Consider the following 57,156-nt stretch of genomic DNA (forward strand, 5'->3'; position numbering starts at 1 on the left):
TCCCGGCTTTAATCATACTTAAAGAGAAGGTTAAAAATAGATTTAAAACAAAACTTACCAAACAGATTTTGTGGCTCTGACAGCAGGGGGGACGTGGAATTTTAATTTCAGGTGATCTAACTCCCGACAGAAATGACTGACAGCTGCTGGATCACCGGGGTCAGTGTTTTTCGGATAACTCCGAAACAAGCGAGGACTCGAAGAAGTATGTGCATAATAGGCAAAATAGACACTTGTGTCAGTCTGGGGGCACTGATGATGATTGTGAATGTAGTTAAGTGTGTGCTGATGATGATTAGGAAGGACACAAAAAGGGTCAGAGGTGGCCGAGTGTCACTCCGGAGGACTCCCATCAGCTACGGGGCCGTTCATGTAGAGATATTTGTGTGTGCTTGGGCAGCACCTGTAATGGCTCCCAGCTGAGTCTCGTCTCCCCCCTGGGATATGCTCAACTATGTGTGTGTGTGTGTGTGTGTGTGTGTGTGTGTGTGTGTAATGAGGCACTGGCATGCGAGCGGCAGAGGGCCGCTTCCTCTACAGGTGACACCTTTGACCTCTCATCTGTTCCCTGTTGGGAGGAGAGAGAGAGGAGGGGTAGGATGGAAAAAGGAGGGACAGAGAGGCATGCAGGATGCATACTTTGCCCAAAACACAGCTATAAACTGACAAAAAAACATGACAAGTAAAACGTGTTGAAAAGTCTTTTAATGACTCTCTGTCTTTGCATACAAGTGCTCGGTGAGCCACGAGAGTTTTTACCGCTACATGCAGAAAATCAGCTTTTTCAAAAGCATGTTTTAGGCAGACATCGACAGTGAGCCCTACCATACAATAAATAAAATAAGTTTGAGTTCCAGCCCTGCAGCCAAAACAAGGCAACACCACCAGAGGTCCCCACGTCCTCAGTAAGGTAGGACGTAACACTTGCAACACAAGCGTGCTCTTAGCAATCAGTCAGTAAAGCAGGCATTAAATACATACATAAATAAATAAATATTGCTGTTTGCATTTTATACGCAGTGTGTATAACCACTTTGGAATGAGGTATTAGCTATTAAAGGTGCAGTATGTAGGATTTGGCAGAATCTAGCGGTGAGGTTGCAGATTGCAACCAACTGTAACAACTATGGAAACGTTATCAAGATAACACCGTTTGGTTTGTCCGTTCTGGGCTACTGTAGAAAACACGGCGGTTGGCTCGGTTCCGTTTGTAGATGTAGGGGCCGTACCAAGCCCCCAGGAAGAGCGCCAGGCTTTGAAACTTTTGTAGTGACCAAACGGTGGTACTACAACTTCTGTGTCCAACACGTGATGCCATTGGGCCTAAAAAGACTTTTTCCCATAGACTTACATTGGGAAAGAGACGTCCGTAAATCAGCGGATATTTTTTTTTTTAGATAAATTAACTTCCCAGCATGAACACTTGTATAGTCCTTATTTAAATCATTAGGTCCTAAACGTTGTAAAAAAATGCACAAATAGACGAATCCAGAGTTATTTTTCCTCCTCCGTTCATGAGAATGAGCCCCAGACCGAGGGCTGGACCGAGGGCTGGGAGGCGGAGTTAAAGGAAATGCTACTGCGCCTGCTCTATGGGCCCAATGGATGCGGAAGATCGCCGGATGATCCGGGTACTTTATCTCTTGGCAGTCGAGCCATTTTGGCTTCATGCGCCACTGAGCAACTCTCATAGGAATGAACAGGAGCCCAGCTACAACGCTGTATCTAGTTCTCTTCATACATCCATGGGCCGTACACATCTCGCGTCTTTTGCACGCTCAAAACCATTGTTGTCAATGTAGACGCATGGTAGGCGCACTCAAACGCGAGAGCGATGCCATTGTAGCGCACAAGCGTTCCCATGCGGCTATTTTTTCAGGGTCGCGATAGCTGTGCCCCAAGATAAAAATAGTGCAACTTTTGGAACGCTACAGCGCGCACCACATGTCATGTGACGAGGAACAACCAATCACAGCCGGAAGATATGTTTTCTTTCATCCGTAAATATCAGTCGACGGTAAATATATGGAGGAGAAGTTAATCATTTTAGTGCAGGGCTACCCAAAGTTTTAGATCTGTTCCTAACTATTTTACTTGCTTTGCCCTTTCCGTCACAAACTGACACAGAGAAATCGAGTGTAAAGCTACTGAGAGGGATTTACGGTGCTGGAAATCCATTTATCTTTGTTTTGACTTTGTTTAGTTTAGTCAGTGAGGCTTCTTGCTAAATTACCGCAACTTCATCATCGGTGTCATTGCAGCATACAGGTTGGGTTGCAACCTCCCAATCGCATTGGAAAGAAAAAAAAGCGCCACCCCTTCAATTTCCACCTGTTTTTAGACGCGGCATGTGTACGGCCCCATAAACAGCTCATTCTAAGGTAACAAAAACGCGACTCAGATTTTCAGGTGACTATATTATAACCCATTTCTGCCAATAGATCCCCCTAAATCCTACACACTGTTCCTTTAAGTAGTTCACAATTGGTGTTATTTTCTCAACAATTTGCACAAAAGATCCCATTCAGAAATATGTCCACCTTAAAATAAACAGACGTGCCAGCACAGTAATGTTCTATTGCTGAGCTAATAAATAATCACATTACATGTTAAATACGAGTGTGCAAATGAACATTAGTAAGGAAGGATTGCATTAGTGTGAGGACGGTAAATATCCTGCTGCTTCCTGCTGTCAGACAGCTCCTTTACTTCTCACATCAGAACAAACCTGGAACACAGAGCTTTCAGGCACATGGCACCTTTTTTTTTTGTTTATTCTCCACATCTTCACTCCCTGTCTCTTCTTGCTTCTCCTCCTCTTCTCCCTCCTCCTGATCTGGTTATTTTTCTGCGTCATCATTATGACACTTGGTCTCGCAGTCTGGACAGCCTCTGGGACAGTTCGTCCTGATGACAACACAGAACAGGTAAAACAGTGAGGTGAGGGGAAGTCAATGGGGCATCTCTAGAAATGACACTTAAAGGGATACTTCTCAGAGTACCATTCAACCCTTGTAGAAAGGTGAAGCGTGTAGTTATATCCTTCACAAACAGTGGATGTGGTCAGCTTTAATTATGTTGGTTACAATGGATTTCAGTGGTGGGTTGTTGTCATAATGGAAAACGTATCAAAACATCTTTAGGAACAACTCTTCCTGCCACATATTCCACATTTCCGTTGTTGGTTTGTATGATCACAATGTTCCACACAGTCATTGTTTAGGCTGAGTACACAGTCTGTGTCACACTACCACTCTCCATGAAGTTCCACATCTCCACCAGAGCTGTTTTTGGTGAAACAATCCTTGTTTTGAACACGTTGATCATACAGATGCGACAGTGGAGACGTGTACTGAGCTGCAGGAGTGTTTGAAGAAGTGTCTGTGGGTATATTAAAGGTCTTATTGATAACATTTTTATGTAGATAAACCTTTTTTTTTTTAAATAGTACATCCACAGAACTTTTAGAAAGGTGCCAAATACAAGTAAAGCTTTTCCTGAAAAAATATATTATGATTGTGAATTAATCATTCAAAAGATTTTGGCAGGTCCAAAAGGAATGTTTTGTTTAAGATATCTGATGTTTGGTTCCTATTTCTAACTAGGTTTGTGAGCCAATAGTAAAAGGATGTTGGTATTGTGTGGTACCTCTGTGTCATCAGTGATCAAGTTGTTAGTGTGGAAAAAAACGGAAAATTGTCTGAGTTTGACAGTAAGCGTCCGGCTTCACTCCGCTAAAAGGAGGCTGCCTCTGCCATGCGTGGTCGCTCTGACACTTGTGTCTCCATCATGTTGCAGAATACATGAATATTTACTGTGGCAACAAGTGACAACTGACGTTAGCACATAAAAGCTGTCTTAGTTTGATTGTCCGAACAACAATAACCGATAAGATTACAATTCTGCATATTTAAACAAAACCAGAAACTACTCCCAACAGCCATAGTCCTTACAACCTTAACTAATGTGTTAAGGTTAAATGCTTCAATCCCTGAGGAGCAACATTTGCAACTTAGCATTAGTGGCGGTTGCGTCCAGTTAAATAACGTTATATTTCCTTCAAAAAATGTATAAAGAAGATGCAAATGTGAGTGGATTGAGAAGCGGAAGGCTGACTGGAAAATAAGTGAAATAAGGGTTTATTTTGACCAAGACAGCTTTGGCGAGTTTTATTTTGTTTCTGTCGAGTTTGAATGAAGTGTGTTTTATGATGCTCTGCTGCATACTGTATATAATTCAAGCTGATCACAGACACTGTTCTGAAAAACAAGTGTTTGAGAGCCACCGTTCAATCCTACAGAGGAGGTGAGTGCTCCAGTGGAGTATGACTTTAGATTTTAGATTTGGGTGACACTAGTTCATGTGTAACAACGAGACTGCCAAAGACAATAGAAATATGTACAACACCAAAAATAGCGATGGCATAATGATACAGGAAGAGTGGATGTGTTACCTGCTCAGTTGATGCCACAGATGAAGCCAGTGAGGCGGTCTGGCCTGCAGGAAGCTCCAGGTTAAGATCCAACCTATAAAATAAAAAAAGGGAAAAACACAGGAACACTTTAATCATAATTTCTGCTTGGCTGCTTACAGTAGCTCTTAAAGAAAATCAACTAAATGAGGGAAATTATAGTCACTCTGACCTCACAGCACAGCTTGTACATTAATCTTAATGGTCTTTTTGCCGTGTAGACAGTGAAAGAGGTGCTACGTTCCTAGATGTTTATGAGAGTCATTTACATAAAGCTTTTAGTTAATTCCACGTCTTATTTTAAAGGTTAATTTGTCTATTTTAACAAGTAGGTACAGTATGTTGTTTTAAATACCCTGCATTCATGTTTCTTTTTTACTGTTTGGAGATATACTCACCCTGCTTCATCGGCCATCTCATGCAACAGCGTATCCACTTCATTCTAGGGACCAACCAAAGCAAACAGTATGTGTTTAGAGGATTCAATATTAGAATTAATACTAAGTATGAGCGTACTATTCCCTGCTTGTAAGAGGACGGTGCTTATTACCTGAGGTGTTGTCAGAGTGGTGGTGTTTCCCATTGTGTCTTCCATCTGAGCTGTCTGCACGTCGAGAGTTTCAAACTGGTTTTCAAACTTGTCCATTAATGCAGAAATCTGTAGAGAAAGCGAAAATATAAAATCAACATATTTTGTTTGTTTCATTCTTTCTTTATTTACACATTTAGGTAAAATTCAAAAGATACAATATATAATTTGCAAGGGAATGTGATGGAGAATTGCCTAAAGTGGCTTGAAAAGTGTCATTCTCCAGGTGGCATATTACAGGAAACAATTGCAGTAATGCAATATACACAATTTGTACATATCTATTTAGACATAGTAAAAACATGGTAATAAACAGAGACATGGTTTAGCAAAGTACTTGACAACAATGCATCCCATAAACACCCATCTGCTACGCAAATATATTGGATCAGTCATCACTTTGTGTGTGTACGTGTCTGTCTGCGCTCATGTATAGGAGTTAACTTTTTACCTTCTCCAAGTTCATACTTTTCAGAGTAGCATCCATAACCTTGACCACTCCGGACATGGATTTAGATACCTGGGCGAAAAACACATCAAATTAAGTGTTGATGCCTCTTTGAAGTCAGACTGGGAGATAGATGGCTGTTGACATGCTGTTTCCTTATATCTCCACTAGATGTCACTTTTACCTTTTAAACCAGATACTCTGTCATCCTAATAGCATCCCTAATATCTCTAAAATGACTCTGATTAAGGATGAAATAATCTCGTCAAAACCAATTTACCAATAGTTGATCAAATTACAGTAGAGGGGTTTATTATCACTGCTATTGTGTTCATGTTTTATGAGACAGGCAGCCGTATTACAACAACATAAAGAGGTGTTATTCCACTATACCATCTCACACTGTGCTTCCATTTCTATAGCTGCTATTAAGTTCTATTCTATGAAATGATGCCTGTCCTATAGTGAAGCTGAATTAAAATCATTTAAAGAGGCTGCCACTGCTCTGAAGCACATCTAATGACATTATGTAATTGGCGGCTTTTTGTTTGCAGGTCTGCTTGCTTTTTTCTGCTCCCTCTCCCTCCCCTTGTCTTCTTTGTGTTGTAGGACTTTTGAATGAGTGAAGGACTACTTTGGACACTCTGCGGCTCTCTTAACCTTCTGAAATAAGATGTAGTTTACAAATTATTCACTTTGAAAACTGCGTGTATAATGAAATATCTGGTAAATATGATGAATATCCATATCTACTGCAGTGGTATCAGGTAAAAGCCATGTGATTTCTACATCTCTGTCAGTGATGAGGCGGGAGACGGTTGAGTTAATAAAGTGGATGACTACTAGGTCTGCTGTTTTTTAGAAGTTAAAATGTTGGGGCGCCCCTGTGGCTTAGGGGTTAAGATGCTGACCATTTTATTAATTTCTTTCTATAATTGCAATCTAATAAAGGCAGAAAATGCACCCAAAAATAAATAAAACAGTTTTTGGTTTCTTTTGGCTGTATGTTTGATCATTGTTTATGAAAATTGAAAAGGAAAAGTGTCTTATAAACCCATATGGGTTCAGCTTCATCTGGAGTAATACACTAAAATAAATAAATCAATTTAACTACAATAAAATAAGAACTTACAATGTTGACAAGGCAAGTGATATTAAATGTAAAATACAGCCACTTTAACGTAGGAAATATGATGGAACTATCATATATGGTGAAGTTGATTTTTCACTACTACAGACAGTGAAACCTCTGCACACTTCCTTCTCCCAACACTCTAAATATCTTGAAAATGGATGTGTGGCTGCAGTAGATCGGTTAGGCGTGTTTGTCACTGGTTGTCATTTACCTGCTGTACGTAACATCTGACAGCAAGGCAAGTCTCCTGACCTGGTTCATAGTGACAGCGGTCTGGACCCTGGAAGCCACAGCATCCACACGTGCACTCATCCTCAGGAAGTTAATGGACTGATGCTTCTGACGGATGGCGTTCTCTGCGTGGATCTTGGCTGCCTCCACATTACCCTTCTGGATAGCCTGAGAAACAAAGGAAAGATGAGCACATATACACTTAAATGATATAGAGTACAGCTGCACTGTAGCCCAGTTTGTCCCTGGCAGGGGCGGGGCTAAAGGGGTGGCCGGGGGTGGCACGACAAATGACCTATGTGATAGGTCATTGGGCTTGTCAGTATTAATTGTCTACAAGTAGTAGTAGTAGTAGTTCTCTTAACCAGACCAAACATTTTACAGTACTTTGATGTTGGCCAAATTATTTATATTTAATTGTATGCATGCTGCATGACATCTGCATTTATCCCTCTGATTGTTGTGGTTGTGGAGCACCTGCCATAATACTCCACACTGGGGAGGAACCAATGTACAAGTGACGTGTTTTTACTGTAGTAAATAGGGAGCGCACCCAAAGTTAGCAAGTCGGTGAACTGAGATGCATTCAACTCATTTTCTTTGAGTTGAGAACTATGTTCCAAAGGAAGAATTCCTTAATTAACCGACGGCGAACACACCATGCAACACCAGCATGTTAGAAAAGCAAATGTTGTGTAATTTTCATTAAGTCAATACCAGGTCTGATACATGTGCTGTATATAATCAATTAGAAAAACCCTGGCCCAAAAAAAGCATGGTCCTGCCAATTAGTGGCTTTGCTAACACCTGTTTTTTAAAGATATTTTAGAGAGGTGTATACTGTAAATGTATAATGTTTAATACATTAATTCCCAAATGTAATATATATGTCAAGAAAATAGGTATATAGGAAAGTTTCAGCTTTATTTTGTGACTTAAGATAAGATAAGATATTACTTTATTAGTCCTGCAGTGGGGAAATTTGCAGTGTACAGCAGCAAAGGGGATAGTGCAAAAAAACAAGATGCATCAGCTAACAGTAAAAAAAGAGCTAAACAAAGTGTAACAAAATATGAACCATTTAAATAGAAGGAAGTATAAAAATAGGAGCAGTATATACAGTATTGACAATAAACAGACTATTAACAAAATTGCAGAAGTAGAAAATGATATTGCACAGTGAGAATGAAACGAAATTCCACCTGTAAATATCAGGTTATTGTCAGTGTCATTGTCAACTTGACTAAGTAACTGAAAAATATGCATTATTATTTACATGTTATCTAAATGTGCCACCCTTCTCTGAGTCTGTGCCCCAGCGTGGCCATCCCATCAACACATTTCTAGACCCTGCCCCTTGTCCCATAGTCTCTAATAAATACACTATTTAACAAGCCAACCTGCTTCACTTTAGCCTTTTCTGCCTTTTCCTCTTTGTCACATTTCTTGGAGTTGCGTTGGAGCTCCTTGGCAGCAAACTTCAGGTTGAACAAGTGTTCTGTATATGGCTGGTCAAGGAATGTCTTATTGCAGTAATGGTAGTACATTTGAATTATAAACATATAGATAGACAGATAGATAGATAGATAGATATATAGATATATAGATAGACAGATAGATAGATAGATAGATAGATAGATAGATAGATATATAGATATATAGATAGACAGATAGATAGACAGATAGATAGATAGATAGATAGATAGATAAAAAGGCAGTAAAAAAGTTAGTATTGCAAAGTACAAAGTACAAAAACATATACCAGATATAAAAATACAAAGAGACAAAGAAAACTGTTAAAACTGAATATAGTGCAGGGTAACAGTTGTGATACAGGACAATTAAAAAGTGAATCTAAAGCAGAAGAGACTGTTATAAATGAGTATAGTGCAGAAGAGACTGTTATAAATGAGTATAGTGCAGAAGACTGTTAAAAGTGAATATATATACTGAATATAAACTGAAGCACCTTCATTGAGCTAATTCAACCCAAATCAGAAGAGGCAAGACAAATCATTGTTCCTAAACAAGTGGAAATGTAACCAAAGAGTCATCACACTAAACTAGTTAGTGGAGCCTGCATGCTGCCCACCACTGTTTCCCTTCATCACTGAATGACTGGATGACTGGGCAGACGTCAGGATTAGCTACCAAGCCCATGTTACTGTACATCTGGCTAGCTAACTGTCACTGCTGCTGCTCGGAAACGGATGTTAGACTACGCAGGAAAGGATACTCTCCATTTTCGACATGACGAAGGTCTCTTTGTGAGACACCCAGCGTGGTTAATGACAGATACAAAGTAGCATCCAGCACTCACTTATTTCCAGGAATTGTTTGTTTTGATTTTTTCCAAGCTTAGTGTATCTTCGGGGTGAGAGGCTTCACCTGTGCGTACTTCCGCCTTCACTTTCAGTCAGTGAGGCAATAGAGAGGCAGTAACGTGATTGTTATCGGTCTCGCAGACAAACGATTGTCTCGTAATTGTTGGAATATTTTTTTTTTTCTTTCAGGTAGCTTTTGTAATTTATTCAGGAATGAAACAACTTGGTAAACCGCCTATAAAACGTTGAAAACTAAACTCTCTCTCTCATATGACGCATGCGTAGACAAGTCATGTCGAAGCAGAACAGACTCAAGATTCAAGCCCTTTTTTGGGGAAAGTAGATTGTGACAATCCCATAGGTGCTAATGAAAAGATAATACAATGAAAAAAGAGATAGTGCAATATAAAAGATAATACAATATAAAAATACAATATGTATATTGATGAGATGACAGTTTTGCCAGTTTACATTTTTGTCAGATTATTGCACAAAGTGTCCGTCAATAATTATATAATTAATGCACAGCATCATATAATTATGCACAGAGTGATCAGCATGTTATTGCACACATCTGTAACAGTGGATTTACAGTATTTACATTGCAAAAGTGACACAAAAGTGACCAACGGAGGAGGTTAAGGTATACAAAAATTATAAAAACAATAAATAGAGATGTAAAAGATACAGAGTGAATGGGTGAACATAGTGTGTACAGTCCGTCAATAAATAAATGAAGTATGTGCAATAAATAAATGTAATATGTACATATGTGCAGTCTACAAAGTGGTATATAGGATGTATAGTGTAAAGTAAGTATAAAGTGCCAACTGTGAATCTCGTTGTATTTAATACGATGACAATAAAGCTTTCTATTCAATTCTATTCTATTCTATAACGATGGCTTCTGGACCCATAGACATTTGGCTAGACCACGGTACGTGAATCATCTCGATTCATACATTTCATCTTTGACTACAATTCACCGTCGTCACACGGTCACGATTTAGCACGGCGTGCTCGCGCCTCCTACGTCATGGACCGTTTGAGAGGGTAGACGGGGCGCGCGTGTCCACAGCAGACAAGTTCCATCCAAGCTATAAATAGTCTGTACCCGGTATCATGTACCCGGTATACCGGCAGGTTGTTCTGCACGTCTAGTGACGTCATATGTTCTCTCTCTGTGAGGGAGTAAAGTGACCTTTTCTCTCTGTTCGCCTTCACGCCTTTTAATCACGTTTCTCTCACTTTTTTCAACGTGTTATTAACGAGGATGGAGCATGAACTAATAATAAATAATAATAATAATAATAATAATAATAATAATAATAATTTCCCCTTTTATTTATTTATTTATGTTTTTATCGTTGTTAATTTTTTAATATATTAAAATTTGTATTTATATTTTATTTATTTATTTGTTCTTGAAGTTTTTATTATATTCATTTATTTATTTATAAACTCATTTTTTATTTATATTTTTTAATTAATTAATTAATTACTTTATTACGAGTATGGAGCATTAACTAATAATAATAATAATAATAATAATAATCATTTCCCCTTTTATTTATTTATGTTTTTATCGTTGTTAACTTTTTAAGATATTTTAATATATTTTTTTATTTATATTTTATTTATTAATTTGTTCTTGAAGATTTTCTTATATTTATTTATACGCTCAATTTTTATTTATATATTTTAATTAATTAATTACTTTATTACTAGTATGGAGCATTAACTAATAATAAATATTATTAATAATAATAATAATAATAATGTTCCCTTTTATTTATTTATGTTTTATCGTTGTTCATTTTTTAATATATATTTTATTATATTTTTTTATTTATATTTTATTCATTTATTTGTTCTTGGAGTTTTTACTATATTTATTTATTTATTTACTTATACACTCATTTTTTTATTTCTATTTTTTAATGAATTACTTTATTACATGTATGGAGCATTGACTGTATTGTGAACTAGCTGACGGGAGCATAACTAAACGGGAACATAGAGAGGGATTCAGGTTAGTTTTGTGTTTTGTGAGATGGAACAGAAAATGCAGCATGAGCGGGGAAAGGGATCATCGGTTGTCCAGAGAGAGAGAAGAAAGGTTCCGGTGTGTGTGTGTGTGTGTGTGTGTGTGCACCGGCCAGCTGAAGAAGGGTGTTGGGGGGGATTAACGGCTGGGTCAGGGGGAGGGAGCAGCATGGATGACTCATACTGGATGTGTGCTGATACTCTGAATGGACACAGCTCTGGATATATAGGCCTAATGGTGGGATAGTGAAGGAGTGTTTCAGGAATATGTTCCCCTAAAACTAGCTTAATAGCAGGGATAGTGAAGGAGTGTTTCAGAAATATGTTCCCCCAAAACTTGCTTAAAGGGACTGTTTGTAACTTTTTACACGTATAAATCCGGGTCGGGATCCGTGTTGCCGTAGTCTCTCCTCCTCTGCCTGCTTGCCTTCACTCACACTAGCGCGCGTTCTCGCTGTCTTGCTCCACCTCCACCTCTCTCTGCATCCGCGCACACTCCACACTGCAGAAGAGTTAGTTTAGCTCTGAGAATATCTAGTGAATGTACAGTTGATGTTTGTGCAAAAATAAATGCTGCAGCTCCTCCAGACCAACAGAGGTTCTCCGTGTCTTGTGAAGTGACGGGGCTCCGCAGAGAGAAACGTTATCGTCTTCGACCTGGTGCCGGTGTCTCCCTGGAGGCGCAGTCGGGAGGAGATAACGTTTCTCTTCCTGCTTCAGCCCCGGCACCGACCCACTTTTCCTGCTTCAGCCTCCGGGGCTGAAGCAGGAAAAGACAAACACTAAGATCAGCAGTGATTCATGGAGAGACCTTCGTCTGGTCAGCTAACATTACTGCCAAGCAGATGAAATATAGAGTGATATTGTGGTTTTACCTGACGTGTGACGCCTCACTGAGCGATGCTCGTCCATGTCTATTAAGAGCGAGCAAGCGCGAATCCGACGCTGACAGTCGTTGACTTAACGGCCAGTGAAGGAGTGTTTCAGAAATATGTTTCCCCAAAAACTTGTATAAAAGCAGGGATAGTGAAGGAGTGTTTCAGAAATATGTTTCCCCCCAAAACTAGCTAATAGCAGGGATAGTGAAGGAGTGTTTCAGGAATATATTTCCCCATATCTAGCTTAATAGCAAGAATAGTGAAGGAGTGTTTCAGAAATATGTTTCCCCATATCTAGCTTAATAGCAGGGATAGTGAAGGAGTGTTCAGAAATGTTTCCTCAAAACTAGCTTTATAGCAGGGATAATGAAGGAGTGTTTCAGAAATATGTTTCCCCCAAAACTAGCTTTATAGCAGGGATAGTGAAGGAGTGTTTCAGAAATATGTTTCCCCAAATCTAGCTTAATAGCAGGGATAGTGAAGGAGTGTTTCAGAAATATGTTTCCCCCAAAACTAGCCTAATAGCAGGGTCGTCAGAGGTTGTCTCCCTCAGGTTTTAGCTGCATAAAGAAGTCCTGGCCTCAACCTTCAGCACAGCCGTGTTGGAACATTTGAGCTGTTCATTTTTACTCCCATTTATTATAAAACAAACACAACACATGATAAAGTTCCTCCTCTCGGTCCTGTATTTAGCTCGTATTTTAAACTTTTATTTTTAAAACACATGAAGCTGCTACACTTCGACTTATATTACACCTGTTGCCACCACACACACAACTTCCCTATAATTGTACTTCTGTGTGTCTACACACACACACACACACACACACACACACTCCCCAGTCATAACTGAATGACGGCAGGTCGCTATGGAAACTGCGTTACGCTCCGGGCGGCCGGAGGAGAAAACAAGAGCGCGAGGACTCGGTTCAGTCTTCATTTCAGCACCACGCGAGCTCCTGGACAGCGCCCGGATGAACTCGCGCACAGGTTCCAGCCTCACATGCCTTATAGAAGAAGAGGAGACAGACAGAGACAGAGCCGCAGCAGCACCGAGCCTCACCGGAGCGGCTAACTTGAGGAAGAGGAAAACAAACCCACAGTATAATACAGGAGACTTTCTCCAGGACCTGCAGCTCGGTGGACACTCCAGGTTTCATTCAAGCCCGGAGCCAGTCGCTCCCTCACTTGCCACAGCAACAGGTAAGAAACCTCCATGCTCTGTATAAAGTTAATTCACTTTTTATGTGTTCTGCAGCACGCTGCTGGTATTTAATGTGTTTTTAATCCTGGTGCACATCCGCCCTTTTATCCACTTAATTGCGGTTAATTGGCCTCACCTGGTATCTCAGGAGTGAGTATAAGTGCGTGATTAGGTGATTAAAGTGGAGACCAGCAGAGCAGAGGGGAGATTCAGCAGGGCTCTGCATGGATCACTTCCAGCACATTTTTTAAGGCAGTTAAAGAGAAGGAGTAAAAACTATATAGCCTCCAGTTGGTGGTTGTTTTATTATGGGGAAACAACTCTCATTATTTATATACAGAAGTATATGGTCAGGGCACAAGTTTAGCAGTGACATTTAAAAAGATCCTCATACATATTTTATACAACATTTCCGGTCAGCAGGCATTGCAATCACATTTTGTAGCACAAACAACAAGAACAAATACTGAGTTTCTATAACAGTATTAACATAGTTCATGGGATCATAACTCTTTGAGTGAATGGAAGAGAGAAAAGGAAATGTAGGTACAAACAATATTAGGGGAAGAATCTGGCGATATGATATGTATCATGATACAGGGGTTACAATACTGTAAACAAGGTGATATATTGCAATTTTTTAAATCTAATTTTAGGAGAACTGTCATTATAAAGAACACCACTATATGCATAAAATCTGAAAACAATTTTTTACTTTATATGCAATCAGAAGTGCATTTGCACACATCACAGTCCCTGTAACATCCAACATCATAGCACTACTTTAAGATGCATCTCTTGTGCAAATGAGTATTTACTGAGTTAATCTTTGCATGTAAACTTTTAATTAAAAATTGATTTTTGAGAATGGATACAGTATCACAAAAGGTAATATTGTGATATTTTCTTACACCCCTATACAATATCACTGTTTAATTAATAAAAAAAAAGTCCAGGGGCACTTTATTTAGGTTTATTCTGGCTTTGTAGTTTTCTATACACATGGACAGGATTGTTTTGTTTTCCTGTATCCTGCTTTAAAAGTTATTATTATTATTTATAGATTTTATTGCCAGAGACATGCAACCTAAGTTTACAGAGCATCTTTGTTTGTTTTCCATTTCGTCCTGTCCTCCGTATGTGTTGTGTTTTCAGTGGCCATAGATTATGTGCGAGCTGAGCTGAGCCGATACGCCTGGATGAGTCACTCAGGCTGCAAGTTTGCAGAAGAGTGAGAAAGGGGAGGGAGGGGGAGATCCAGGGACGAGCTGTAAAACAGTCCCGCAGTGCCTCTCTCTGCCTCCTCAACACATTGTTTCATATGGCCAGTGTCAACACCTGCTGGGATTCTATTTATTTTACTGCCTACTGGATGTATGATTACTGTTTTTTTTGCAACTTGAAGTTCACCTTTGTTAAAGTGTGGCACAGAGAGATGCCTCACCAGCAACAGATCTTTTTGTCCTCAGACTATTTGTCTTCTGGTAAGCACACTCTTTAGTTCTTTCTTTCAGTGAGCAGAGAGGTTTACAGGTGCTATGGAGTGTCTTTAGTGTTTGATGAAATATGTGCAATGTGGATTAGAAGGTTTACAAACACTCCCTTATAATAGATTGTTGTGGTTATTGCAGAGTATAGCTCTCTGAGGTCTGCTACCAGAAAGCATCCCATTACTGCTCATTAGTATCCCAATGTTTACCCCTCAGCTATTGACAAATCATAGCAATCAGCAGCATTCAGCCGCAGCACTGACTGACACCTATTGATTAAAGCAAACAATAGATCATAATGGGCAGCTATGAACCACAGTTACAAGCACTCACTCCCCTGAAACACTTTCACACAAGCCCACAAACACACACACTCAATCACATAACAGAGACTCTTCTTCTGACCGACTTGTTTAGGCAAATGTTTATTGAAAAATAGGTCTAGTTTGTAGAGATTGATTGAGTTTGGATGCAGAAGGCTGTGTGCATAAGGATAACACACACACACATGAAAGCCAAACAAAACATAATTGGCTGATATTAAATCCTACTTTGTTTCCAATGTGTGTTTTTACAAAAAAAAAGCTTGTGTTGCACTCAAATGAATGTGTGTTGGAGTCATTGTTTGTAATGTGTGTAAATCATGTGCTGCACACACGGGCACAAAAACAGATGTGTGTCTTTAATTAGTGACGTTGGTGTGATTAATGCAGTCTGCTGGCGATGACTCATTCGGCTTAACCCTTGCTCCTCTGGTGGAAACAATCAATAAACAAAGATTTACTCTGCCTTTACATGTTATTATTATCATTATATTAGTATTATAATAATACTTACTACTGTTGTTATTATTATTTTGTACAATAATTTAGTATAAGCATATTTGTATTGTTATTCTGTGTAATGTTTTTAAAAGAATTGAATCAGATCTGACTGAGATGGAGTGCAAATAAAGGGTCTATAAGTCTTGGCTGGTTAATAATAAATAATATGTTTCAGATTCTGTAATTCATCCACTTCTTCTTAATTTGTTGTGATCTGGTTGAGCAGTGGAAGAATATTTATGCAAAGCACATCTACGTGGATCGCTCCATGTGTCAGCTTGTCAACATAGCAGTTACATTAGCATTGTGGAAAAGCTGTCAGCCAAGCTGTGACTTGCAGACAGCAGACTGGCGAGGAGCGTGCATATGAGTGTGAGCAAGTGTGTGTGTGTGTGTGTGAGACGGAGAAAGAGCGTGAGAGTTAAACAAACAGCAACAATTTGCAGGGGAGTTGTAATAAACTCTCATTGTCGTCCTCCTCCTAGGGCAGCAGCAGCATGTCTGAAACCAAACCCAACCAGCGGTTCCACAGCCTGAACGCTGAGCAGGTGGAGGTCCTCCATCAGGTTTTGTCCGAGGTGGTTCCGATCCACGGCCGCGGGAACTTCCCCACGTTGGAGCTGCGTCCCAGAGACATCATCATAGCCGTGCGCGCCAGGCTGCAGAAGCAGGGGATCACGGTGAGGGATGTCCGTCTGAACGGCTCCACGGCCAGCCACGTCCTCATCAGAGACAACGGGACGAGCTACAAGGACCTGGACGTCATCTTCGGAGTGGAGTTGCCCACTCAGGAGGAGTTCCAGGTACGATTACTGGACTGCCTGGTTAGGAGAAGGAAGCAGGCTAATGGCAATGAATCTCTAGGATATTACACTATTTTCTTTTTGTGGTGCTATATTAATAATTATGATCCAACCATAATTTAATTGTAGAACGTGTTACCATTAGGGTGAATCAATAGTACTGGCATTACAATATTCATTCCATTGATCCAAGGAAAAATTGCAGCCATTAGTTGCAGCTGTCATGTTGTCGACCTTTTCTCCCCCCAGGTGATCAAAGAGTCCGTGCTGGGCTGTTTGCTGGACTGCCTACCCGCCGGGGTCAACAGGGAGCGGATCAGTAGCGCCACGATGAAGGAGGCCTATGTCCAGAAAATGGTCAAGGTCTTCAACGAGCACGACCGCTGGAGCCTCATCTCGCTCTCAAACAACAGCGGCAAAAACCTGGAGCTCAAGTTCGTGAGCACGCTGAGGCGTCAGTTCGAGTTCAGCGTAGACTCCTTCCAGATCATTCTGGATCGTCTCCTGGAGTCCTACATACAGCAGGAGTCTCAGCAAAAAAAAAATACTGTTGATCTCAAGGACCAGCCTGCAGGGAATCAGAACAAAGACTCCCAGGCTCCAGAAACGGAGAAGTCCTCCGGTAGAGACTTATCCAGCAAAGAGGGAGCTCATATCAGCCAGACACAACAGAGAGACAAGGTGCATGAAAAGGAGTCTCAGACAGAACTCTCACAACAAACTGAGCATTCAAACCAGACAAAACACTCTGAAGTTGAAAAGGACAACAAAGAGAACCCACCTGTGGAGCAGAAAGAAGCGTCAGAAAACAGAGAAACCTTCAATGAAACAGACTTCTCTGACCAGACGTCTCCAAATAATATGTCAGAAAACAAACAAACCTCTGAAAAAGCTGAGCCGCCAACTCAGATTGAACTCAGAGATGAGCCAGAGCTCTCGGACGAGACCAAATGCTCGACGAAGGTAGAACAGTCAGAGCAAACCCAGCCCAAACAACCAGCACATTCAAATCACGAGGAACTCTCCGTCCAGAAAGAACAATCCAACCACACAAAACCCCCCGACGAACAGGAAGAACTCCCAGAGCAGATGGGGCAGTCTGAGCCGCCAGAAACCTCAAACGATACCCAGACAGAGACTCTGAACCTGCCAGAAGAATGTCACAGTGCAGACTTCTACGAGTCTCTCAGCGAGGATCAGAGCAGCGATGAGGAAGATAAATCTGGCACATCTTCACATGCAAAGATAGAGATACAGTTAGCAGAAGAAAGGAAAGTAGAGACAGAGATAGGTGAGCAAGCAGAGGGAAAAAACGAGACAGAAGTAAGCGAAATGACAGAAGAGGTTTTAGCATCAGAGGCAAAAAACGTAGACGACCCGCAGGGTATCGATTGTTCCTGCTCCACCTCTTCCATATCCCTTACACTTCACAACACAGAGCCTGCTGGCACACGGGATGCACTGGAGATTCACAGCACGCTACACACAGATAAAACACCTAACACACTTGATGCCGTCAGCCCTCCAGATACTCAGGATATTCTACCCGCACCACCCGGCCTTGTTTCTGACAAAAAGTCCTCCTCATGTAAGGCCTCAGAGAGACTAGCTCACATGGTGGTGCTCAAACACCACTCTCCCAAACCCCCTCGGAGGATGTGTAGGAAGGTGCCCCCTAGTCCTTACCCGAGTCCAGTCTCTGACAGCGAACTTGTCGTAGCGCCCTATCTAGATCCGAACCCCTGCCCTAGCCCCGAACCTGACATAGATGTGAACCCAAAGCCAACACCTCCCAGTTCAGACCCTACAGCTACCCTAACAACCAGTATCTCCTGGCCTGAACCCACCCTAGCTTCAAACCTAGACCTTACCTCAGCTCCCGATCCAGCCCCTGACATAATCTCCACCTCTGCCGTGGATCCCATGTCTGCTTTAACTCAAGCATCCTCTCAGCTAATCACGGAGAGTTCATGCGAGATGAGTATTCCGAGCCTAGAAGAGATGCCGTCTACACATGGGGCTCGTGATGAGCAAAGCCAGCCCTCCCTAAGTGAAACTGCCTCTGCACCCAAGCAATCAGAGCCTCTTGACTCAGTGGACGTGTCAGTTTCAGACACCGACGCGTCCAGTTCAAACACCCAAGAACCTGGATATACCTCAGAAGTTGAGCTCAGTGACGAAGATGAAAACAGAGAACCGCTGACCAAAAAGACGGACTTGGATCAGCCACAAGAGTGTTACCCCTCCCCTTCTCACTGTGTCACCCCTCCCGTTTCCTGTCTCACCCCTCCTGTGCTCAGTCTCTCCCCTCCCTGCTTCACTCCCTCGCCCCCCAGCCTCAGCCCTCCCCCGTGCCTGACCCCTCCTTCTCCCTCCCACTGCCTCTCATCCCCGTTGCTGACTGGCGTCAGCCCCGCCACCAGCTTCAGCTCTCCACCCCTGAGCCCGACCTCGTCCTGCCTCAGCTCACCTCCGTACCTCACCCCTCCCATGCTCAGCCTCAGCCCTACTCCGCTCTGTCTCAGCCCCCCTTCCCCCTGTCTCAGCCCTCCCCTCCTCTGCCTCACTCCGCCGGTGGAGTCAGAGGACCTCGCACCTCAGGTATCTTCAGACATGGAGCCTTTGATACTGAACACCGACAGCGAGGAACAGATTAAAGAGTCCTCCCCTCAGCCAGGAATCCCTCTCCTACAGTTGGAGGATGAAAAGGAGCAAGATTATATCTCTTCATCGCCTCAGGTTGCAGAGACAGTCTCTTTTCCAATCACAATCACAATCCCGAGCTCCACGTCACATGCGCTGCCTCACTCTCAGTCTGAAGGCCCGGGGGAATCGGCCCCTCCGAAGGCCGACGAGGCATCCAGCTCTGTGCCCGAGAACAAAGAGGCCCCTAAGGTAACCGCAGTCATGCCCGAACAGAGCATCGCTCCTCCTCAGGCATCTGGCTCAGTCCCTGCCGTGGAGGTCCTGGCAGAGAGCATGTTTGGCGACTTTGAGGCGGCCATGGACCACCTGCGCTACCGCCTAATCGCCACCAGGAACCCCGAGGAGATCCGAGGCGGCGGCTTGCTGAAATACAGCAACCTGTTGGTCAGGGACTACAGACCGGCCAGCGAGACTCAGATAAAGACACTGGAGCGCTACATGTGCTCGCGCTTTTTCATCGATTTCCCCGACGTGCAGGAGCAGCAGCGGAAGATCCTGTCCTACTTGAAGAACCACTTCATCGGCGAGGAGAGGAGCAAGTACCAGTACCTGATGACGCTGCGTCGCGTGGTCGACGACAGCACGGTGTGCCTGATGGGACACGAGAGGCGTCAGACGCTGAACATGATCACGGTGCTGGCGCTGAAGGTTCTCGGAGAGCAGAACATTATCCCCAACACAGACCACGTGACATGCTTCTACCAGCCGGCCCCGTACCTCGCTGATCACAGTGCCCCCTATTTAGCAGAACCCAGCTACTGCAGCTACTACATACCCCAAGGGGGATCAACTCTGCTTTACCAACCATACCCCTTACACCTGCACACACAGACTGGACTAGTCTAAAACACACACATAATTACACAAAACACACAATCCAGCAAAGGGGGAAGGTGCTTTTCATGAGGAAAGAGCTGGAGAATGGAAATATAATCCAGGGATAAACTGTTTGGTCTATAATAGACCTACGGGGGTGGGATTGAGTGGGTTTTTACAGCAAACTCCCCGAGTACTCTGTAAGGTTCTAATATGATTATATATAATTATCTGGGCTTTGTGGGCAAATAATAATTCTTCCGATATTGTTAAAATTCCAGAAAATGCTTTATGCACTGCATGAGTCATAGCCCTTTGGTCTCCCCGGGAGACCAACTGAGCTGTTGACATTCTCACACACACACACACACACACACACGAAACTCACACTTCCAGGTTCTTGAATTCTCGTACACTCTTTTCATGTTCTTACTGTATTGTTCTTAATGGGTTTGTTCAGAACATAGACCTTGCCTGTGGTTGATATTGTGCATGGATAAATTAGGACTGTTCTCTCACTGCCAAATACTGTGTGACTACTATGCTTCTTAATGTAACTTTGTTAATCCTTTACCGGAGGGGTGTATTCTGAAAAAAAAAAAACTACAGAGGGACAGGTTTACCAGTGTGTACAGTACTTTCATCAGAACACACACATGCATGCACAACCCATACACACACATATACACACACAAAGTTAGACAATGCATGAGTAGCTAAATATATAGATCACATCCCGAAGTCAAAGCAAAGGCTTTTAATTTAATAAAAAATTGTCTATTTTTGCAAGACTTTCCAAGAGAATCCTCAGCGGTAAACAGACTGGTTAGTTCCTACATTAAAATGCCAACAACAATGCCTTTGCAATAGACTGTACAGTGTATTGATTACAGTATATCGTGTGCGGATACACTGCATTGTTTTCAGGTAAAATTGTGTTAAGATGTAGTGCTTGATTCCTTTTCCCTTCGTGGAGTCCTTTCTGTAATCACGTGAAGTACTGTACCATCTAGTGTTGGTTTATTTACTGCTAAAGTTTACTGTGTGGAGGTGGTCAGGTTTATAACCATCTTTGGGTCATCTCGAAACAACGGCAGATGTAGATCTGTTTAAAGGGATCGCATCTTAAAGTCGTGCGACTCCTCTCAGCATGAATCAGCATCCTCTTAATTTACGCAGTTGGAATCAACAAGTTCAAATCCACCTCAAACTCGTTTTGAGTTCAAAGCAACAGCAACTCTGTCCAAAGATGGTTCGGTAGGGAAATCAAGTGCCTAAATGTGAGACATCATTGGCATGTCTTTATCTCACTGCACTGGGGCTGTTACTAATGGGGTGGGGCTGGGTCGGGTATGTGTTCAGTTGTTGACCCCTGTTATTGCTGCCCGTTTTGATGTCTTATTTAATGTAGTCCTTTGTTGTAGTTTATTCATGTACGTTTTGATAAAATAAAGGGGAAACTCAATCAAACCTTCAGAAATTGAATTCTTTAAAGTCCATTCTCATTTCTACTTTTCCCAGAAAACAACACGCCGTACTGCTTACGTATCCTCCCCATGGTTGCGCTCTGCAATCATTCACTTGTGAATTTTTAAGCTTTTATGTATCTTAAAAAAGGCAGTTGCTAACAAGTGGCTAAATGACACTACAAAATGTCATCACGCCAACTCGTTGTGTATACTCACACTTGTAATTCGTTTATAGCTTAATGTTAGCTTTTTACTTCTGGCGATTGCATTCACGCCTCAAAAATCCTAAAAGTGGTGTTCATTTGTGGAGATTATTCTACTGAACAAAACGTTTAAGTATCATAAACGTTTGTTTGCCACAGAGCTTTATTTCTGCAATAATCCAAAACCCAAAGGAAAAATCCCATTGGCTTTTTGTTAAGGGAACCCAGGGCGATACTAACTTCCTGGTTGGCCTACAAAAATACGTCATCCCTGGAGCACTCTATTGGCAGAAATGGAATATAATATTCATAAGTATGTTTTCTTTAGTGTGTAATAACCTAAAAATAAGAATTGTGTTTTGGTTACCTTAGAATGAGACGTTTATATCTACATAGGGAGCGGATCCTTAATGGAGCCTGCCGCCATGTTTCTACAGCAGCCCAGAACGGACAAACCAAACACTGTCATTTGTGCCTGGGGCTGGGTTGGGTTGTGTATTCAGTTTTTGACCCCTGTTATTGCTGCCCATTTTGATGTCTTATTTAATGTAGTCCTTTGTTGTAGTTTATTCATGTACATTTTGATAAAATAAAGGGGAAACTCAAACAAACCTTCAGAGATTGAATTCTTTCAAAAGACACTTTAAAGACACTTTTTATCGTGTCTTGTTGCTTCATTCTCATCACCACTTTTCCCCCAAACTGACACGCCGTACTGCTTACGTATCCTCCCCATGATTGCGCCCCGCAATGATCCACTTAAGCGTGACCGTCAAATCACGATGGCGCCCGGAAGAGCGAACCCAAAGCTGTGAAATTCTGTCTGTGCGAGGCCTCTTATCACAAATCACCTGTCCTTCAGATGCGTTTGGACCCGAATGACGCACGGCCTACGCAACGCGGCAGCCACGACCACGTGTAAATGTGAGGAGAATATCGTCTGTGAGGTGTGAGACTGAACGGAGGGGGGGTGGGGGGGAGAGAGGAGTGTGTGTGTACACGTGTGTCTTTGTGTGTGGGAATATAATGTGCAGAGGCGGCATCAGGTGGTCCCCTTCTCCACTGAGTAATTGAAGAGACCTCATATAATGAAACAATAGGGCTCCCTCCTTACTCCCACGTTGCCTCCAACCTTTCCCTCTCACTGATAAGTCACGGCCGCGAGGGGAGATGGGGGGCCGTCTCTCGTGTGATGGCAGGTAGTGGCACGGTCACACATCATCTATTTACACACACTATAGGCTTGCACTCGCCAGGTTGGAAGCGTGTGGCTCCCTGGGAGAGAGAGAAAGGGAGCGTGTGATCTAATAGGGTCTGTATCAGCGTCTCGCAGACCTCTGAGCCACTCTTGTCCACTCGGGGGGTTTCCATAGAGACAGAGACAGGCAGCACGGTGGGCGCAAGAGAGCATGACGGAAGACTAGGGAAGACCCACACACCAAAACGAGGGGGTGAGAGATAAAAACGAGCACATTGTAAGAAAGAGGTGGGTGAAGTGAAAGAAAGATGGATGGATGAGAAAAATAGAGTTGAGGGGGAGACAGAAACCAAAAGGACAGAGAGTGAGAGGTTGGAGATAAAGCAAGGCGAGGAGGAGCAGGGGGAGTTTATGGGGGGGGAGAGCGTGGGAGGCTGTCAGGCCTTCAGTCACAGGGGAGTCACTGTGAGGTGGCTGCAGTGACGGCAGCAGTGATGTTAGAGCGGGAGCACACGTGTGCGTACACACACAGCTGCATGCACATCAATTTTCCTAATGGCCTGCCCACCCGTCCACCCTCAACAAACAGTTTCAGACTCACCGAGACAAAAAGAGAACATCACCCACACATCTGTCCCTCTCTCTTTCTGTCTCTCACATGGCTGATACATCTGATTTGACTCTCAGGATCATTTCCGACAGCTTTAACAAACAAGTAAAAGGCTTGTTCTTCAATCTATTCATACCTTAAAGCAGCAGTAGGTAGAATTGGAGAAAATATTATTAAAAAATGTTATTAAACGTTCACTATATCTTGACAGTAGTGCATTGGACAGGTAATCTGATAAAAAATCATTTGCCTCTGTGTCCTGTGTCCATGCTGTTCCTAAAGCTGGGGACACACCAAGCGGCAAACTAGCGAGAACTAGGGGCGACGAAGGCGGACCTTTGAGTTGCCTAATGTCGCCTTTGTCTTGGCCAAAAAGTTGCACTCGAACACAACGCAAAGACTATAGCCGACGGCAAATTAGCATGTACGTTCTGCCCCTGCATGAGAGAAAATAACTCTCCACACCAGGAGGTGGCTGTAGTCTGTATTCAACATTCAAAAAGGGAAACCGGAAGACAGAGGACTGTGGATATAGAAGCCGTTGTTATGATACGTACATGAAACAAAGTGGCGTTTGCCGACCGTTTTCACACCACTCTCACTTCATTCCAGATGGCCATGTCGTTGTGAAAATATCCGTGTATTTGAATGATCAGATGAGATGAAGATGTAAAATGAGAAGAGCCTTCTGTGTTTTTCCTCGTGACTTTATTCGTTATCCTCACTTCTGTTTCTCTTCTCGTGCACTGATTCCTTTAAGCTGAACAGCCAATCAGAGTGATTTCTTTCACATTTTTCTTCAACACGCTGAATTGGCCGGAAAACCTCCAACACAGGCAGACTAGAGCCGACACACCGCAAAAACTAGTCCGACAGACGCTCACCGACCGTTGGCTTGGTGTGTCAGGACCTTTATGGCATCTGCAAGATTTCACAGATCGGGCCGAACTGGAGCCTTGCTGTCTCTGAGCAGCTGTCAATCACTCACAAACTCCGATGAAACGGTTAAACTAGGCAGCGCTGATCAAATATGAATCGATATTCTGTCACTGAAATTCCAATTTCTTGCCTCAAATGTTTCCAGAAACATCTTGTAGTGTACTGTTTAGCTGTAAATGAGAAAGTTTGTGACCCGGCAACCATGTTGAGATGAGTTGAGGAAATACCAAGCACCATCCACCAGCCAGAGCAAACGTTCTCATTTTACAGCTAAACAGTACACTACATTGTAATTCAAGTGTTCTGAGAGATAACTAGACTTCTGCTCCTCCTCATGGCTCTGTTTTCAGGCTTTAAAAAGATCTAGCCCGTGACGGGACACTATATGTGAAAGGTTATTATGGAATTTTTGCCCGATGATGCCAAAAATACTCTGCCTACTGCTGCTTTAAAATAGGGACGGTTTTGTGGGCAGCCTCTGCAGTATAAATGAAAGCATCATGTTTGGGTGAGCAGAGGCTTGAGGCGTGAAACATGTTGCTCTATCTTAAGTGTGATAATTATGGCTGCCGGCCAACCTCCCGTTCATCTCGTTGTCCAAATGAATTCCTTTCTGTCGATTACCAGCCCTTAAAGCCTCACGTGAGAGCTCGCGTGTTTATTGATAGACACCGCTGAACCTGCTATTATAAAGCACTTAGTGGCACACGGCGAATAATCATGTGTGAGGCTCCTCGTGTGACTGATGAACACCAGGTAATAAAACGCATCCATAGTATTCGCCATTCATGTTTTTTTTCATTCACTACAACCTCCTCACCCTCCTTAACCCGCACCACCCACTTCCTCTAACCTTCTCCTCACCCCCCATCCTTCCCCCACCCACTGGGTGCCTCCCACCCACCTGCTTCCTTCACTGCTATGACTCAGTCCTCTTCCAGCTGAGGGTACAAAAGGGATAAGAACCTTGATGAAAAACAATTTTACTCAAAGAAATTAGAACAATTGGCGAGGCAAGTGGCTGCTGCATCTTTAGTTCTAATGCCACCCACCACATACACACACCTCCAATCCACCTCATCAGAGACACACACACACACACACACACACACACACACACCGCCCCCTCATTGAACCTGATGCACTCTTACTTTATCTGCTAAATCATCCATAACAGAAAAAAAAAATGTGGAAGGCAGCATGGAGTGTTTCAAAAATAGTTTTTCATTTCTCTAGATAGAAGTGTGTGTCGTCACGACTCAGTGACATGGATGGATGGTTTCTTAAAGGCGAACTTGCCAAATATGCGCCATACATGGAGCCTGAGTCAGTAAGCCTTGAGGAATTGAACCTGTCGATCACATTACTTTGCTATTCCGCTCACAACTCCGAACCCATCTGTGCTATTTTCGGGCTCAATTTGTAACCATCAGTGCTTTAACTCCTCTTATATCAATCCAAATTGTGCAGCGATTCGGGACACAGTGGTGAATGGTGTCTGTGCCTCCTGTCCTGCTCGTCTCTTTGGTATCAGATCCATTCAGGAAACCTGTGGGTCACTGAGACCTTATACTTTGTTGATCGTGCAAACTAAATGTGGAATAATGGATCATAATGTTGTACATGTGACAAAGACAAAAGCTTACATAACAAGCGATCAATCAGGCGGACAGAAAGGCAGATTTACAACACAGAGTGAGGGGCAGCACAGCTGTACATGCAGCTGGAGATCTTTACCAATTATTTTACCTCACACAGCAGCCCATGTGCCACTGTGTCATATGTATGTCTTTAGTTGTTGGATTGGTAATAGAGTAGTAAACAAGTAGCTCTACCTCAACCAACAACAACAGTTAAATGCTATCCACACAGTGTTGCAACATCATTTATAATAATAACTATAAACTATAAAGTAGCAGGGACCATTTTTCTGCAAAATGAGTACTTTTACCTTTTAGTCTTAAAGTACATTTGCTGATTATTCTTGTCTATTTTTTTGTTTTGTTTTGTTTTGTTTTTTTAAAGGACCAGTGTGTTAGGTGGATCCATTGGCAGAAATGTAAAATAATATTAAGAATAAGGCTGTCAATCGATTAAAATATTTTATCATGATTTATCGCATGATATATATCCTGAGGTCAGAAGTCAGGGGACCCCGTTGAAAATGGCCATGCCGGTTTTTCCTCGCCAAAATTTAGTGTAAGTTTGGAGCGTTATTTAGCCTCACTTGCAACAAGCTAGTATGACATTCCTTAGGTTTTCTAGTTTCGATACCAGTATCTTCACTCTAGCTTTAAAACTGAGCCCGCTACAACCTACAAAAAAATGTATTGCGTTAATAAATTATGTTAAAGAAATTAGTGGCGTTAAATTAATTTGCGTTAACGCGTTATTATTGCATTAATGTTGACAGCCCTACTTAAGAAGTATCTTTAGCATATACTCACCTGAAAATAAGAATCGTGTTTTCGTTACCTGAGAATGAGCCGTTTATATCTACATAGGGAGCGGGTCCTCTTCACCGAGCCGGCCACCATGTTTCTACAGTAGCCCAGAAAGGACAAACCAAACATTGGCTCTAGAGAGGGCCATTCACGTTTTCGCGTCGGCCACAGTAGTTCTTCAACATGCTTGGCAACCGGGAGAAGTTTCAGTTGGTTTCAATCTGCAACCTCACCGCTAGATGGCTCCAAATCATACACACTGCACCTTTAAGTATAATTTTGAATGCAGGACTTTTTTACTTGTAATAGAGTGCTGCAGGAATGAGTCCTAAAACCTGGAAATGAGTTAGCATTTTAGCACTCCCGGTTCCCTCGTCTGGAAGTCAATGTGGTTTTGGAATGGGTTTTGGTTAGATGCTTGAAATAACGTCTGTGGTTAACGCAAGCTGAAGAGATTTTAACTTTTTGTTCTATGTTATTGTTACATCAGTAAACACAACACTCGGGAATTTTGAAGCTTTTATATGTCTTTAAAAAGGCGGTTGCTAACAAGTAGCTAAATGAGACTACTAAACGTCATCACGCCGACACGTCTTGCCTTTACAGCCTCGTTGTTTATACTCGCGCTCATGCGACCGTGGTGTAGTTCTAGATAGGGCCATTCACGTTTTCGCGTCAGCCACCATATGCTCCTACACGCTTGACACACGGGAGAGGTTTCAGTTGGTTGCACTCTGCAACCACACCACTAGATGTCTCCAAATCCTACACACTGCACCTTTAAGTATAATTTTGAATGCAGGACTTTTACTATTTACTAATAGAGTATTTTTAAACTGTCCTATTGGTACTTTTACTTTTAAAGTAGCAGTAAAATCAAAGATTGGAGTACATCTTCCACTACTGGGGGTTATACATGTACAATAACCATCGATCCTTCTGACTTTTGGGCCTTTAGCCTTATGAATGATGCTACATGTTTACCTTTTTGTGCAAACTTTTAAGATTGCCATCCTCTAGTCACTTCTTTTTCTTTTGTTTTTGCTATGAATGACAGAAACGAGAGTGTGACATCATCAGCCAGGTCAGAGATGAAACTCAGATCTGCGTGTCTCTGTGTGCTCATGTTTGTATTTGGTGGGGGGTAGGGGGTGTTTGTGTGGTGCTGTTTTTTTCAGTGAAGCATGTATTAGCATGGGACTGGAGGAGGGGAGTGTCTCACTGTGTGTGTGTGTGTGTGTGTGTGTGTGTGTGTGTGTGTGTGTGTGTGTGTGTGTGGGTGGGTGTGTGTTTGTCTGTGTGTGTGTGTCTACACTGATTGACGTCACAGACGCCCACTCATTTCCATCTTGTCTGCGTGCGCGGAGAGAATAGATCCCCATCTGCATCCAGCTCTTCTCCCCCCTGCCTCCCTCCCTCTCCTCCCTCTCCTTCCTCACCTCCTGGTACTTTCTCTTCCTCTCCTTCTTCTCACCCTGCCTCTTTCCACCCAGTCACTCGCTCCTCTTGTACATCTCTCCCCCGTAGGGTGCAGCCAGCCTCGCAGATAAACAAGACAGTCGAACAACACAAACAGTTTAAGACAGCCAGACAGCAGCATCCTCTCAGAGTGGAGAGCCTTGCCACTAAACATCTGTTCACTTCAAGCATCGCTGAGGTCCGGTCTGCAGGGAGGACATTTGACTCAGGCTTTTTCCCACACTAAATGTGTACCTGTTGTGTGTGTGTGCGTGTGTCTTTTATATTGTCTTTTATGTGTGTGTGTGTGTGTGTGTGTGTGTGTGTGTGTGTGTGTGTGTACGCGTGCCAAAAGTGTGACGTCCTTCCCACAACAAATGCTCATCCACATTCACACACTGGTATCCCTGGTGACGAGAGGACATCATCTAAATCACTTCCTCGTAAAAGGTCATCCTCATCTTTTTACGCAGAGAATTCCCCCCTCCCCCACAACCACCCCCACCCCCTCTCTTACACACATGGGGAGGGCGTGCGCGTACACACGCACAGCCACTCACACACTCATTCACTCCGCCCTGCATGCGTGCGAGACCCTGACCAGAGTGATGTGGACAGTGGATGTGAATGGATGCACGGGGAGGAGACAGGGGCTGGAAAGGATGCGTGGGATGACAGAATAGGATATGCGCATGTTTAAAAAGGGAAAAAGGGGGCTATTTTAGTCAACATATCATAACCCATCAGAGAGTTAGAGGACAGAATGAGAGTGCAACACTAAGGGGAGGGAGGAGGCTTGTTGTGGGGGGGAAGGGAAGGGGGGGTTGTGATTACTAGACAGTGAAAAGAGGATGGAGAGCAGACAGAGCAGGCAGACTGGCAGATGGTCAGATAGACAGTTATAAGCAGGCCCGGCAAACATTGAGTTCAGGCAGCGAGCATGCACACAGACGAAAGATAAAATAATATTAGAGTAATTAGCTCTTTCATGTCAGGATGCCTCTCGGCCGTGTGTCTGTGTGTGTGGATCTCAGTATCTAAAGCGAGTCAGATGGCTGATCAGAGGAGACAGAATGAATGAATGGACCGATGAAGAAGGTGTAAAGAGAGGAGGAGGAGGAGGAGGAGGGACATCACAAGGGCTGCACACATGAAAGAAAGACAGAAAAACTTTGTGTCTGATCAATAATATATTTCCCTATACTTTATCAATAGATGTCACACAGGAAGATGATCTTAATTGAACCGTCCTGTTATTATGAATTCAATCAAACACATGATGCTGACAGAGGACTAAAAGGATTTTTTGCTGAAAGCCTGAAGGGGTCCACTTTTTGAAGTTCCTTCCTTTTCATGATAAAAAAACCCTCTGATCTGCCTCCTATTATTCATTGATTTCTAGTAATATGCCTCAAGAAAAAAAATAATAATAGCACTTTTAATACATCAGTTAGTAAAGGTTATAATAGAAGCTGGACATGATGAGCAGAGAGCTCCAGGAGTTGAAAGATGAGGCGAGGCTGCCATCTAGCGGCGGTGTGGTGCAACGACCTGCTCTGTGCACAGACACAACACAAATATATCGACAAAATGGAGCCCGTTGCTTCGGCCATGACAATGCAGGGTCAGAGGCTGCAAACTGCTGCACAGGAGAGCAGCAAGAAAGGCGACATAACCGTATTATATTGTGTGGAAAACCTCTGGTAGTGATTCACAGTTCAATGCACACTCTTTAAGGAGGTCTGCTGCAGATAAATCTGATTTAATCTTCTTTTTTATTTATTTATAGAGGGCATTGCAAATCGTTTGCACCATGTAGTAATCAAAAATGTGCACACATCAAGTGAGTTCTCAGAGATAACATTCACATCCACTGTCAATGCTGCAGGCAAAGCTCAGAGAGAAAGCAGTCCCTTTTTTCCATATACTGTGTTTGCTTAATAGACTGCATGGCATTTTTCTGCAGCTTTTCTTTGTGTGCATTCAAACTAAACATGGAGCTCTCAGTCTTTATGCGCTCGCTGCTGAAGAAACCGGTGATATTTTTGTGTGACGGTTGAGGTGAATGTGGGTCACAGCACTCATGCTTGAGTTCATGCCGAGTTAAATGTGACGCCTAAAGGGGAATAAGGTGGAGAGGAACTGTCTGCTCCGACAGTGGGTGTAGGCCTCCGCTCTATAATGTCCCTCTCTGTCTTGTGATGGCTACAAGATAAGAGGCATATAAAACGGTGCAGGCTTCAGTTGAGGCCTTTCATTCGGTTTCTCTGTCCTTTCATTCTTTACGGACGAAGAGAGGAGAAGCAAATGTCTCAGTCCTCATCAGAGGAATCTTTAGAATAGTGTCCCAACTGTGGTTGACCTTTTGTTGACCTTGCCTCCCCTATGGATCTGTAGCAACAGATCCTTGGGTTTCTGGCTTAAATCCTCAGGTATCTCACCTACAGTGAGTTTTGGAGAATCAACAAACTTCCACTGTTTAATTTGACAGACCAAAATGTCTCTGTTAAGAATCTGCATCAAGCTGCAGCACAGACTCAAAGGAAGGTTGGATTTGCTCGCAGTTAAGTTACATTACAGGCTTGGCTCATTGAATCAGAGGTCACAGCGTCTTGTCTGTATAATGTTTTATGTCTTGTATGCATTATAGGTGAGATTTTATATCTCCCTATACAGATAAACACTGAAAAGCTCACGTGTGGTCAATAATAGAGGATGCATTAGGTTGAATACAGGTTTAAAGGCTACAATATAGCTTTACATTGTCATTGAGATCACATACTGTTGCATTTACTTACAAAACCACCACTGGAGTTATAGATACATGCAAGGTTACAAAAAAAAAAGCCCTTTGTATTTTTAATTTTCTACTATTATGGTGTGTGCGTGAAAGCTCCGACTTCTATCTCTCTATGAAGAAACAAACTCAGGACACGTGATAGAGGAAAATTCCCAGGACTTGTTTTTATTAAGAGAATTTCAGAACATAAGAGAGGGACCAGACACCTGCATTTTTGTCAGAGAAGGGGTTTCCAAATTCGATCGTTTTAAAAAAACCAGAGTGTTTTAGAAAAGCTGACGTGACAGCGTGGATGGAGCGGGAGCTGTTTTCACACGCAGGGTCGTCTAGGAGACGGGGTCGGAGGCATATCGCTGTTCCCGGAATGTTTCACATGTTCGTCTTCCTCTTTCTTATGGACAACACGCTTTTTTTTTTTTTTAAACACGGATTTCAAATGAAAAAAAAAAAAAAAAATAGACAGAAGCAAAAAGGGAACTCACTGCACATTTAGAGGTCTAAAAGAAATCACCCACATTAGCATGGCTGAACCGTTAATAAAACATGGATAAAGGCTGAACTGTAGGTCTAATCTGTGGAGGAAGAAGAGGAAGAGGAGGAGGAAGAGAGGGGGGAAGGAGGGAAAAACACAGGAATACACAACTCACGACATAGCCAATCCGGCAGGGACGCACTTTCTACACCAAACAAGCCTTCAACAATCATGAAATGCCATTTAAAAAAGATTTTAGTGTGTTCATCTTGCTTGCAGACACTTGATATGACCACTGCAAATCTGCAAGGCGCTCCATAATCAGCTTTGCTTTTTGTGCTAAAAATCTGTACGGATACTTATAAAATCATTGATAAAAATATTCCTCTGTTAACAATACGCCTTGGAGGGAAACCATGTGAGAGACTTGGGGGGGGTGGGGACGGGGGGGCTGGCTGGTTGGCTGGGAGGGTTCAGGGGGTGGGGGGTCGTAGAGGAGGAGGAAGCTTGGGCAGTGGTGCTACTCGGACTTGGCCTCCTCCTTGGCCTCCTCGGGGGGCGCGTCCACCTGTTGGGACGGAGCAAGACAGGTCCAGATCAGAACTTTGAGCAAGTCGTTACCGAAGTCTAAAATCAGTTTTTACGAGTATAACCCACCTCGTTGGTCTTGGCGTCTCCGTTCTCAGAGTGGTTTTCCTCGTTCGCCTCGGCCTCTGCGTTCTCCTTCGCCTTCTTGGTCTTCTTGTCCTCCTTCTTATCGTTCACAGCCTTTTCTTTCTGCAGGGGGCCACAGAGACATGCTGTGTTAGCGGGACGGATATTCACAGTCACACACTATACCCGTGTGTGTGTGTGTGTGTGTGTGTGTGTGTGTGTCTTCTAGCGTCTCTTACCTTTACCGCCTTCTTGGCCTTTGGTTCCGGCTTGGCTTGGCTCGGTCTCTGCGATGGAGAAGAAAACAGATCAAGAAGATGCACTTTGCTCATTTTGTTCTTACGGTACAAGAAAACTTTTTAAACGGGTGACAGTGAGTAACTCTAAAATGTTCCCTACAAGGAAACTAGTTTTAATACAGACATTGTGTGAGGGTTTATAACATTAATATGAGTGCTCCTAACTGGGTTAATTAAAGAATTTAGACAACATTAACATACTAAAAGTAATAATTCTGAGGCACTCTATTATGCCCGTTATTGGTATTTAGTGTGTATTGTACCAGCACTTTTTACCAGCAAAAACCTTTCTAAAATCATGTTTTATTTGTATAATATCACCAAAACGTTGACTAATAAAGCAGAGAAAAGTGTGTGTCATTTTATTTAAAAAAGTACATATTGGAGGGGATCTACTCCCAGCACCACAAACAATTTTGAGAATGTGCATGTTTTCCTCTCCTTATTAGTATAATAAGGCATAATATTAGCTTCAAGTTACTTCTGACTGTATTACTACCTAAATAATCTTCTTAAGCTTACGAATGTAAAAAATTACATGTTTTTAAATTTTGTATTACTAGGAATCCTATTTTATAAAAAGAAATCCTATTTCTATACCTCCTTTTGCTTCTCTAAAAGACTAAATATTGTTTTTTTCTAATTAGTGTGTGTGTGTGTGTTTTTTTAACTGAATATGCTAATGTAAATGAGAGTTTCGTTTGTATGCGTGTCTTCTTACCGATGATAACCGAGCTCATCTCCTCTGGGGCTTACGAATGTAAAAAATTACCTGTTTTTAAATTTGGTATGGCTAGGAATCATATTTTATAAAAATAAATCCTATTTCTATACCTGGTTTTGCTTCTCTAAAAGGCTAAATATGGTTTTATCTAATTAGTGTGTATGTGTGTGTGTGTGTGTTCTTTTTTAACTGAATATGTTAATGCAAATTAGATAGTTTCGTTTGTATGTGTGTCTTCTTACCGATGATAACCGAGCTGATCTCCTCTGGGGCTGAAACAGAAACAAACGCCGTTATTATGGGGCTTTTATTTGGATATCCAGGAAACACACACATTTGAATTCAAATACTTTCTTCCTGATAAATGCCCTCACATATTGATGAAAATTCAATTTCAATCACACCTATGAGGTGTTAATTAACGTGCACCCCTCTTACCTCTTCCTTATCCCCTACCTCTGCTGCAGATACCTGAAAAACACAAACAGAACCAGTTAAAATGGAAAAAATAAACAAAATAACACCACTGAGAGTTTAAATTGTGTTTATAAGGACAAGAAACAGTTGATAAATGCTTCAGGTGCATATTACGAATAATTACAGAGCTGCTGAAAAAACTTCTTGGTTTCAGGTGAAAACTAAATCTTATGATAAATACAGGTGTTTTTTAATGCTCACAGCCCAGGGATGTGATGGTGACACCTGGTTTCACTAATGGGCTGTGAGATCTCAGCCATGTGGGCCTCTGGAGCCTTATATTTGAGAGCCCAGGCCCTGTTTCTCCCCTTCACTCCCCCATCTCTTTCTCTCATTCAATACATGCAGTGAACATTTGAAAGCTGGCGCGGGAGTCTCTGAGAAAAGGTGGGAGGGACCTTTTGCCGCTGCGGCTCCGCGGCGCCACCCGGCGGCAGAAACACGCCAGCGCAGCCATTTGGGACCGCGAACAAAGAGAGAAAATATACTATTTTATCGAAACACGACGGCGAGTGTTTGTTTTCGCGGCCAAAATGCATAGTAAAAGCACTGAAGAAATTTCTGGTGGCACTTTTTGCCGGTTTTGGTTGCGAAATCGCGAAAAGCGAAGCGTTTTGTTCTCGGCAGGGTCGAGTCGACGAAGGTGGACAAGAGCTGCAAAGCATGGCTGCTTTGCTTGTGCTTTAACTGCATGGAGACCGAGAGAGACTTCTGACTCCCCCCAAAGGACAGCGGCTCTTGCACATATAAACCTCATTTAAAGGCCGGGTATGATCGGGAAAATATTCATTGCAACGCATAAAAAATGTACATTATATCTAGAAAATAGGCAAAAAATTCCCAGCGACAAATACCAGTTATCCGTTACGTTATAATTAAGTAATGTCTCAGAGGGATGTCTTCTCAGCCCTTTGCAATGCATTAACACCCCATATCCTTATCAAACTATTTTTATTATCATGTGCATACGTACCTTTCTTTTGGGCATGTTGATCTCTTGGAGGTTTTTCTTTACAAATACAACTAAAAAGCTGTTTTTTTTCTCAGTGGGTGTCAGTGCATGTGAAGACGAGTGTCTCCCGTATGCTCGGCAGTGTAGTAAACACAGTGGAAACAGAGAGAGGCGAGTGGTTGAATGGGGGGAGGGGTGCGGCTAAAGGGCATGATTGATAGGGCGCTCAGCCAATCAGGGGACGCCATCCGGGCTTCTGCAGAACACTTGGAGTCGGTGATGTTTCTGGTGGTCTGAATGGCTTCTAGCAGAGAGGGGAGAGAGATGGGAGGCTAAGAAAGAGGGGAAAGGGACATATTGCCTCCGTGCACAGAGTGTGTGCAAGAAAAAAAAAGGTTATGCAGGGCAGACATGCATGGTGTTTTAAAGCAATGCATCCTTTAGAAAACCACAGCTCACATCTGCAGCAGCAGCAACAGACAGGAGGATAAATCTCCACCATAAAAATTTCACTTCGTGTTTGAGTCCAATATGGCGCCCACTCCTCTCCTCTCCTCTCCTCTCTCCTCGACACATTTTTTTTTTTTGTTTGTCAGTTTGCTAAATTCGTTTCAGAGGAAATAAGCCCTCGCGTCGTCTGCTCCAGACGCCTGCAGGGGGCCCACAGAGCCCGGCTATAATAATCATGATGGTGATGTGGCTGCTGCTCTTGCTCTGCTGGACTGGCGCTTAAAAAGAGAGGCTGTGCACATAAGTGTTAAAAAAAAATCGCATATTTTATTTGTTTTTATTCACCTTATATGCACTTTCACCGGTGCACATTTTCGCACTGTTAAAAAAAAAAAAAAAAAGCACAATAGTAGTAGTCACAGTGTCTGGCTTTGCAGCAGACAATGGGGCTGAAATATTCAGACAATATAACCCTGTTTGTGTTGCCATCATGATAGGCCCACTGCCTCCTCTCTCTGGGCGGTGCGTGAACGCGTCTCCCAGTCTGTGTGTGTGTGTGTGTGTGTGTGTGTGTTGAGCGGCTGCACAGACAGACAGAGAGAAAGGGAGAGAGAGAGCGAGAGAGAGAGAGACTGTAAGGGGCGGAGAGGCAGTCAGAGTAATAGAGGCGGAGGAGGAATGCATAAAGCTCCATCCAGTGCTGAGAACAGGAGCGTTTGCGCAGATAGCCAGTCTGCCTTCAACAAGCCACACACAGCATTTCTGCTCGGGGGGAAGTTTGTTGTTGCTTGTTAGTTTCTTTTTGTCCTGCAAAGGAAGCAGGAGCCACCAACCAACCAACCAACCAACCAAGCTAACAACCTCGTGTCTGCACCACCACCAGGGATTTATCATGGTGATCAAAGTGTACATAGCATCGTCCTCCGGATCCACTTCGGTAAGAGATAAATATGTATATTTGTGATGTTTTAGCTGGATGCATGTGCTTGTTAGACTATTAAAAAATAAGGCAGCTGAACTTTTATTGAACTCATCCACTAACTAACTGATGTCCATCATCCTCTCAGTCTGGAGTGGTCTGACTCATCAGTAAACATCTGCTCTGCCCTCCTCGAGAACACAGATGGAGTCTGTCAATGTCTTTTTCCTCTCTTGTCTTTCCCCCTCCTCTCTTTAACTTTATCACAGAGTATAATAACAGACAGGGAGGAAGTTAACACTTCTCTCTCTCAAGCTGTGGTTTCCTGAATTCAGTGTTTTTTTTGCAGCTCACAAACAGGAAATGCATGCAAAAAAATCCATGTTCCTGATGCCAGGATAGGGTGGCTCACAGTCTTGAGTGTTGCCTTCACTGTCCTGCAGCCACAGAGGACCATCAGCTTCATTCTTGCCAGTTTTGTACCAGAATGGTGGAGGAATGATGGTGATGCAATGCTCCAGGGCTCATTTTTAGACATGCAGCTGCAGCCCAGGAACGCTCATACTCTGTTTGGGACTTGTTGGAGGTCTGGACTTGTAGGAACTTTTTCATTTGCTACATTAAAATGCAACTAAAGCATGCATTCTGGCTATAACGGCGCTGTTCTTGTTGTAAAGTTTGCTTCTGGTTATTGCCAGCTTCTTAACATTTTCAGTGATGTGGAAGAACCACTTAGTGCTTGTCACAGCCCAGGACAGGGGTGTCCTAGATGTATGTAACATACAGCCCGAGGGCAAGAACCGGTCCGCCAAAGCGTCCTATGCGGCCCACTGGGTAGGACTGTGTATTGGCAAGAATCTGGCGATACAATACGTATCACGATACAGGGGTAACAATTCAATATATTGCGATATATTGTGATACTGCAAGCAAGGCGGTATATTGTCATTTTTTTCTAATTTTCTATGTGAAATGGCTACTATATGGACTAACATCATTACACGTGAATACAGTAGGACTCATTTGATACACAAGAGTCTCAGCTTTCCAGTGATACCCAATTTATGCAATTCCAAGACTGTTTAGAGACCCCAGTATGCAGAAATATTCAATTACACCATTTTTAGAATAGGCAAAAATAACACATTACTGCATGCATAAAACTACATGTTTTTTGCCAAAAACCTGCATGTGATTATCATAAAGTGGCCATGTCTGTAAAGGGTACCCATAGAACCCATTTTCATTCACATATCTTGAGGTCCGAGGTCACGGGACCCCTTTGAAAATGGTCATGCCAGTTTTTCCTCGCCAAAATTTAGAGTAACTTTGGAGAGTTATTTAGCGTCCTTCGCAACATGCAAGCGTACCATGGTTGGCACCTATGGGCTCCATTTCAGTTTCATATGATGAAAGTATCTTCACTCTAGCTTTAAAACTGAGCCCGCTACAACCTCTGAAAGACAGAATAGCAGTCGGGGCTGCTGGCAGGCCGTCAGATTTTTAAGAGGTTAATTAAAAATCAATACAGTATTGCAAAACATAATATTGCGATACTCATGTGTATCCATATTTTCTTACACTCCTACCACTGGGTGACTTTGCAAAATGTGAAAGTTTCAGAGAAGTTCAATAAAATGTACTGCTATTCTTATTTGTCCACAGGGGGTTGCACTGTCCTCATAAGAGTAGCAGGTCCTATGCTGGATACGCTATTATAGATCCCACGTCAGGGTAAGACATTAACTATGGCCCGATGGCTCGGGAGTTTTCATTGCAATACCGCGAGTGGCCACTGAAAAAAAAATTAAATGCAAGGCTGAGCAGCGGCGTATCCAGGTCTTAATCATACTTATCTTATACATCCATGTTTTAAAGCTTCAAGCTTAGCATTTTTGCTGTCGCCATCTTGTTTTTTTGCAACCAGAAGTGACACGAGAGGGTGGAGCTAACTACAACCGAACCCTGAAGAAGACATTTTTAGGCAACCAAAATGTTACAATTAACTTTCATTAACTGAAAACACACTGTGAAAGGGTTAAAGTTGTGAGATGAAAACGCAGACAACTCCCAGACCGGACAACGCCGTGGTAACGACCCGTCAATCACAAGGTAGCCCCGCCCTAAAGCATACCCCGCTTCATGGTCTATTTGACTCTAAATGGGAGTAGCAGGCCCTATGCCAGAGACGCTTTTATGGATCCCACATCAGGGTACGACATTAGCCATGACCCGATGGCCCATGGCCACAAAAAGTTACGCTGTGGCCACCAAATATCCACTGTAGGCCACCTACAGTTGCCACCAAGTTGTACCAGGTCTCTCTTGATAATGCGTGTCTCATGAGATAACTGTGTCCGTGTCATAACCATGGACCCTATACTGAATGTGACACTAGCGAGCGTCAGCAACAAAATCAGCTTGATTGTATTGTTTTCTATTGGAGTGTTCGAACTATCCCAGAGTGACGCAGCGCTGCACAGCGGGACTGAACTTTTGTCGGACGCCCTGTCTCTATTTATACCTGACGCTTGCTTTGAGAGCCTCCATATGGACGAAGAACAGCTGATATTTGAAGTTGAAATGAGGGCATTAATGCTTTCTAGTCGCTGTTAGCTGTTGCAGCCGGTGGGCAGCACAGTCCTGCTTGGCTAAATAATAGAGCTAACTGCTAACGTTAACGGCGGTTCCATTGAGTAACATTATGACGGGTGCAAGCATCTACTATGGGCAAAGGTAAAAGTTGTCATGATGTGTTCAAATTTAATCTTGTAAAATTTAGTTTTTGTCGAGAAACTTGAGGCGGATCATCAGAGATTACTAGTAAATTCTGAAAAAAACAGTATACAAACGGATATAAAGGAGTGTATGATAAAATACCAACACAGTCTCATGACAGTATTTGATTCGTGTACATACGAATTTCCCTATTTGTCGTGACGCTCATCACGACTTTCAACTTTCATGCTTTTCCCTACGAATGTCCAGCAACATGTGATGCACATGTCAATTTCCGCTCCTGTCTTTTCAAAATAAAACTACTTAGTTAGGTTTAGGAATAAATCGACTAGGTTAGGCTTGGACTTTCAAAAATGTATTCTTTGTGCTTTTTCCTGAGTATGAGTATTGAGCGTATGTAAATTAAAACATTATCATGATGTGTTCAAATGTCATCTTGTAAAATTGACATTTCTGATGAATAATCATCAGTAATGTGTATATAATGACTAAGTGGGTAAAGGCAAATAATAGAACAGCCACAATAGTCTGGTAGGTTCAGAAAATTGCATCACTTAACTTTAATGTAGCCTTCAAAACCAGGAAAAGAAAACATGTATGCCATATTACGATATCGAAAATCTAAGACGATATCTAGTCTCATATCACGATATCGATATATTGCCCAGCCCTACATTTCAGGCTGTTCGTCATCTGTTTTCTCCATGAATTGTTCATTAATTGTGAATGTTTTCAGAATGTATTTGTGCTTCTGTACACTTCTGTAGGTTATTATGCAATGGTTTTACTGGTCCGGCCCACTTGAGATCAAATTGGACTGTATGTGGCCCATGAACTAAAATGAGTTAGAAAACCTAGACTCTAGGATGATACTGAAATGTTTCATAGTGCACAATTTAAAGTGTTGTAATAGAAATGACACAGATAGAACAGCCTTTAAATCAAAATTGAACACCAAAGTCACTCAAATGAAAGTCCCTTGTCACATTTAGGATGATTTACCCGCTTGTCTTCACAGCTCACATACAGAGGAAGTGATTGAGCGCAGAGTATAATTTTCAGCTGGACAGCTCTGAGTAACTTTATTGCCCTTACAGTAAATGGCATTTGCAAAAACTCCGCAGCAGTCAGAGAGGACGGGAGCTTCCTGTAAAGCTCTTGAGTTTAGAGCCAGCGATGCCATCACCGTGCTGGAGCCCGTCTGGGGAAAATGCATTACCTCTCATTGATCTGTCTCTAGTAGAGTCTGCTAGAACAAGTGGACAAGCTTAACATGTCCTCTTAAATGCTGCTCGGACACACTTATACTCATATTATCATCTATCATTCTGCATCTTATTTTAGCGTTGAAAGAAAAACAGCGTTACAGACTAGAGTTGTGTCTGTTTTATCTTAATCCGCTCTGCTATGGTACCAAATGTCTTTGGATTTATTTAGATGTAAGATATGCTGTCATGTTACAGAGTTTTATTGCACTGATTTATACAGTATTTATGTTACAATCTCTCTATGCAATGTCTGTCTTTGATGGAATAGTCCATTAAAAAGAGACATTCAGACTAGTTAAAAGCTGCTGAGTGACAAATTGTGGTTGAAACCCTCAGCTTGCAGTTCGATTGAATCAGTGTCTACAAAACAATGTGATTGCATTCCACTAACCAGCAGTGTCTGTCTGCTGCTGCATGAATCACTTTAATCTAGTTCAGCATGTGATGTGAATGGAGCAACAGCCAAAACAGAGAGACAAGTAGGAGTATTTCAAAAAGCTACATTTAAAGCCTTTTGCTCCGCTGAGGAAACGATTGCAGGTCAGCGAGAGAGAGAGAGAGAGAGAGAGGCAGTAAAATTAGCCAGAGGGATGTATCAGATTCAGCTCTTCACAAGCTACAACAGTCAGCACTATTCAGCCACATGTATTTTCTAAAGACATAACATCCTGTTCTGTGTCAGTGCATATTTATAGCTATTAATGCATATTGATTTTATGCAGAATCTGATCCATATAACAGCAAACGTTATCGGAAATGGTTCTATGTAGCACCGCCGAGGCTTGTAAACATCTCAAGAACCATGTGTTATACGGTTTAATGGACTGAAATCTATATATAAGACAATCGGAGCTGATTCGCAAAAGACGTGTACTAATGTACAAAGGTCAGATAGAGAGAAGTACAGTATGGAAACAACAGGTAATGAAGAACTTATGCGAGTTGTGTCAACAGGATCGTTCCTCAACATTTCACGTCTGCATGAATGGTTAATAGATTAGGTTGGTATCATAGACGAAGAGGACGTAGTCACATTGACAACACACATTGGTTTGTGAACAACGATTTTGAAGCCTCGAGTTTGGCATTTTGGCCATCGCCATCTTCGTTTTTGACTGTCGCCATCTGTTTTTTTTGCAACCAGAAGTGACACAAGAGGGTGGAGCTAACTATAACCGAACGCTGAATAAGACATTTTTAGGCGGTCAAAATGTTACAATTAACTTTCATGAACTGAAAACACACTGTGAAAGGGTTAAAGTTGTAAGACGAAAACACGGACAACTCCCAGACCGGACAATACCGTGGTAGCGACCTGTCAATCACAAGGTATGCTGTATTGAAGAAGACTTGAAACTAGCGGTTGAGACCATAAACTCATGTTTACAATATTTACTGAGGTAATAAATCAAGTGAAAGTAGGGTCATTTTCTCATAGACTTTTCTCCAGTGGGAAACCCCCATTTCTGAAAAGTGAAGCTAATGTGGAAGTGCCTTAAACTTGCATTCTTTGTAATCACCAGCAGGGGGCGACTCCTCTGGTTGCAAAAAGAAGTCTGATTGTATAAAAGTCTATGAGCAAATGACCCTACTTCTCACTTGATTTATTACCTCAGTAAACATTGTAAACATGAGTTTATGGTCTCAATCACTAGTTTCAAGTCTTCTTCAATACATCATGATGTTCATTTAGTAAATTATGGTCCCATTTAGAATCAAATAGACCATAAAGCAGGGGATGCTTTAGGGCGTGACTATCACAGCGTTGTCCAGTCTGGGAGTTGTCTGTGTTTTTGTCTTACAACCTATAACCTTTCACAGTGTGTTTTCAGTTAATGAAAGTTAATTATAACATTTTAGTTCCCTAAAAATGTCTTATTCAGAGTTGGGTTGTACTTAGCTCCACCGCCTCGTATCACTTCTGGTTTAAAAAAAACAAGATGGTGACGGCCAAAATGCGGAACTCCAGGCTTCAGAACGGCAATCCAGAAACCGATGGGTGACGTCACCGTGACTATGTCCACTTCGTATATACAGCCTAAGATTCTATACAATCTGACTTCTTTTAGCAACCAGAGGAGTCGCTCCCTACTGGCTATTAGAAAGAATGCAAGTTTAAGACACTTCCGCATTGGCTTCACTTCTCAGACCCGGAAGTTGCTGTCTGGTTGGTATGTGTGTGCCCAGTATACAAGTGTACACTTATTGCAGTACAATATAATAGTCCTGGAATAAATGTTATCTATGTGAAGATTTGATGCTGTAGTTTGAGGAAAAACACATTTAACAAAAGACCAAAAACTACAGTTTGCATATTATCAATGTGTGGAATCAACACCTTTCTGACAGAAAAAAAGGAACATAATAAGCAACCAAAAAGGACTGTTCCAGGTCTGCTCCTTGCTTCAGTTACTGTGGGGGTTAGTGTCCCTGAGCAAAGCACTTATTGCCAGCTTAGTTCTCCCCTGACCCCTGACCTGTGCTAGTCCCTTGTGGTGGGTGGTATCCCTGCAAACTGAATGCGAGGTGACATCATCGTATTTCCACCCAGTCTAATGAGAAACAGAACGTTTGAGTCACCTGAAGAATGGCGTTGTGACTCGCTGTGAATTCTCCAGAGACTTAACACTTCTAGTGTTACCGTCAATGGCTGTGTAAAGATTAGGTCATGCTACGTACCCATATCCTCACCTTCTGACAAAATGTAAAAAAATTAAAATACATTCATATATTTGTACATGCAGTATCGTTGAGAGAATAGTGCTACTTATTCTAGTTTGACCTGCTTCTCAGGTTTACATTTTGACTAAATTTGAATAACAAACTCACACATGTAAATACACACCTGTAGCAGTGCTTCTAGACTGTGGAGCGCTAACTGAGAGCTGAAAACGTCTGTGGAAAGAGCCAATCCCAGCCAGCGCCAGAGCACATTTACTGACCCATTTCCCTTTATGCGCTGCAGCCACACTATTGTACAATTTCTTCATTATATTATACTATAAATGCACTAAGAATCAGTAACAACATGGAAATATGTTTCCAGTGTTTACAGCTGCATTGTTCACGTCCAAGTCTTGTACTCTCTGTTTCAGATTTACTGCTCTTCTTCTTCCACTATAGGTTTGACATTAGTGCCTGTAGGTCAGACTTGAGTTGGATGGCTGCGACAGTTAGTCAGTATAAAAGGTTACTCTCTGGCCTCTTGCTGTTGTTTCAGAGCAGCAGTGTAAGGCTCTTTTGTAACAGTGTTGTAATGCTGACTGAGCTCAAGGTTGGGTGTTGGCTACTGTTGCTGCTAAAATCCCACTCAGCGTCTGTTTTCAGCACAAATCAGACTTGATCTAATCAAAACAAATCCTTTATCCCTACCAAACACACAGGACTGGGGGTGATTCATGTTTCCTTTAGTCAGTGGGTTTTTCAAATGTTGGACTCCTGAGCCGTTAGAAAGGTCATTTGTGAAGAATGTTTGACAACATCCCGTTTAAATGTGTTTTCTTTTTACATGCGAGTGAATTGCACATGAATTGACCCCGACCCCGAGCCGACGTAACTGATTGAATCAGTCTCCACCGTATTGATCCGAGCCTATGTTGTTGTGGATACAGTGCATCCAATCAATACCTGCCATTGTCTGGCAGCTGTTAATGCCAGAGTTCTGCCCTTTGTGAGGAATTGATCAGCTCCGGATCAGATCTCATGGCCCTGCCACAGCTCTCACATGATGATGACGATGTGGAATGTAAACCAAAGAGCATATGTTTCCTATTCTCTCTCCACATCTGTGTTTTTTTGTTCATTTGCCTACTTGGAGTCAAAATAATGATCCATGCAACAAAAGATATGTTTTACTGTAACTTGCCTTATATGCATTAGATCTATTACTTCTTGTTACCCAATAGCAAATATATTGGAAATTACTTATTCAAAATTGATTTGAAATAACAGATATTGAATTAATCAGAAATGTTTAAATGTGCTAATAATCACTCATATTGCCATGCAGTTTTACTCATTCCAGACTTTAGTGGACACGCTGAATCATCAAGTGATAGCTGCAGTTCTTCCACGGGTTTGTACGTGGACTGTTTGGGAATGTGATAACACATAAGAAGGGTGCCAGGTCACTGCTGATAAAATTGGTATCAGTGTGCATGAAACAAACACTTGTTTCATGCACACTGATCGGTATCGGTGCACTAAAATCAACATTTTGAATTAGTTTACTGAACTTCTATATGTTAGTGACAGTTTACCTGGCACCATTTCCATGATCCTATTTCAATACATATTAGAGTCTACAGCCATGCTAGCAGCTCTGTGAGGGCTGTGCAGGGGTGCTTTTAGTGGGCAGCCTCCGGGTCTGAAAAGTGAAGCCAATGCAGAAGTGACTTAACAGCCAGCAGGGGGCGACTCCTCTGGTTGCAAAAAGAAGTCTGATTGTATAGAAGTCTATCAGAAAATGACCCTAATTCTCACTTGATTTATTACCTCAGTAAACATGAGTTTATGGTCTATGCTTTAGGGCGTGGCTACCGTGTGATTGACAGGTTGTTACCACAGCGTTTTCCAGTCTGGGCGTTTTTGTCTTACAACTTTCACCCCGTCATAGTGTGTTTTCAGTTCATGAAAGATAATTGTTTACAATACATTTTGGTCGGCTAAAAAATCTTTTATTCAACATTCGGTTGTACTTAGCTCCACCCTCACATGTCACTTTTGGTTGCAAAAAAAACAAGATGGCGACGGCCAAAATGCCAAACTCGAGGCTTCAAAAAGGCAGTCCAAACACTGATGGGTGACGTCATGACTACGTCCTCTTTAGAGATGGTCTATGGGTGCTTTGAGCTAAATGCTAACATCAGCATGCTAACATGCTCACAATGTCAATGCTAACATGCTGATATATAGAACAGGTTATAGATTTAGTAAAGTTCACCCTGTTTACCATCTTAGTTTAGCATTTTAGCATGCTAACATTTGCTAAATAGCCCTAAACGCAAAGCTGAGGCTGGAACGTTATTAGCTTTGCAGGTATTTGTTCATAAACCAAAGTTCTGGACAAATTCAAACTTGGCCTGATGATGGCGCTAGAGGAGCAGTCTGGGGATCACCAAAGTTATTACAATTCCAACATGTAGATGTTGAGATATTTCACAGGATACATGAAGAAAAAGTGAGAGGATCACCAAAGTTATCAGGATTCCTCCTCTGGGGATCATGAATGTCTGTACAAAATGTTATGCTAACCCATCCAATAGTTTTTTAGATATTTCACTAAGAACCACAATATCAACCTCACGTGGTGCTAGAGGAAATGTCAGGGAAACACCAAACCCAGTAGGATTCATCATCTGTGAACCATGAATGTCTGTTCTAAATTTAATGGAAACCTATAATACAGTTGTTGAGATATTTCAGTTTGAACCAAAGTGGTGGACCGACCGACCGACAAGTATTGCCATTGACAGAGCCATGGTGCCAGCATGGCTAAAAACCATAGACTGTATAGAAGAAGTGGACGTAGTCAACGCGATGCCACTCATTGGTTTGTGGACTGCCGTTTTGAACCCTAGATTTCGGCTTTTTGGCCGTCGCCATCTTGTTTTTTTGTAACAGGAGGTGACTTCAAGAGGGTGGAGCTAAGTACAACCGAACACTGAATAAGACGTTTTTAGGCGAACAAAATGTAACAATTAATTTTCATGAACTGAAAACACACTGTGAAAAGGTTAAACTTGTAAGATGAAACTCCCAGACCATAAACTCATGTTTACAATGTTTACTGAGGTAATAAATCAAGTGAGAAGTAGGCTCATTTTCTCATAGACTTCTGCACAATCAGACTTCTTTTTGCAACCAGAGGAGTCGCCCCCTGCTGGATATTAGAGAGAATGCAAGTTTTAGAAGGGTTACTGCCTGATGCATGTCTAGTCAAAACTAACAACTCAGAGACAACGCCTCTGCTTGTGCATTGTGTTATACTTAATGTCAGTTTATATTTGCATACCAAGGGAAACTGTTGAGGTTATGTGAAAGAAAGCATGACTGTCTGCAGGTCTGACACTGCCTCACTGTCTTGTCTATGTTATTAAGACTGAGGAGTAATTTTCTAGCGTTCCAGAGACATAGATAAGGAGTGATGGGGCAACAGTAGTTGTTTAGTACCACACCCAGAGGCAGGGCACGCCTGTTTTCTTCCATATTAGAATCCCCAAGAGCTCCACTGAAGACTAAACGGGGCAAAGCTGGGAACTCTCACTGTGCAATTAGAGTTCGGGGCAGATGGCATGAGGCCAGTGTGCCCTACAAATTAATTTCGCTTGGCAACAGTACAATGCAGGCTGCTTGGGCAATGGCCAGAGTGCACCAAAAGAAAGGAGAAAAGAGGAGAAAGTGGAACATTGTGCTCAACTTGTCGCTTTAGAAATTTAGGATAACGTTAGTTAATATATTAATGTGCACTGTGCTAATGTAAGTCGAAAGGGAGAAAGAGCAGGCTGTGCAGATTCTTCCACCAGAGAGAGGTCTGTGTTTAGAGACAGAGTGAGTCAAAGTGAGTCCGAGCTCATGGCGTTCCACTCCGTTGCTCCGTCCCGAGCCGGTTCCCAGAGCAGGTGGGCAAAGAGCTGGTTTTAGGACTTTGGCCTCGGGAGTGCAACTGCCATTAAATGATTCAAACTGCACCACGGCTAATCTGCCAGCATTGTCAGCAGCGCCCTCATTTCCATGGGTCCGTGTTGTTTCAGCAGATGGCTGAATAATAAGTAATCCACCTGTCTCGCCTGCACACCACAAAGCTGGGAGGAGCCCTCACGTGGAGAACTGACAGCAAGACAATATCATCCATAGAACCTTGTAGTGCTTTTACCATGAAGTTTGATTTTATGTGTGTGAATGTGTTTGCAGCCTCAGGCTGGATGTGTGTGTGTGTGTCTCCTTGGCTCGCAGCAGGCCTTATTTGGCTCGTGTTTGACCAGTTACCTCCTCTCGAGTCCCAGAGGAGCTCTTGTTTCCGTCTGGCCTTGTAGGGCCATCCTCCCTCTAACACACACCCACTGAGACCTCATTGGACCACAGTTTCTTATACTACATCACACACGACCATAATGATAGAGGCAGAACACATCCAGACAAGCACACATTTCTATCCTCTCTGTAGCTTCTTTATTACCTCGCTGTGTGTGACTGTATTTGGGTTACTCTGTGACAGAGCAGCTTACATAGGACATACCTGACAGTAACGTTGATGGAGGGGAGATCCCATAGAGAGGGGAAGTCCCTCCCCTTCCTGTGGATCACATGGGACCTTACTTCTAGGGATGTTCCAATACCATTTTTTCCTTCCCGATTCCGATACCTGGACTTGCGGTATCAGCCGATACCAAGTGCTGATCCGATACCAGCACAAAGCGAAAGAACCAACAAGACCCGTTGCTCGTGTGAGTAAATCCCAGTATGAAACACACAGGCATCGTAGCTTCAGCCAGAGAGACGTCACTTGCGCAACTTTTGGGTGTGTAGTCTTTCTAATTACGTATTTTCACAGTCTTAAGGCCCAGACACACCTGATATGATATGATCAAACTAGCGGCGATGAAGGCCAACTGTTGCATCGCCTCACGTCTCCTTTGTCTTGGCCAAAAAGTTGCACTCGAACACACTGCAAAGACGACAGCCGACGGCCAACTAGCACATACGTTCTGCACCTGCGTGAGAGGAAATAACTCTCCACAGCAGCAGGTCGAGGTTATATACAAGCCGTTGTTATGAGAGGTACATGAAATAAAGCGGCTTTCTCACGACCACGTCGCTGAAAACTGACACGGGCAGACTAGAGCCAACAGTGCGGTGAGGGACGCTCACCGACAATCGGCTTAGTGTGTCAGTTTTACAACAAACTGCCACTTTCTTGACAAACATCATATGCGTGAGGATACAGGATTTAAAAAAAAATTGTCTCTCGCCGGTGACTACCGCTCATATTTTTTCCGAAATAAGGTCCCAAGGTGGTCCACCGCCGGGACATCGCCTCTCTATAGGGTGTCACCCTGTCATTCTTGATACACTTTTATTTCCTGTTCGTGGAGTCGGTTATTTGCATCCTCTTAGATAACAAGCTTGTGGTTTTGCATGGAGCCGAATCGACTATTTTAAAAGTGTCACCAATGAGACAAGAAGTGTTAAATACTCTGCTGTGCCAATGCAACAGAACAGGGAGCCTTTAAACAATAATCACATCTGCATCAAAATCCCAGATAGTGAGAAAACACAGTCTTTCTTTGTGAGTAATATGCTCACTTTAGTATATAAAAATGATTGGCAGTTTGTCAAATTAAAAGTCTGCAAGGAGTTTTGAAACAATAAAGTGAGGAGGAGGATGATGATGGGACTCCAGACTTGGGCGTTGCCGTCCTCCTCGCTATCTGGCATTTTTCCATGCAGATAAAACACAATCCGTCCCTGCTTAGCCTTGCCCGAGATCACCCTCTTGAATTCTCATGTTGTATCACTTCATTCAGCAAACGAGTGGTAACTTAGTAACAGAGCGGCCGGTGATCTCTGTAGTGTAATTTCTCACAGCAGAGGAGAAGCAGCAGACTGATGACAGTATGGTGAACCGAGGCCCTTCTGTTTCCTCATAAGGCTGAAAGTTAACACGCGTCTAACTGACAACTTCCCCTCTGTCACCCTCTCTCATGCAGATTAAAAAGCAGCAGCAGGATGTGATGGGCTTCCTGTCGGCCAATAAGATCGTATTCGAGGAGTGTGACATCGCGGCAAACGAGGACAACAGGAAGTGGATGAGAGAGAACGTTCCGGAGGAGTCCCGGCCGGCCACGGGGAACCCTCTCCCCCCACAGATATTTAACGATTGCAAATATTGCGGGGTGAGGCACGCATGCACACAGATGCTCTGAATTACTGGCACATGATTTTTCATGCAATGACAGTGCTAGACTGATAGGTGACTGGCAGAGCTGCACCTGTTCTTACTATACACAAATCATGCACGGTGGCTTCTGAACACTGATTCTGATGTTTTTAGACTAAATATGTTTAAAGCTGCACTAATCAACATTTTTTATCATATCAATATATATAATTACTATGTGTAATGTGAAAGGTGTCATTGTTTTGGTTTTATGGCATGTGACTTTACTGATTTGGTTCATTCTCACGGCTCTCATCAGTGTCGTTTTCAGCAAGAAAAAAGGTAGATAAACCCACTGCACCCTCCCTGCCCCGCACCAGAGCAGAGTAGTGACTAGTCGGTGAACAAAGTGGAGCATTTAGCAACTAAAGAGCCAGATACTTAGTTGCTGAAGACATAAACAGAGCTAAAAGGAGAATAAATACTGGATTTACATAAACATGTGGACAGAATCAGAATAATAATGTTGCTCTGTATCTGCTAGATTTAGTAAAAAGGAAACTGTCTGCTAAAACATGATAATATGTCAATGTTAGCTTGTTCTGCTGACCCAAGTGTACAATAAACAATATATTATACAGTATGTGTATATATATATATATATATATAGATATATATATATATATATAGCTGCTTTAATACTAAATTAAATTAATGATTTAGAATTTATCTACCATAAATGTATCCTGGCAGAATGCTTCAAAACAGCATTTAAAGGAATAGTTCATCATTTTGGGAAAAGACAGTTATACCACTCTTATATCCGTCCATTCAATATGAAGCTGGAGCCAAAAACTGATTAGCTTAGCTTAGCTTAGTTTAGCATAATGACTAGAAACGGAGGGAAACACACTATATTTGTACAAAATCCAAAGTAAAAAAACAACAAGATCTAGGCACATTACCCCTTAATAAACGGCAACTTAACGTTTTTTCACTTTGTTTGTTGTACGGATTCAAGAAACATGATTGTTTAAGGGTTAAATAGTGATCTTTATAGGTGCTGGTAGGCAGATTTCTTTACCTTTGAACAGAGCCAGGTGAGCTGTTTTCCCCTGCTCCCAGTCTTTGTGTTTAAGTTTGTGGTTCAGCACAAACTTAAGTTAACCATCACCTTGCTCAAGCTTCATATTTAAGGAATCAATCAGAGGCCTCCTTGCCTCCCTGCCTCCCTGCTCGTACTCTACCCTTGGCGTGCACCAGCCTGAACTCTATTCAAAATAGGGTTGACGATGTTGGAGTGCTACTTTTGGCTGAGTTTTCTCTTCCATTCTCCAGTAAACTTGAGGCGACGCACTTCGAGTTCAGGCTGGTGCACCCCAAGGGTAGAGTACAAGCAGGGAGGCAGGAAGGCATCTGATTGGTTCTTTCCAAGCGGACCGCGAGGCAGTGATTGGTAGACGTTTTTACAGGATTACAGCAGCTACAGATGACATCTCTTTTCCGGTCCTTTTTCAGAGCTCATAAGTAATGAATCGCTGTCGGGGTGTCAAGACCATTTCAACCAATATAACAAATAGTGTATACTGGAGAACATCGTCAACCCTGCCTTTAAGCCAGATGACGAGAAGATACCCTGGGTGTGTTGAACTCACTTCGTAGTACAGGCCTCCGATGTTCATTTACTCCCATTAGAAGGACACAGGGCCTAAAACCTTCAGTCATGCAACTAATGGAGGGCTGGCAGTGAAGTTGCAAATGCAGGATGGGCTGTATTGAATGTCAGAGACAAAGAGAACAGCATTTCCCAGGATACTTGCAGCTGTACGGCTCCCTTTATCCAAATCTGTTTGTGTGTGTATCGGCATGTGTGTGTGGGAGCAAAAGGAGTGAAAACAAAGGAATGAGGGATCAAGAATGTGAGAGAGACTGCAGGCAACTAAACAGTAAATGGGTGAATGTGTTTACTGTGGGCGACATTCTCAAAGACAATACCCTCCTATCGGATCAACTACCGAGGCCTTTCCTTGGACAAATAACACAACCCCCTGACAACGACGAGGCGCTGATCCAGAGTCTGTTTCACGTTATCATTCCTCAGGTTGGAGCTGATCCTCCGATCGATCTGCATCTAAAGCTCTCTCCCTTTTTCTCAGAACTATGAGGCCTTCTTCGATGCCAGGGAGGACAACGCCGTGTACGCGTTCCTGGGTCTGACTGCTCCCCCGGGCTCCAAGGTATAAAGCTTGTATAAACACAAACACACACTGTCCTTTCTCTGAACTGAACTCCTGCAGCCATTTTTCCTGAAACGCCGGCTTATGTGCCTAAATATATATTTATCCTCGCAATGTGATGTCCATACAGAAAACACACACATATTACATAATACATCTGTTCATGATATCCTCAACACCCGAAGCAGGCCTCTTCTTCTCCGTTTCCTCTCCCTCCTGCACACTGGCGCCTCCTCCGTGCCACAACGGGAGCTGCAGGGAGGTGTGCCAGTTACCATAGAAACAGAGGGGGTTTCCTCGGTGCTGTGGCAGGGGATATATAAACCAATATCCTCCATTTTAATATAACACACTCTCCTTTCTGTGTCTCTGTCAGGAGGCCGAGGCTCTAGCCAAGAAAGCACAGCAGTAGCAGCTTTTACACCGTTTCTACCTGAACCCAGATCTGGACCCCAGATGGACCTGGACTGGATCTGATCCAGGAAAAAAAAAGAATTTCACTTGGCTTATAAATATGGACGGTTTTGGTTTACTTTTTTCAGTATGTTCTTTTTCTTTTAATCTGTGTTCAGCTGTGCCTTGTCAGCTGTAGTGAAAGCAGGTGCTAAACGCAGAGCATTATGGGTATCTACAAACAGCTCTGCTTCCTCCCATTAAGCTCAGCCTGCTAAGCCTATAGGCCCAATGACCTGTCAATCAACCATTAGCATGAATGTGTAGCTTCCTTTTTTGAGATCAACAAAATGTACGCACTTTGTAAATTGTAACAGATTCATCATTCGGCCAACAGACTGAACATCATCCATGAAACATTATCCTCATTTGTTTAACTAAAACTAGTCTCGTCTGTTCAATCCTGGAAACATGTTTGTGCTCCTGCCAATCACGTCATCATCGCCAAACCTGCAGCACCTTCTGTAAAAGCTATCTATCCCATTCTCTGTTTGTATTTACTTTATATTGTCTTAATGCTGTTTTAATAGCAAACTTTTTTCTACGAAATGTTTAAAAAAAATTATAACATATGCCAAAATGACAAGTCTGCATACACACAGGGATGTGACATTGAGTTTTTTTTTGTTTGCTGTTTTTGTTTTGAGGGGAGTTGGATCGCTGTTTCGTTTGCTATAAACATCCTGTTTCACGTGGTGTCGGTAATTCCTGTTTTACACAATCTTCTCTAAAATGAAAATAAAAAGAATAAGACTGCAAATAAAAGCTTGACTCACAGAACTCCTTGGTTGGTTGTTGGTTGTCATGAAATGTGTTTCCATAATGACAAAGTCAAACAAATTTGAAATAAATTCTGCCTTCTTATAACATATTTTTGTGTTGGTGATTTCATTGTCTTAAAAGTATAAACATTGTAAAAGAGAAAGTAGGATTTGTTTTGAAGAAGTCGTCCCTCATTGAGTTACTGGTTTGCAACATTTTTCGAATATTCCTCAGAATCTTCTCCGACCACTGAAAGTGCAACTGAGCAGTTTTTAGGTCTTTGTATTTTTCCTGAGTATTTCCATATTATGCTATTTATATTTCTACTCCACCACATGTCAGAGTCAAATATTGTGCAATTTACTTCACTACATCTTTGTGACAGCTGTAGTTACTATCTACTTTTCAGATTAAGATTTACATGACATGACATGATAAACTTATAAAATATTAAAGAATAGAATTGCAATGCACATGACTATGAAAACTTATTCTCAAACACTCCTCTCCTGACTCAATATTAACTTCATCTTTGAATATGGTGAAGATGATTATTCTGAAAGAGGACGACCTGTAGTTGATTGAAATATCGCTAATGAAACTAATAGGAGCGGTGACTCCATTGCGTAGGTACTCCTTGTATTTCAGTTATATTATACTCTAATTTATTGAAGATTAAACCAGTGGTTCCCAATGTCTTTGGCTTATGGCCTGGTTGGTCACGTTCATTGTGATATGTTTATGTTCATAATGACTTGGCGATTTTCTCTCTAGATTTAGGGACTTTTGGAGCTAGTGCAGCTAGCTACTTTCATTGGAAAAGAGTCAGCAACACTGGGCTGGATTTATAGGTTGGATCGTTTTTAAAATCTAGCGTACTCTTGCCAGTTTCTCAAGATTACCAACCCTAGCTTTAACTCCACAGATCTTTTGACCTTCCGGAGGAGGTCGACTTCTAGGTTGGGAACCACTAAACGTCCTTACTGTACGTGGCTCCAACTTAACCAGCTTACAACTTTAAAATGCTCCGTACACACTGGTGCATCAGTATAAACAATATAATAACGTAATATAACATAATATATGTGTCACAGTACTTTTGATACTTTAAATACCTTTGATAATACTTCTGTACTTTTACTTAGAGGGCCAGTGTGTAGCATTTAGGGGGATCAATAAGTATCTTTAGTGTATAATCACCTGAAAATAAGAATTGTTGTGTTTTCGTTAGCTTATAATGAGATGTTTATATCTACATAGGGAGCGGGTCCTCTTCAGGGAGCCGGCCACCATGTTTCTACAGTAGCCCAGAACGGACAAACCAAACACTGGCTCTAGAGAGGGCCATCCATGGTTCCACGTTTTCATGTTTTCATGTTTTCGCGCCGGCCGCCGTAGTTCTCCTACACGCTTGGCACACGGGAGAAGTTTCAGCTGGTTGCAGTCTGCAACCACACCTCTAGATGCTGCCCGATCCTACTCACTGCACCTTTAAGTAGTAAGATCTTTAATGCAGGACTTTAACCTATAATGGAGTATTTCTAAATATTTTTGTTGGTACTTTTACTCATGCGTATTAATCTTTCTCAGCTTGTTTATAAATGCCCTGTTCTCTCTTCTCTAAACTGTGATTTTCAGTTACATGTTAATAAAGGAAGTAGGCCTATGTGGGTGGAGGGGCCACTTCTCAGTTGCAGAAGTGAAACAAGCTAGTAGAACTTTACAATAGCATACGCAATAACACGCTGTGTCATTTGCACTTTAGACTGAAGATCATAAGACGCAAAGAAGAAGAAGAGGACAGTCATCCTGTGTCATGTTGGCTGAAGGTTTTCTCAGATTGCTGCTTTACAGGGAGGAGAGAAAGTTTGCCTCTGCTTCTAAGCTAAAGAGATCACACGTACACACTCATCGTACGGATCAGCTCAACTGCATTCTTTCGGAGTCGAAGCCTACAGAACTACAGACTGAAGCAGGTAAACAGCCTTATAATACATACAAACCTTCTGATGTAGTGTTCATTTTAACTTTCCATACTGCTACTGACGTTAACTTTACACAGTCTAGAGCTCTTAACTTCCCTTTTATAAAAATGTTTTTTCTTTGTCAGATATAATCTTGCTAGGACTGTCAATCGATTAAAATATTTAATCCTGATTATTCGCAAATTAATCGCACATTTTGTATCTGCTCAAAATGTACCTTAAAGGGAGATTTGTCAAGTATTTAATACTCTTACCCATAGAACCCATTTTCTTCACATATGTTGAGGTCAGAGGTCAAGGGACCCTTTTGAAAATGGCAATGACAGTTTTTCCTCGCCAAAATTTAGCGTAAATTTGGAGCGTTATTTAATCTCCTTTGTGACAAGCTATTATGACATTGTTGGTACCAATCGATTCATTGGGTTTTCTAGCTTCATAGGATGCCAGTATCTCCATTCTAGCGTTAAAACCCCACTACAACCTAAAAATTGTGTTAATGCGGTCAAGAAATTTGTGCCGTCAAAACAAATTTACATTAAAGTGTTATTACTGTGTTAACTTTGAATCTCACTAATACTTTCATGCCAAGTAGCAAAAATGCCAAACCGAACTAAATTGAATTGAAAACATCCAAATAACCAGTTTACTTTCTGTAATCAGGTCCAAACCAGGAAGAAGATTCCACTGAATTCCAGGGACTGAGAGTGGTGCCTCAAGGTCCTGTAGGGCTCTTAATCCCTGGGTGTCCACCTGTCCTCACCCTGGACCCTGACTTCACACTTTGCTTAGACGATTGCAGCCTCTTGGAACAGTACCCAGACCTGCAGGTGGCCAACTCGGGCCGCTTCTCACACAACCCACCGAGAGCCATCGTGCCCCAGTACACTGTCCCCCGTCACCCAGAATGGGCAGCCCAACAAGGCGAGTCTGCCTCATCCATACCAGACCAGGGCTATCTGGTCATGGGGCCCAGTGTGAACATCAGCTTGGATCTGCCCGGATCAGGGTTGGAGCCCATGTCGAACTCGGTGCTGAACGGGCTGCTGGAGAAGCAGCTGGAGGAGGTGTACATGCAGCATCTGACTGACAACTTGGCTCGATGCAACTCCCAACTGGGGAACAGCCTCCTGCACGGCCTGGTACCCCCGCCGCAGCCCAGCAGCCAGGGGCCCAACTCACTGGAGGCCAGTCTGGAAAACGATGGCGACAAGAAGATTAGTTATCTGAGCACCCAGAACTTATTTCCCTACTCGTCCAACTTCAGCTCCCCGGTGCTGAGGATTTCAGAGGCTGACAATCTGCAGTGAATGCAATAAATCCAATGCAAAAGTATTACAGGTGATGCTATGCTATGGCTTTATTGCTTCTGTACTTCTATACCTCCAAGTTTACACAACTGAGATGTGAAAACAAGTGAAATACAGTAAATGAATGCAAGCTTTTATTATTGTTTAACTATATTTACACAATGTCTTTGTTTACTTGCTTGATGAAATCCTGCCTCATATTCACCTGCTCTCATGTGCCACCTGCTGTTAGGATTTAGAACGACACCGTCCTGTATTTACCTGATTCAACATGTGACTTTCATTTATTGATATCATAAGTGAGTGTGTTTAAGGTATTTTTATTTTTATTTTTTTTAATTTAAGGTTAAAGGAATACCTACACTTACTTGTAAAGGGACATACAGACAGCAGCAACAACATATATAAACAAAAAAAAAGAAAAGAAAAAAGAATACTACCCGTTGTAATAGTGCAGTGTCAACAGATAAGTTCATATTCATATACATACAACCAACCTCATATATAGAGTGTGTAAGGTATTTATTGTGTTGAAGCAATCCAGCGTAAGATTATAGATTTAGATGTATACTGCACGTTGAAGTTGTCTTGTAAATAGAGATGTAACCTAGTGTACATTAATCCATCTGGTCTAAAAGAAGTAAAATAAGATTCCAATCAACAAATAAGCAGTCATATTTATTCCTCTGTTTTTTGGAGTTTGTAAGTGCTTTTTGATTTAACTTTGCGGTTTTAATTTGCTGGTTATATTTGGTCTTCTGAGAAGGAAATTCAATATTGTGCACCATGTCTTGTTTTTCAAGTGATGTGTCAGTCTCTCAATAATGTTTGGATATACATGAAAAATATCAAATGGTTAAGTAAAGTGTAATTTGAAACATACTGCTATTATACACACAAAGTATGTTGAACGACAGCACACATATTGAGTATGTAGTGCATAGTATGCGATTTTGGATGAAGTCAATGAATGGGAGTCTGATTTTGTGGACTTCTTTCTTTTTTATACCCAAATGAGCTTTATTCTATTGTAGTGTTGTCATTTGTGAAACAGAAAATGTTCCCATATACTCAAAACGTTCCCCTGGGTGCTCTCAGGGTCATCTGTAACATCTCTCCCATTCACTGTCTATGAAGCAGTTCCAAGCTTTATACCGTATGCCATTGAAGTTTGAGTTTTAGCACTCTAGTTTTGGGATTTGGGAGTGAGTTGTTCATGTTTACTAATATTGTTTGGACTGTCTTAAACCATAGGAATATCATGTAGGAATTTTGAAAATGGGCGTAGTTCCCCTTTAATTTCAATTTCAATAACTTGATGATATAAATTCAATCTTGATGCTCAATTAGGATTGAGTTATCCATGTGTGTACATATATGCTGACTTTACTGTCAAGTACAGTGTATTTAGAATAGCACAAACTTAATTCTGTGTCAGGGTGTTTTGTTTCCCTTTAATGTGAGGCGATATGATGAAGCCAGTAGTTACTACCT

General features: G+C 42.2%; 4 protein-coding genes across 5 annotated transcripts; 3 read left to right on the plus strand and 1 right to left on the minus strand.

Annotated features, from left to right (window-relative positions):
* Positions 1–689: 689 nt before the first annotated feature.
* On the minus strand, positions 690–9,444 carry LOC141775064 (charged multivesicular body protein 1b-like). Its single transcript, XM_074647986.1, has 8 exons — positions 9,111–9,444; positions 8,275–8,372; positions 6,896–7,042; positions 5,512–5,580; positions 5,022–5,129; positions 4,870–4,913; positions 4,454–4,526; positions 690–2,907 (listed from the first exon to the last, which is right to left on the minus strand). The coding sequence occupies exons 1-8, from the start codon at positions 9,124–9,126 to the stop codon at positions 2,860–2,862; spliced, it is 603 nt and encodes a 200-aa protein (XP_074504087.1). The 5' UTR covers positions 9,127–9,444; the 3' UTR covers positions 690–2,859.
* A 3,077-nt stretch (positions 9,445–12,521) lies between these two features.
* tent5d (terminal nucleotidyltransferase 5D) lies at positions 12,522–20,605 on the plus strand. Of its 2 annotated transcripts, XM_074647988.1 has the most exons (4): positions 12,522–13,325; positions 14,482–14,810; positions 16,126–16,443; positions 16,693–20,605. In XM_074647988.1, the coding sequence occupies exons 3-4, from the start codon at positions 16,138–16,140 to the stop codon at positions 19,993–19,995; spliced, it is 3,609 nt and encodes a 1,202-aa protein (XP_074504089.1). In that variant the 5' UTR covers positions 12,522–13,325; positions 14,482–14,810; positions 16,126–16,137; the 3' UTR covers positions 19,996–20,605. The 2 variants fall into 2 exon arrangements, with proteins under 2 accessions (XP_074504089.1, XP_074504088.1); XM_074647987.1 differs by lacking the exon at positions 14,482–14,810.
* Positions 20,606–35,710: 15,105 nt separating this feature from the next.
* Positions 35,711–52,479, plus strand: sh3bgrl (SH3 domain binding glutamate-rich protein like). Its single transcript, XM_074647989.1, has 4 exons — positions 35,711–36,051; positions 48,749–48,934; positions 51,075–51,155; positions 51,532–52,479. The coding sequence occupies exons 1-4, from the start codon at positions 36,007–36,009 to the stop codon at positions 51,565–51,567; spliced, it is 348 nt and encodes a 115-aa protein (XP_074504090.1). The 5' UTR covers positions 35,711–36,006; the 3' UTR covers positions 51,568–52,479.
* A 1,606-nt stretch (positions 52,480–54,085) lies between these two features.
* LOC141775067 (uncharacterized) lies at positions 54,086–56,326 on the plus strand. The gene is made up of 2 exons (XM_074647990.1): positions 54,086–54,346; positions 55,016–56,326. The coding sequence occupies exons 1-2, from the start codon at positions 54,187–54,189 to the stop codon at positions 55,660–55,662; spliced, it is 807 nt and encodes a 268-aa protein (XP_074504091.1). The 5' UTR covers positions 54,086–54,186; the 3' UTR covers positions 55,663–56,326.
* The last annotated feature ends 830 nt before the right edge of the window (positions 56,327–57,156 follow it).

The sequence above is a fragment of the Sebastes fasciatus genome, chromosome 10, assembly GCF_043250625.1.
Source record: "Sebastes fasciatus isolate fSebFas1 chromosome 10, fSebFas1.pri, whole genome shotgun sequence".
In the NCBI taxonomy this organism is placed as follows: Eukaryota; Metazoa; Chordata; class Actinopteri; order Perciformes; family Sebastidae; genus Sebastes; species Sebastes fasciatus.

Bases quoted from the DNA above. Each gene is read 5' to 3' on its own strand.
- LOC141775064 (XM_074647986.1), bottom strand. The intron at 7,043-8,274 runs GTTGGCTTGTTA...TTTGTTTCTCAG, and splicing joins AAAAGGCTAAAGTGAAGCAG to GCTATCCAGAAGGGTAATGT. The intron at 5,581-6,895 runs GTCAGGAGACTT...TTTTTCGCCCAG, and splicing joins CCGCTGTCACTATGAACCAG to GTATCTAAATCCATGTCCGG.
- tent5d (XM_074647988.1), top strand. From the start codon at position 16,138: ATGTCTGAAACCAAACCCAACCAGCGGTTCCACAGCCTGAACGCTGAG. The intron at 16,444-16,692 runs GTACGATTACTG...TTCTCCCCCCAG, and splicing joins CCACTCAGGAGGAGTTCCAG to GTGATCAAAGAGTCCGTGCT.
- sh3bgrl (XM_074647989.1), top strand. From the start codon at position 36,007: ATGGTGATCAAAGTGTACATAGCATCGTCCTCCGGATCCACTTCG. The intron at 36,052-48,748 runs GTAAGAGATAAA...TCTCTCATGCAG, and splicing joins CGTCCTCCGGATCCACTTCG to ATTAAAAAGCAGCAGCAGGA. The intron at 48,935-51,074 runs GTGAGGCACGCA...CCTTTTTCTCAG, and splicing joins ACGATTGCAAATATTGCGGG to AACTATGAGGCCTTCTTCGA.
- LOC141775067 (XM_074647990.1), top strand. From the start codon at position 54,187: ATGTTGGCTGAAGGTTTTCTCAGATTGCTGCTTTACAGGGAGGAGAGA. The intron at 54,347-55,015 runs GTAAACAGCCTT...TTCTGTAATCAG, and splicing joins AGAACTACAGACTGAAGCAG to GTCCAAACCAGGAAGAAGAT.